The sequence below is a fragment of the Peromyscus californicus genome, unplaced genomic scaffold, assembly GCF_007827085.1.
Source record: "Peromyscus californicus insignis strain IS unplaced genomic scaffold, ASM782708v3 Scaffold_5__1_contigs__length_169319896, whole genome shotgun sequence".
NCBI lineage: Eukaryota > Metazoa > Chordata > Mammalia > Rodentia > Cricetidae > Peromyscus > Peromyscus californicus.
In genome coordinates, this window is record NW_026294573.1 from 58,354,238 (window position 1) to 58,426,326 (window position 72,089).

Here is a 72,089-nt window from a genome sequence, read left to right on the forward strand (position 1 = left end):
AATGATTAGACACCAGCCTCAGAAGGGACTAATGCTCATCTGATGGGACTGGACTGGCCACAATGAGTACAGGCTGCAACAAAGTGAGTTTGGCTTGCTCTCTGTCAGCTTCTCTTTCCATTTGTACCATTTACCGCCTGCTGTCTGCCAGCTTCGGATGCAGCATAAAGCCTAACCTTATGGCCCCATCCAATCCTAAACATCTTGAATTCTAGAACTGCTAGTTAAATAGCCTCATTTTTGTAATGTTCCCAATCTTGTGTATTTTGTTATCGAAACAACAAGCAGACTGACATGTCTTCCATCTAAGCTATATATTTAAAAAAATAGCAAAAATAATTTTCGTTTTATAAATTAAAGTGGGAACTTGAATTTCATTTGTTTTATTCTTGGTCTCATCTCTAGAGAAAGGGTTCGATAAAAGCTTTTTCTACATCAGACTAACTATGCTATATTAATTATATGATTAAATAGTGACAGAGACCCCCTGAGATTTTAGTGATGAAAAGATCACTTCTATAACATTTTTTTAAGTTTCCTTCAAAATTCTAAAATTTTGCTAGTGGCCTTCAAAGTAATACATCATTATTAATATGTGTTGGAGTTGAACTTGTAACCTTTGGAACAAGAGTTGTATATTGGAAATCTATATTTGTGATTCCTGTATTTTGGTATATACTTTTAATATTACTAGAGAACAAACATTGGACTGTTTGTAGAAACATGTTTGTTGAATCTTTTATATGAAAATTATATGTAATTCAATTATTTTAAGATTGATAATGCCCATAAGGAAATATGACAAAAGTACTGGGTAAGAGTAATAGTCTATGGCTGTTTTGCTGAGTAATTACAGCATGTAGCTCATCCAGATGGCTCTTCTTCATATACAATTTTAATTATAACTGATTCCTAGTAACTTAAATCAACTGATTATATGTCCATGGTCCATTTGATGGAGAATTAAAGATAGCCTTAGCAATAAATTTCACGTGATACTAACTTAAAGAGTTAAAAAATCAAATGGATAATTTATCTATAGCTTAAAGAGAAGCCTGGCTGCTTCATGGATGCACTGTAGCAAATGGACAAAGAGCCCTTTTGGGTTCATTTACCACATCTATCATTCCCAAGAGGTAGTTGTCTTGGGACAGAATTGATGGGTGCACACATGGGCTTTGTTAGCATGGGATATATCCTATGAAAATGTAAGGCACTGTTCAGAGTGAGATACATTTTGTTAATGGTACTTTTTTTAAAAATAGGAATTACAAATTTAAAATCTGTATAAATGTTGTCATTACATCTCCAACTCTCGGTAAGATGACCTGACTCTAAACAAACGTTTACATTAAGCATGGCACAAAGTTACAGCCAATCAAGTGGTTCTTGTTCTCTTTTTTAGCTGTAAAGTAGGCAGCAGGTTCATTAGAATCAAGTAAGAGCTATGAGAATGGATACTGTTTATAGAATATTTGTGATTGTATGTAAATACTTTTGGTAACCATTCATTAAATACTAATTAAACTTTCTTTTCATCTAGACATAATATTTCTTTCATTGGAGAATTTTAATATCCTTACTTCATTAAGGTAGGGGAAGTTGCCCAATGTAGCATACAGTTGCCTTAACAAATTATTGCCCAACAAAGCCATTCACAATGTGTTTTAGAATTTTTTAAATTATAAAGAGAATTATTTCTTTGTTGCTAATTAGAAAATAAGAGTTTCCTTAATTCTAGTCTCAAGATATAGAGAAAAAAACTAATGGAAAGAAAGAAACAGAGTTGAGAAATGTAATAGGAGAAAAAATTAAGTTCTACTCCCTGTTTTTCTTTGGCTCCTGAAGACTGGATGAAAAGCAGAAAACTATCTTAGCTAGTTGTGGGTGGTTTTCAGTTATTTTCCAGTGATAAACATCTGAAAAATTAGCGATGGGATGGGTAAACTAAAAACAAGAATTCTAGAATTAAGATTTGTCTTAGGAAGTGGCTGGGGTTTAGGGTGGATGGGTATGGGAGCTGGGCGTGTAGATTGCAGGGTCTGCTGATGAGCTGACCTACGCTGGTGATCAGATGGCCGAACACCCTAACTGTCATGATAGAACTCTCATCTAGTGATTGATGAAAGCAAATGCAGAGATCCACAGCCAAGCCCCAGGTGGAGCTCCAGGAGTCCAATCGGCGAGAGACAGGAGGGATTATATGAGCAAGAGATATCTAGACCATGATTGGAAAAAGCACAGGGACAAATAGCCAAACTAGTGGAAACACATGAACTGTGAACCAATAGCTGAAGAGCCCCCGTGGAACTGGACCAGGCCATCTGGATAAGTGAGACAGTTGATTAGCTTGAACTGTTTAGGAGGCCCCCAGGCAGTAGAACTGAGACCTGTCCTTGGTGCATGAGTTGGCTTTTTGGAACCTAGGGCCTAGGCTGAGACACTTTGCTCAGCCTTGGTGTAGGGAGGAGGGGACTGGACCTGCCTCAACTGAATCTACCAGCATGGGCTGACTCCCCAGGGGAGAACTTGCCTTGGAGGAGGTGGGAATGAGGGGTGGATTGAGGGGGAAGGCTGGGAGGAGTGGGAGGAGGAATCTGTGGCTGATACGTAAAATAAAATTAATTGTAAAATAAAAATATTTAAAAGTAAAAATAAATTAAAAAAAGATTTGTCTTAGGAACAGAGAGCTCTCTGCTATTAACTTTGAGTGCAAATAAAATACTTTAAGCCATTTGTTAGATAGGTGTTTAATAAAGTATTGAATACAAACCAAGGCAAAAATTAACAATAATTTGTTTTTCAGTCTTTCTTTTTGTATTTATTCACATTTATCTTAACTATAAACTCTATAAGGAGTGAGTATGACTTAAAGTAGAAGTAATTATTTTAGGATTCTCCCCAAAATAAGTAAATATAATTTTCACCAATACTTAAAATGAAATTTAGAAATCTCAAGTTTACTAACTAAAAAAAAATTTCTGTTTTCTGTTTCCCTAACCTTTGTACCTAAATATTATTATATTGTATCACAGGTACCTACAGTACTTCCTGGCTTTAGTATATATTGTGTAACTATTTCTTATAGATGAATTTCTAAAAGGTCTTATTAATAAAAACAAACCTGGAGCCAGGTATTGGGGTGAACTCGGAAAGATCAGAGAAACAGACCAAGCCACATCCAACCTCACCTCGCCAACTTCTCAGCCAATCCTCTTTCCTCAAACTGGAAGCCTCTGTGTCTTCATCCGAATGGAGCTCAGCTGAACTGCTGCTAAAAGCTGAAAGCTTAAAAAGGCCTAGTTCCTGGTTCTCATGCCTTATATACCTTTGTACTTCCTGCCATCACTTCCTGGAATGAAAGGTGTGTGTCACCATGCCTGGCTGTTTCCAATGTGACTTTGAACTCACAGAGATCTAGATGGATCTCTATCTCCTGAACGCTAGGGCTAAAGGTGTATGTGCCACCATTTTTTGGTCTTTATGTCTATCTAGTGGCTGTTCTATTCTCTGACCCTAGATAATTTTATTAGGGTGCTCAATGTATTGGGGGACACACTATCACCATAATTTCTTGACTACATAAAATGAGCACAAAAATGAAAAATAATCTATTAAATTTGTTGACAGCAGGCAATTGGTGGTCACTACTAGAATATTTCTTATAAATGTAGAAATAGGTTTCTGTTGGATGACTATGTACAAAATTAGTAAAATATTTTCTCATGTGTCCCATGATATTCCTCTAGGTTTGAAATGTTTCTCAGTATTATGCTGGGTCACTTTAATAAGTTCTACTTTATTCTGTGGATTTTCTCACTCTACAGATTTAAAGGTTGAATTCCAAGATTGAGTGCCCACATGTGTCAAGACACTTTTGTTGCAGTATAATATGGCAGATGGCATAGTAGCAACAGGTACAACGGAAGTGAGGGAGAATGCATGTATCAAAGCCTCGTGGAAGGAGGACAAAAGACATAACAGGATTGCCTTCTAGTAACCTACTTTTGATAAACAGTTGAATCTTGTGAGAGTGAGAACTGCCCCCTCAAGAAAATCATTCATCCTTCATGTTACTCAGCACCATTACATTAGGTATCAAGCTTTCAGCTCATGAGCCTTGGGATGAAAACCATGCCCAGACCTATTCACTGTGTGAATCTTCTCTCCAACCAGTCTTGTCTTATGTCCTATTGTTCTTACCTACCTATTATTTTTCTTCACACTTTCTCCCTCCCTGCCTTCCTTCTTCCCTCCATCCTCTCCTCCCCTCTTTCTTTCCTCTTTTCTTTCTTTTTAGAGATGTTAATGTTTCTGCTTTTAAAAAGAGGAATAGTACATAGAATCATCCTAGTAATAGTGTAACCATATTTTCTCTCTAATTGGAATTTCTCTCAGCAACAAGATCCTTTTCTTCCTCTTTTTACATGTCTTTGAACAAGCCATACTTATGATAGAATCACGGCTTGCTTTGAACATAGAGCCACTAGACCCCTGTCACATAACTGTCTTAAGTTGTGTATCTCAGCTTTGAATGTAAGACTTCAAAATCCAGTATGTTTGCTTATAATTGGTATCGTCTGTTTTATTCTAGATCATAATAAAAGGCATAGTTACTAAATGAGTAGAAAATCTAACATCAAAGCTCAGTAAACTGATTTCAGAATTTGTCAACATAAGCAATGTAACCCACATTTATGTCTGTTTTTCAGGAACTCAGACTCAAAAGGTAAATCTGTATAATTCAATTTATTAAAAATATTTTTTAAAGAAATAAAGAAATCATTATAAAAACAATTGTGTTGAGGGACAGAGAATATGCTAGATAATATGCTAAAATAAATGCAGCAATTAATTAAGATGCTTAAGAAGCATGTTGAGCCTGTTGAAGTCTTGTTTTGTTCCCATAGAAACATTTAGTATTATAGTGAATTTACAAAATGCTATATCATCCAAAGTAACTAGGCTGCAGTGATTGTATACCTCACCATCATGATATGATAAATTGGCTAATTTAAATTCAGTAAACATTTCCAGTGTGTTTATTATTAGTTCAGCACCCTGTTACATGCTATGAAGCATAGCAAACAGCTAAGTCAGGGGTTCATCTCATATAGAGCTTTCAAGTTTATTATTATCTTTTCCGTAAGAGAATTGAAAGAATGAAAGACTTCTTAATTGTATTGACCAGGGATTAGTGCTAATGGTGATGAAGATAGCCAAAACTTTATTTATTTATTTTTATTTTGAGGGATTTAGATCACTGTAAAACTGAAGGGAGAGGACAATGAGGAAAAAAATAAATAACCAAGATTAGTGCTTATGATTTTTGTTGTATCTCCAAGGTGAATAGTAGGGTCATTAAGACTGTGCAAGAGGTTGAAATAATCATGAAGTACCCCTTTAGGCATGTTAAGTCAGGTTTGCCTGTTAAATATCCCAGCTTACTTAACTTGTGTTTAAGGTTGTATAATTTGTCATTGCTTCAGAACCCTTTTCTTTTAGGCATTTTCTTATTGTAATTATCATTTTTGGTGTGTTTGTCTCCTTTCACATAAAACAGCCTTTTTTCTCTTGTTTTCCTATGGAATCTCCACCACTAAGAACCTTTTACAATTATTTACATGCTAATGGTGGCAAAATAGTTTTAACATGTATCTTTCTTCTGAACAAGGAAAATATTCATATATCAAAGTAGTCTAAAATTTACTTACTGTTTTCAAATTCATATTCCACTAGTGCATTTATTGAGATCAAGTCTTATGCCAGGCATGCTGCTGAGCATGTTATATCTGCTTATTCTTTATAGTGTTTTCAGAGAGAGATGCTCTTTCTTGTATCATGAAGAAAGTAATACGACTTAGATAAATGATAGAGTTTGGTGCAAACTGTTAGATTTCTGGGGAGGCTGGGTGATTGACTGTGCTACAGAGCCCCTTTACTATCATTTTTTATTCAATTGGTCGACTAGGAAATCTGGGTGCCACTTATCCCAAATCATATAAATCACATGTTTATTACATCCTCTTTTTAGAACTTGAATTCATCCACTTTGTTCTGACCCCACTGCTAATGACTAAATTCAAATATTTGTAGTTTCTAAGATTATTTCCACAACCTAAAATGAGTTACTTCTTCAGTATCTTATATCCTTTATAGTGCTGTATATAAATGTTCTTGTAAAATGCAAATCTAACCATATTTTTTCTCTGCTTCAACCATTTTATTGCCTTTTCAGCGAGAGGCAGCAATAGTTTAGTGGTTATGAATTTAACTGAGCCATATGAGAGTAAATCCTCTTTTACTTACTTATGTTCAAGTTTTTCAACATCTCTATCCTTAACAACCACATCTTCAAATGGGGATTCTGATACAGTTTTGTCATTGACAAATAGACTGTTTAGGAGAATCTCTATAACCCATAATAACAACAGCATTGGTGACAATTTGTTATCATTATCATTTTAATGTCTAAGGTAAAATACTAAGTAAAATGGCATACTAAGTCCTCAAACCCTGTGACATATATCTTTCTTTAGTCTAATCTCATACTACTACATTCCTTCTAAACACTCATGAGGCTCAGAGAGACATTGCCCATTTCACAACCCATATTTCCATTCCTCTAACTTGTTTGCTTTGAATCATATTTTCTGGAGTAGAAACCTGGAAAATGTTTTTCATATTTTAGGGAACATTTTTAACCTTTCTCTCCCTCTTCACTCAGATCTCTATCTGTCCTCCATACCATCAATTTTGTTTTCAGTGCCCATGGCGACTAAATGTACTATTGGTTTACATATCTATTTCCATCTCTTAGTCTATAAATTCTTTAGGCCAAAGACTTTTATTGACATTTGTATGACTCAATGGAGGTCAATATCTAGAATAGTGACTAAGATGTGAGGTGTACACAAAGAGTCATGCTCCTACAAGGGAGACCACCTTATTTCACTATGTAAACTGCCAGCTCGTCAAGCCAAGACAGATAGAACAACAACACTGTCAAATTTGACTTTTGAGAATAACAAATAACCACCTTATATTCTAAAGAATAATTTAGAGATATTTGTTTCAGGACAATACTTGATTGATACAGATATGTAAATAAAACACTAGGAAAAGCATCATTTTGATTTTACCTCTTATTTTTTTATAATAATATATTAAAATAAGATTCCAATGCAAAGAATTTGCCTTTGTAGATGAATAAAAGTATTTTACTGTTGTTTGAATCTTAGATGGTCTTTTAATAAAAAAAAAGCCAGAGCCATACATCAGGGTAAAAGCTGAAAGATCAGAGCAGCAGAGCAACCAGCCACTAGTTCTTACCTTTGAAAATCCTCAGCCTAAAGAAAGTGAGTTCCTGTTTCCTCATGCCTTATATATCTTTCTCTGCCCAGACATCACTTCCTAGGTTTAAAGGCATGTGTGCTTCTCAGTACTGGAATTAAGATTGTGTGCCACCATTGCCTGACCACTATGTCTAATCTAGTGGCTGGCTCTGTCCTCTGATACTCAGGCAAGTTTATTAGAGTACACAATATATTAGCACATTTCATGGCAGGAGTGTAAACCTACTATTTTAGGGGATTTTCGTTCAATTATAGAAGTTCTAGTCAAAGCTCATCACTCCCTTGTCCTCAATTTTCTTAGCAGGCTATTGATGAGCATCATCAGAGACTTCAAGGCATCCAGTTATTTTGTAATAGTGGAGTGCAACTATGTGTGATGAGTATCTAGGGCATAATGGAAGTCAGTAGAACTACATGTACAATGTCAGGATTTTTCACAATGCTTCCCAATTAACTTCTAGAGAGCCTGACTACAATATCACCAGCTGCTCACTCAATCAATTTCTACACATTTTCCTGAGCTAAATGGGGCTTGCATGGCTGAATTTGCAAAGGAGTTTTCTCCAGTTGCAGTATTATAACTAGTTTGTGATGCATTTGGAAATGACTTCCTTTCTGCTTTGTGGGACATTTGCTTTGATTTTATACCTTCCCTGTGTTATTCTGCAGCATTGCTTTGCATCTGTAGAATTTAAAAATTTGGGATGAAAATCAAAAACTGATGAGGAGAGTAATAAGATAGACCCCCACTTCTTTCCATTATTTATTTATTTATTTATTTATTCCCTGAGGCTGAGTTATTGTCTATTATTTGAGGCACTGTGGTTTGTGCTAGAGATGGAATGAAAAAATAGAATTATGAAATAACATTTTACGAAAGAATCTGGAAACATACAAGGAAACCACAAACAATAATTGAAAGGTTCTAAATGAAGACAAAAGTTGACAAAAATACCCTGTATCAAAATATTATTTAATCCAAGATTCTGAAAGAAAAAAAAGGAGTTATAGACTGAAAACAAAATGATGGCAAATATCATTTTGTTGGCAACAGCTATTTATATACGAAGCCAACATCTAGCGACTATGATGTATTTGTAATACCAGGCATATGAATGACAAGACGTTGATGCAGCCAGGAAGGTGACACGAAGAATTTTTACACTTATTTTACCCATCTGGATGACTCTTTCTACAGGGTGGAACTGTGATCTGAGAACTACAAGAAAGAAAAAGGAGAGACCAACTGTCCCCTAACACACACATGAGTGATCCTGGGGTTCGAAGTAGAGTGGACACAGGTCACAGCTTGGATCTAGTTGAACTACAGAGACAGGTGTTACAGAATTGTTGGGGTGTAAACCGTTATAAACTATGGTTTTGGCTACAGAAGTTTGTGTACTTAAAACCAGGAAACACTTCTACTTAATGTAAGACATGACATCTTACAGAAATGAGTATCTAATTTTCATGGAAGTAAAATAATAGCCAAACAGGTAAATTTTAGAATAAATCTTCATAAGGGAATTATCTAGATATGTAGAAATTGCAAAAATGTACAAACTGAAACATCCACAGGTGTAAATGTTTCCTAAATTAATATATTACACATATGTACAGGGGGACCAGAGATAAATTTAATAAATATCTTTTGGGGAAATACATCTTCCATTTGTATACATGAAACAACTTATAATGAACTGTTAGTAGTTCATACTAAATGGCTTACAAGGGCACAAAGTGACAGTTCATGTTGAATAGCAAAGAATTAGGAAAACAAACTGAACACAACAGAAAATTGTTTTCTAAACAGGAAAGGAATATAGCACACCAATTGCCAGCCTTCAGTCCATTGTAGAGGTGAGACACTGGGCCCACACAGAGCTAAATCCTCAGGCTCAACACCCAACATGTTGTTTTGCAAGATGTGGAATAACTTATCAGTAGAAGATTTGAAAATGAACCATATTTGAAGAGAATAATGCAAAAATATTATGAAAATAAAGAACCTAGATACCTATGTGGTCATAGTAGAGACTAATGGGCCAGCAATGTTCTCATCCTAGTGGCTGAAACCCCTGGATGTTCCTTTCTTGGGTAAGGGGCTTTTTGGATATGATTAAGTTAAGGTCTTCAGGAAGTCCAGGGAAATGAAACTTGAGTAACTGGTTGGTTTGATCTCAATGGAAACAGAAGGAATATACAAGAGCAAAATGATTAGGATTAAAAGAAGAGATGTAATTTATCAGAATTAGATTTCAGAAAGTAAGAAGGAAGATTTGAAAAAAATTATGCAGCTGGTTTTAAAATGAACACAGCAAGGCATGTTGCATCTATAAGCTCAATAGGGGAATGCTGATTCCCCCCACAGCTTCTAAGAGGAAGACGGCCTTTCAACTCATGTGAACTTCTAAGGTTCCTGTTTGAGTTCTTAAATTTTTCATTTCCAGATTTCCCTCAATTTGAGTTTTTCTTATGGATTCTATTTCAAGTTTCGTGTCTTGAATTGTTTTATTCATTTCCTTCTCCTGTTTGTTTGTGTTTTCACTGATTTTTTTAAGGGATTTATTTATTTCCTCTTTAAGGACTTCTATCATATTCTTAAAGGCTATTTCAAGGTCTTTGTCTTAGCCATAAGCTATGCTGCAATACTCAGGGTATACTGTGGTAGAGTAGCTGGGCTCTGGTGGAGATATTGTCCTGGCTGTTACTGATTGTGTTTTTATTCTGATGTCTAGGCATTTGAGTTTAGGAAGATTATAATTCTAGGTGCTAATATCTGGTCTTGCCTTTGTTGGGTGAATATTTTGTTCCTTGGTTTCTATTGCCATCTCTGGTTCTTAGGATAATGTGTTGGCTGTGTGTTTCCTGTTAGGAAATTCTAAGATCCACCTGGTATGGACACTGGGGATTTGGAGTAAAATGTATACTAGGTATTTGGAGTGGGCTCTCAGGGATGGGGATGGGCTAGGAGGAAGGGGCTGACTGTGCCTACAGGAAAGAGGAAAGCGGGGTGTTCCACCAGGATCTGCTTAGTTCCCAAGGAATGGGGGCAGAGAATGAGGAGAGGCCACAGAAGGTAGTATGCTATAGAGCTGGAGGTGGGACTTCATGATTGGATATGGAGGACAGGAAAAAGAGTAAGATGTGAAGCTAGCCTACTTACTTCTCTGGAAGGCTTGGCTGCAGGTCCCCAGGAATATCCTGCTGGAGTTGGGCCTAGGATATCAGGATGAGAGTGGAAGAAGGTTAGAGGAGAAGATCTATGAGATATGCTGGATATGGGGACTGGGAGGAGGGGGCGCTGCAGCAGGTGGTCTGCTACAGGAATGGGGTGAGACTGGAAGATTGGATTTGGAAATGAGGGAGAGGTGAAGATAAGCAGTTAAACACTCTGCTTCCTTGCCTAGACTGCTCTGGAGGTTCCCTGAGGATGCCTGATGGAGTTGTTGATTCAAATAAAATGATAAAGTGATCCATGGTGCTTGGAGGGGACTATCTGTGTGGTCCATTGGAGAAGGTGTCAAGGAGATATGAATGTGCCTTGGAGATTGGGTTTGGAGAAGAGGGAGAGGTGAAGATCTGTAGTTAGCCTATACCCATTTCCCTGGCATGCCGAGAGAGTGTGTTCTCAGGAAATGTCTGCTGGTGTTGGAGGCTGGGTTAATGGAAAGAGTGGGTGGAAAGAAGTTTGGAAGAGAATGTCTACGTGGTCCCCTGGAGATGGGGTTGTAAGGGGAAAATAAGATGCAGCACGTGGAGATAGGACTGGGATTTGGATTTGGAGGAAGTGAGAAAGAGGTGAAGATCTGCAGCTATTTTATCTGTGTCCCTGACTGGGGTGGCCTGCTGGTTCCCAGGAAATGACTGCCAGAGGTGGGGGCTGAGATAAGACAATGAAAATAAGAGAAGTTTGGAGGGAAGTTTTGTGTGATCCACTGGAGATGGCAGGGTAGCTTGGGTGGGAGAGTGAAAGGCTGGGATATGGATGGGGATGATGTGTCACAGCAGGTGGTCTTCTGCCTAAGGAGGGATGAGACTGGGTGATTGGATTTGTAGGAAAGGAGGGAGAGGTGAGGATCTGCAGTGAGCTAACCTGCTTCCCTGGATGTCAAGAATTATTTTAAATAAAACGTTGTTGAAAAGTTTAACCAATCATGGTGGCATATCTTTCAATCATAGCTATTTTCGGAGGCTCAAACATGAAGATTTTAAGTTTGAGGCCAGATTTAGCTACCTAAAAAGACTGTCTCAAAATGAAGTCAAACAAAAGGTAGAGATATAAGACCAATGGCAGAGCTCTAGCTTACCATGTGAGAGACCTTGGGTTCAATCACTAGTAAAACACAGACAGACAGACAGACAGACCACACAAGCATGCATGAACACACACACCTTTTAGTAATACATCAAGACTGAATACACATTGTACAACCCAAATCATTTATAATCAAATATCCCAAGGGTTTCCACAGTCAATGATAGCTATTAAATGGAAAAACTCTGTTTAATCAATTCACACCAGAAGAATGGAAGGATGATTTATGACCATGTGAAAGTATAGGGCAGCAGAGGGGACAAGATAATAATGATAACTGTAAATAATAATAATAATAATAATAATAATAATAATAATAATATAATAAGGACTAGAGAGTCATGTAAATCCCAGGAAAGTGCAATACCTTGTGAGAAATTATGAATAATGACAAATTGCTATTTCTCCTGACTAAGAGTTATCCCAAGAACAAGAACAAATCATTATTAAAAACTGAAGAAGCAATACAACAATCCTAATCAAAGTTCTAAGGAATGGACCCAATGGCTGAACATAGTCTTGCCTTATAAAACTTACATGCAGTTTTTAAAACAAAGCTCATTGTGTAGGCATGAATGGAGTATTGTGATTTCATTTCTTATTCTTTTACATTTATTCATTAACATTTCATCTTCTTTGAGAGGCTCGGGGTATATTTCTCAGATGTTTCTCCTAATTTTTCCCATTTCCTGCTCTTCCTAGACTGTAGGGAGATATCAGTGATTCTACATTTTCTTCATATTGAGGTTATATTGAGATGTATTTTATTTGTCATAAAATTTTGAATGGAACATTACGTGATTGGCACATGTAGCATCATATATTGCTAAATATCAACATGGGATCAATTGAATGCTCTGAGTGATTAGACACAATAAACCAATGTCAATGCTTTAGGTAGCTAGTTAAGTACCAGCAAACCTGAAGGTCATTAAGGATGGACTTCTATCTCACTGTCAGCAGCTTGTAAAACTAGGAATGGCAACTGCCAAGTTTTAAATCATACCTCTGGTTCTGGATGGAGATGGGGCAGTCTGAACTGTCCATAATGTTTTAATGGAATACTATCTAATCAGAGACTTTAATCTCTATTTGTCTTTTGACTGCATTCTTTCCACAGATGACAAAATCGTGTGAGTCAAAGGGACCCTGTCTGGAACAAGACCTTGGTGACAAAAACACTTAAGAAAGGCCTTATTGGTGGTGATTGTGATTATATTTAAGTGGGTACATTATAAAATGTAGTCAGAATGAGTGATCTGTATATTTTAGAATGTGCATGCATTATGATTACAAGTTTTAATTTAATGATATATTTCTTTAGTTTCAGTCAGTCTTAGATGTCTACCTCCAGTGATGGACAGCGTGTCTCAGAAGAACAAATACATAAAAATAGCAATTACAAGAGTGAGTTTTTGAGGCAGATGTGGACATTTCCCATTTTGACATATTAGTTTTCCTTCATTTTCTTTATATAAAATCGATATCTAGATAAATGTTGGCCATAGAACCAGTGATTAAATTAATTGTATCTAGAAGCTATATATGTATTATCTAAGTACAAAATGTTCTAAGATTTCGTGGCTCAAAAGCACATTTTATGTTTCAAAGTTCTATATACCCTATGATTTCTTAACATGTGAAAAGTGATACCATAGTTATAGGCTTCTGACCCCCATTATGCACCTCATAATATAATGTGGAGAAGAAAACTTGGAACCTACTTTGCCAAGAACCAGTAGGTCTTTCTGTGTTTTATTTTTCCATTAGATTCTCATGCCAGATTTACTGAATAGACACATTAAGCTTAGTCCACAGTTAATAACAACAACAACAACAACAACAAAATACTAAGTAAATTTATGAAGATTGATAAAGGTTTGCATGATCACTAATTAGTGAATTGAGTCACAGTGAACCCTCAATCTCTGTATTCTAAAATTCTGTTATATTCTCTTAGGTATTTAATGTGAGTTTTCACATATTGACGAAATAATAACTGAAAATAAAAACAACTATTTCCTTTGTGTCTCTCCCCTACTCCACCATCATCTAATGTAGACTGTCAGACAAAATAGATATTCCCAGATCTTGGCTGCAGCTCAAAATATAACTATATGAGCCTCTTACACCCATTTCTTTGTTTTATATTTCCAAGAAATTAAAGGAAGTACAAACAAATTTAGTCTTTCAATGAGGATGGTTTCCCAAAGTTTGGAATGAAAATGCAAAATAGCACATAGATAAAATGACTGTTATAAAACATGGCATATAGATGTCCTTGGCCATGAATTATCCACCACCACCCACTTCTCCACTTCTCTCTCTCTCTCTCTCTCTCTCTCTCTCTCTCTCTCTCTATATATATATATATATATATATATATATATATATATGTTTATATATCTTATATGAATTATATATAAATTACATGAATATGATTGTTATAAATGAAAATATGAATATGATTATACACAAATACTACAGGTGCATATAGAAATCACATACTCATTCATAGATATACATATATAAACAAATATAAACAAATTTGTTTATATATGTATATCTGTGTGTTTATATATGTATAAACAAATTTGTTTATATATGTATATATATATATTAATGAGTGTGTGGTTTCTAAATGTGCATGTAGTATTCAATGTATTTTAAATAGTATGTTTCTAAAGATGTGAAGAAATACTAAAAATCCATCACTGTGATCACAGAGTGGGGTTAAAGTACTGAGTGAATCCAAGCGTATCCAAGTGAAATCTATGAAGAAGGAACTTCTAACTACCACCTCCCCTACATCATTTATAGGTCATGGTATCTGCACTGCAACTCTGTTTGCACAGCCAATGGTGTAAAAGGATTCTTTTCATGACAAGTATAAGGGTTTCTGTTTTACTAGTTCTTTTTTAATTTCAGTCTTCTTGAAATGAAAGTTTTAAGTATACTTGGATATCATCTAAGACATGAAGGAAGAAAGTGGACTGTATATCAACACCTACCAGCTAGGGTGATACAGATATCCCAAAGCTAGGTAAGCACCAGATTAATAAGACTGAAGCACTTGGAGGTGCTTGGAAGGACCACTTCAGTGGTGAAGTGTCATGTTCTTAATGGCTGGAGGATTTATTCTAATGAAAGAATGGCAATAAAGAAACATTTACTTTGTGAGGACATTTATTATTTTTTTTTCTTACAAAGGAAAGCATTTATTGGGGTTAGCTTACAGTGTAAGAGGTTTAGTCCATTATCATCATGGTGGGACATGGCAGCATGTAGGCAGACATGGTGCTGGAGAAGGAGCTAAGAGTTCTTCTATATATCGATCTGCAGGGAACAGAAAGTGCACTATGTCCCAAACTGAGCACAGCTTGAGCATATGAGACCTCAAAGCCCCCACAGTGATACACTTCCTCCAATAAAGCCACACCTCCTAATAGTGCCACTTACTTTGGGCCAAGCATTCAAGTACATGAGTCTATGGGGCCATTTCTATTCAAACCCCCAGAGAGTTTTTTTTTGTTGTTGTTGTTTGTTGAATGCTGTTTATTGAAGGAGGGAGGAGGTCTTAAATACAGGCTTACAACTGAAATGTAGATTAAAGAAATTAAGAACTTTGAAAATAGAGAATCAGTGAAGGAGTTATTTGAGGCTATCTCATTACTAAGTTGGTGGGGACAAAGGCAATCATAGAGCTTTTGTTTTCTTGATTGGCTAATTATATGGATTATTTTTGTAAAGGCAGGATTTTGTTGAAAACAGTATGATAGATGTAAATAATTGTCCAAACACCTTCTGGAACCCAGTGCCAAATAAAAATGTAAACCTGCACTTAAAAGTTAATGCCTCTACTTTACTGAATGTACCAGACTCTGCTGACTCCCCATGTGAGGCCTTACCTTCTTGTAGGAGGGAATTGGGAGTGGGTGGGGGGAAATGCTGGAGGGGTCAAAGGAAGGAAGAGAAGGATCTGTGATTGGCATGTAAAATGAATAAAAAATTCTTAATAAAAATGTTTATTGTTCAAGCAAAAAAAAATTAATGGAAAACATTTTTTTCATTGTAATAGATCGAATGTCATCATTGGAACTGTTAAGTGCTGTTCCACAATAACAAAATGTGTCAGATTGTTTAGTTTGAAAAGCCAGTTACAAAATCAGAAAGTTTTGAGAGCAGATTTGATTTTCTATTGTCTCATATTTCAGTATTTAGATATTTTATTTTATATTTTATTACCTTTATGGTTCAAATCAAATTCCTGCCCTAAACACATTTGGCATTCTTTTCACAGCTTCTTTGGGTGCATAAACTGCACCATAGTCTTAGCTTCTATTTATTCTAACTCACTTATTCTTTTCTTGAGACAGTTTCCCTTTGATGCCGAAGCTGCTAAGCTGTTCTAGAATTCCTGGTCCTAATGCCTCTCCTCCAAATTGCTAGAACTATAGGCTTGCTCTACTATACCTGGCCATAGTCCACTTTTAGCTTGTATATAACTTGTATATATATGTTCTGAAATATTTAAACTTCCTATAAGAAGGGCGCATATACTAAAATTTACATATTTTCTTGACAATAGTAGGAGATAATTTTGGAATCTTCAAGTGAATAGAAAATATGTTCAAGTTTGCCTAAACAGAAAAAAGAAGGAAGAAAAGAAAGAAAGAATGAAGGAAGGAAGACCTGTATTAGATCTTGCTAGTGAATGATGTAATGGGTTTTTTCCAAATAATATTAGAGTTGTTGGATTATGATAATTTTATTAATATCAATTTTTTCTGTCTCCATTTATTTTTTACTATTTTTAACCTCTAAACTCAACTGTCTTGCTAACAAGATTGCTAATAAGCAATCTGGGCTCTCAGATCACAGTTACAGAGATGTGCAATTTATTTTTCCCATCCAGACAGAATAGCTAAAATATATTTCCCATGAATACCAGAACAGATTTCTATCAAGACATACAATTTTTCTTATATTCGAAACAAAAGCTTTATACAGAGCATTATCAGAATTTCAATAGAGCTTTATCACATATTTGACAGATGAATTCAAAGTTAAGATAGTAGTTTTGGTCATATTGTAGGCAGTTTTGAATGCTAGCCTGAAGATTGAAGACTATGCTCTTGTCAATGACATCATGAAAGATGAGCCAAAAACTGTCTATATATTCATGCTGAAGTACAGAGTAATGAGGATTAAGTGTCATTGCTGCAATTACTCATTTTAGGTATGTCTTAATGTAATTATTTTCCAGTTTTCAATTATTGGTAAAATTATTAAGGCTACTCTACATAGTTAGAAGGGAGGTTTATTTAGTGGTGTAACTTACAAATGAAGGGATAGGTAGGTTGCAGGGTCTAGGAAAGGCGTGGCGCAGTCGGCGGTGTTCTCTGGAGAACTCTGCTCAGTCTACCTCCAGCGTCCAGGGTCCAGGAACCATGAGAGACAGTGCATCCAGATCTCGGATCTTCAGGATCCTCTCTTGGCCCCGCCTTGCAGGTGTGACAGTTACCAAAGCCTCAATGGGGGTTGGTTTTCCAGATCAAGGTTGGAATGGCTACCCACTGCATTCAATCTTGGTAAATATGTTAATAATCTGTAAACAAAATTAGGTCTTGGAGAAATTATAAAATTGTTTTTTTTTTTTTCTTGTGAGTGAACAAATTAGAAATTCCTTCTCTGTACTGCTTAAACTCATAGCATGGGTCTGCGGGTCAGTCTTAACAGAAGATAACGTAATTTGTAGGGAACAAAAGTTTATCAAAATATTTTCATAGAAAGACAAACACATCTCTTTGGAAATCTAAGAAGAGACACAACACATTGGCATTAGGACAGTCTCCCTGCTTATCAGGAATCTTTTACAGGCGTAGTTTTTAATACTGATTCCTGATTCCACTTGTCAGTTTACAAAGTTAGTCACACCTTTTTGTGTTACCAGGATGTACTTGGAGTCAAGGACATGTTGGCTATTTGCTAAGCATTGCTGAGGTTGAACCACAAATTGCTTTGATACTTTCACAAAATAACATTCTTCTCACTGGTTACTCTATTCCTTATTATTGGATATAACATTTGTAACTAATAATCTTATTGTTTAAGGGTATGTTTTATCATGTTTATCACAGTTATCAAATATTCTTCTTTTCTATTTATTAGTAAGTGAATATTATCTACATGAACACCTGATGGTTGGAAAACATTATTTCACTATAATATTTTAGTTAATTTTCACTTTAGTTTTAGTTTGGGATTTGAGACTATAATGTATTTTTACCAAGTCTTCTATACACTCTGTGCAACAAGCACATTAACTTCTAAGGATGATCTTGTACAAGTACCTGATGTTTGTTTCCAGTTTGATTTTCTTCTTTTTTCTTTATTTCCTTGTTTTGAGTTCTGCTGAGTTTTCATCTAAGTGCATGTCTTGCATTCTTTGGGGGTAGTGGTGTTGTAGAAAATTGGTTTATTCATTTTTACTGTAAGTTTGCTTTGTTCTTAATTTTGGGTACCATACCTGTTGACATAATCTTTAAATCAAAGGAAGAGACAAAACTTGAAGGTATACTTTTGCTAAGCAAGGAAAGTATTAACATGTTGATTAAGATTTATATCTCAATACCCAGAAACAATAAAAAGAATAGTAATATTACTTTTACTATAGGTTTTCAATGGATTTAAAAAAAGATTATATGTATTGAATATGGTGTTAGCATATGGTACTGACTGATAAATGGGCCTTACTAGTTTTATAGTACTTAAATCAAAACAAACAAAAAGTAAAAGATCTTGAGAAGTATGTTAAAAGATATTCCAGTTCTATCTTTCATATTTCTAAAACAAGACTAGGTTTATTCTTATAAAGGCAAGCAAATTCTTGCATGGGAATTATCTACTTTAAATACATTATAAAGACTTCTGAAGTTTCTTTTAAAATTTACTCCAGATTTTTGAGGATTCAGAAACAAAATTAAAGTTTCTCTTATAATGGAACTTTCAACCTAGATGCATGCCAACTGTAAGTACACAAATAAATGAACAATGTAATTTCTACATTTTTATGAAGATGGACAATGAAACAGCTTTTTTTTGGTTTGTCACAAAAGGTCTCTCTGACTACAGGGAAGAGCCAGTCAGAGAGAGAGAGAGAGAGAGAGAGAGAGAGAGAGAGAGAGAGAGAGAGAGAGAGAGAGAGAAAGAAAGAGAGAAAGTAGACAGAAAGTATACTAAGAATTAATTGGGGGTGCTAAGGTGCTCATAAAGTATATACTTAAAATATTTGTGAAACTTAAAATGGATAAAACAAAATCTAAGGGGTAAGCATTTTTGAGCATGGAACATTTAAATTTTATTATGTGCACTATTTTGGTAAACAGTATATTGTGGTATTTAGTGACTTTAAAATTGCATGTCAGAAATCTAACAAGTAGATTGCTGTGACCTGAAATAAAAGTGGAATTCATTACCTTGAATTAAGTAAATCTAAAACTGAGTATCTGTCAATAATACACACTGATATAAGTAGGTGATATTACCAAGATAACTATTTCTTATTCAGACAATAGAGTCCATCTGGCCACTAAAACTAAAGCCATTACAGTGGAGCCTGATTCTACTCATTCACCCAAGCCCTGTGGTCATTACATCTGCAGCTCCTTCCAGCTGTACTTTAAACACACATGTGCTTTAAACACCAAGCCATGACCCTCTATACTTAACCCACTATGGGATCTCCTTCCCTTGGATCATGGGAAGAATATTTCAAATCTTCATCAAGCATCTTTTTTTTTCTTTCACCTTTTCATTACCTTCATAAATTCAAGATTCATCATATGAATCACATTATATAACCTTCTGCTTATAATCACTCTGTGATTCCTATCATACTTAAAATTAAAATTTTCCATACACAACAAACCATACTCCTTATATTCTGTCTTAGCAGTTTTCTGTTTCAGCAATACTGTAAGCTTATACTTCACGGGAGCCCTAGTATTCAAAGTAAATTTTAGTTTTTGTCTAGGGATGGGACCCAGTGAACTTTTCTCTCTTGTGTTAACATGGCCATGGCCATTGCCATTGTTCTGGTATTGTTTGTGTAACCATTTCTAGGAAAAGACTGTTTCACAGCAGACTTCTTAGTATACTGGTTATTACAATCTTTCCACCCCTGTCTTTGATATTCCCTAAGACATAGATACAGGAGCTGTGATGTAGATGTATTTGCTGGGGCTGTGCTTCCCATGATCTGTTGATCTCTGCATTGTGTTCAGTTGAGGTTTTCTGTGATGGTCTAAATTTGCTGTAAAAAGTGGCTTCTTTAACGAGGGGTGGTAACTATACTGACCAATGGGTACAAGGATAAACTTTAGTATGTAGTAAAGAACTATGCCAGTCTAGTAAAGTGGTGGTAGAAGATTCTTTCCTAAGGTCCATGACCCCTTTAGTTTCAGGAAGTTGGCTACATTTCTGTTACCAGGCACAATTTCTCTCCTGTTGAGGACACTTAACTATAATTAGATAGCTGTTTGTTGCTATCAACCAGTGGTTCTGCTTACTGCACCTTTATGTATATCTTGCCATGCTTCTAATTGTCATGGTTCATAGATGTTGCAGCTGGGTAGGACTGTTTAGTTGCTTCCTTCCTTTGGTAATTTGCTTAGTATTTCTTGAACCATGAAAGCTATTTTTCAGGGAAAAGGCTTTTAAATCAAGTCCACCTTTAATCATTGGAATCATGTGTCCTAAGTGTATGTTGTCTTCAGCAGTTGGAGTCCACCCTCAACCCTTGAGAGGCAAACAAGAACTGCATCAATAGTCTATATTGTTTTATGAGTCACTTGGACTACCTTGACCAATTATTTGTAAATTTTCCTGTGCTTGGTACTGATTATTATTATTTTTTTAATCAATGGTTCTTGTGGGATACATTGTTAGCCCAAATAACTTAGCTTCCATTAAGAACTTTGTATATATATATACAGATATACATATATGTATTGTATATAATTTAAGTAAATATAAATTAATGTGATTCCCGGAGGCTTTATCAAACATCCTTGCTGTTATTTGTCCTTCCTTCCTCTTCTGTATTGACCTCCTTCCTTTCTCCCCAGTTTGCTTTAATAATTTTCTATGGAATTTACACAAACCTCTAATTTCATGTAAAACAATTTTATTTGTAATCTCCCCTTAACCTAAATGGAAGTGGTGACTCATTAAATTTTAGTAAAATTCCCAAGATAATACACATACCAAACAAACAGTGTCAGAATCAGAAACCAGCAATTCTAACTCTAAAATTCACTTAAAATAAATTAAGCCATCTCTCAGAGTTCTTTGGAAAGACAGGTCTCAATATTGTGTTTGACTTAACTGAGGCAATTGCAACTCAGTCATGTCACTCAACATTTGGTCTGGTCCCTGAGCAGCCCTACCTGTGCAATGTACTGTGGGTAAGCCGATATTTCAGGTAGAACCTCTCCTATCAGAAGACATTCTGAAGTGTTCTGAGACGTCTCAAAAGCTGTGCTCCTCCTTGATGAATTCCAACTATATTGGACTTCTTTAAGTTTGATAATAAAAATAATGCTAAAACAATACTAAATTAATCTTTTCCTAAAAATATCAAACAAGCAAACACAATTACGTATTTTATTAGTCAACTGTACATAGCCACACTTAAACATCCCCCTTCCCATGAATTAAAAACGCATATGCTAGACTTCAGTCAAAGCGTGATATTATGGTTAGATCACAAAATTATACATTTCAAATTATAAAGAATGTAACAATAGTAAGATCTGATTAAAAGGTTAAAGTAAAGCAATCAGTGAAATAGAATAATGGAAAGTCACTCTACACTATAACAACAGTACAGTGAACTATGGACTTAATAACTAAATAAAGTAAAATAAAAATATCAAGAATTGGTTGAAATAGAATAAATATAATTCTAAATCTAAATGATTATAGCAATAAAAGTAAAGTATATATGTTGATTTGACACATAAGGTACATATGTTAAAAAACTAGCCAGGCAGTGGTGGTGCACGCCTTTAATCCCAGCACTCAGAGGCAGAGGCAGGCGGATCTCTGTGAGTTCGAGGCCAGCCTGGTCTACAGAGTGAGTTCCAGGACAGGCACCAAAACTACACAGAAAAACCCTGTCTCAAAAAACAAACAAACAAGCCGGGCGGTGGTGGCGCACGCCTTTAATCCCAGCACTCGGGAGGCAGAGCCAGGCGGATCTCTGTGAGTTCGAGGCCAGCCTGGGCTACCAAGTGAGTTCCAGGAAAGGCGCAAAGCTACACAGAGAAACCCTGTCTCGAAAAACCAAAAAAAAAAAACTATAAGTTCAGTAGGTTATACTACTACATGGGGGCACATTTTTAAATTATTTCAAAAAGAATTTCAGGGTAGAATATATTAAAAGTAAAATGAATATTTTGAGATTTTAAAAGTGGTTAGAATAGAGTTCATATATACTTTCTTATAGAAAGACATAAATTACATGGAACAGCAGATAAGACTTGTGGTTCATCAAAACCTAAATGATGATCCTTGGGGATGTAGAGTACATCTCTACATCTTTTCAAACTGGTCCTCTGGGCTGTCCCATTCGTGTGAGTGTAAGAACCCTCACTTTAGAGAAGTTCCTAAGAATGGAAGCCTTCTCTGTATCTACTTCTTTGACCTCATTTTTTCCTCCCTCTTTGCTCCCAAAGGCCCTAACACTGATCACCCACCTAGCCATTGTATTTGGTATTTTAAGAACTGTAGATTTCATTGATTGTTTTCTATCCATAACATTATTTACAAGCCTAGTGATACCTTTGAAAGCTAAAGAGACTGAGAAAATTTCTTGTGAAATAATTATTAATTTAGTTTTGAACAGAACATGCAAAATGTTAATGCTTGAATTACTTTTGAGTTGAGAGAATTAGATACTTGACTCTTTTGCCTGGTTGCACTTAGTTTAAAAAGTTAATAGAATGTAAGCCCTTGTTTTCTACGCTAACATTGTTCTTACTTTAGAATGCAGTAAATGCCACTTGAAATTTTTTTCTGGGATCCTTTCTTAAACAGCAACAAGGATCTAATGTAATTTACAATTAAACATTAAGAGAAACCCATTGAACATAAACAGTCAGGTTTGTTCTTGTGTATTTATATATTTATTATGGAATCAAACAGACTTCTTTGTTGTAATTGCAAAAATTCTTTTAAAAATATATTACCAAATAGAATATCAGGATATTTATATCTATGTGAAAAATTTCTCCTGAGGGATAAATTTACTTATATGATACCACTGTAATTATATATATGGTCTATAATTACATATATATGGTATATATATATACACATACATACACATCATTGGTTTTGTTAAATTAATGTCATATATAAGCTCATAATATGTGATAAGCTTATCTTGAATTATTTTAGAAGATATGAAACTCAAAAATGAACAAGTGAATTTAAAAGCTTATAAATGTGACTTTAAATGAGTACTCCTCTTGAACTCACTGAAAGTTTATAATTGACTGTTGTGCTCTGAGAATTCCATTTTCCCCTCAAACTTTAAAAGTACTCTGTTTGCAGTGGACATTTTTTTTTAACTATAGTTAGCCTGCAAAAATTGCTAATGGACAGGCGTTTGCATTGACCAGCTTAACAACAGGTAAAATCATCAGAGAAGGAGAAGATTCCAGTAGTGAAAGTGAAATAGGTGTGTGGTGAACTGCCAACTAGATGCCTGCTGTCACTCCTGACATTTCCAGTTCTTAGACTCAAGGGGGCACCAATTAATACCTGCAAGTAAAATTTAAAAAGCCACTTAAAGAATATTATATGGTAATGGAAGAACTTGTTAAAGAGCCCAACGATCCAGTAGCCTTATGACCCAAAACAAGATGACTGCCATTACCCTGATATTACACCTCATGCAATTAATGGAAGTGCCAATTAGTCCCCAGAAATGGCAAAGTGGGTATACTTCTAGCTCCTAAATAGCTGACTGAATTGGAAAAGACAGGGAAAGAAGTGGCACATTGCAGCGTAAAACTCCATAAGGCAGATTTAGACATAAAACAGAGTCTTATTATAATTTCATAAGAAGAGAAGCAGTTTGAAAGAACTGTTTTAACAAGTTTTCCTTTTTCTAAAGTCTGGTAACTTATTCTCTGATCTTCTATTTCTATAGCTTCCTTTTCTATGTAAATTTTGGCCTCATTTTCTGAGAATGACATTTAATTTCTGTTACGTGAGCTTGGCTTCAGTTTATAAGTTCTAATACAGCACTCTGTGATGGAGTAATTATATTCTGAAACTGAAAGAATGCCAAGGCCTTGGAGAATATTATAACATCGTGTTGTAATTTCACTAGATTATAATTTTGTGAAAGAATATAAATCAAGGCAGGTCAACACTCTAACAATAATTGCAGTCGTTTATTACAATAAAGGTAGCAGGTGGTGCTGTTTGGGAAAATGTGGAACCTTCAAGATGTGCACCTGACTGGAGAATGTACTTCACTGGGGCACACCTTGAGGCTTTGTAGCCAGGACCTACTTCCTGTTCACCTTTTGCTCCTTGACTGCGGATACGATGTGGCCAGTGGGCCTGCTGACTTTGCCTCAAACATAAGGAGAAATAGGACTAGGTATATCTTTAAATAGAATTAGAAGACCTGCTGATTCATCAACCTAGAAAGCCAAGGAATCATATATAAATACATTATTTTGGACTTACCAATTGGGATATGCAGCATTCAGTAGAGAACTGAGAAAAAAAATGAAAAAGAGAAAAGATTCCACAATATGGCGCCAAGATAGTATTGTTACAGAATGAATGATTTTCTCAGGAGGCCGCCGGATGAGATGATCCATAGTTAATAATATGACAGAGATTTTTGATGGGGAGTTTCCCTTAATGACTGGCTTAATCCTTCAATCACGATAAGGAATGACTTACTAAGGTGATTTTGAAGGTCATTGCATAATTTCAGGTACAGTAAAAAGCAATGTATTCAAGTCTCCACAGGGGACATATCTATATCATAGTCAGAGCTGGCAATCTCTGTTCCTTCTTAAGAACTGTCAAAACCTAGCAAAAAAGGTGTATGTGTTAATAACTAACTATGTGCACAATGGGAAACCTAGAGACTATGAGGAAAGTTGGCCATTAACAAAGATACCATTTGACTTGGGTGAGTTGAGGGGGACTTTGCTTGTGAGGAACAAAGAGGCAGCAGGGACAAACGCGCTATTAAAATCTTTTAGGATTGTGGGCTGTGGAACTTTTAAGGATCACTTAATCCTTTTGCTAATGTTTATTACTACTTTGAGATCTTTTTGTTTTCTTCAATAAAATAATTTATTATAGTCCAGATGCGTCATTGGTAGATACATAGCATTTTACTAAGAGTTTGTGCTTGGGACTGTGTCATAATGTAACACACATTTTACAAAGCAAATATGTAGTAATGATAGTGATGTGTATTACACCATGTAACTAATTAGTATTTACTTAGGCTACATAGGCTTGGGAAAGTGTTTTTCCATGATGATAAATGTCAAGAGAGACAGTAACACTCACTTGAACCTGAAACTTTAATGTGGTATATCATTATGAAACAATTTTTAAAAAGAAAATGACTATTGAAATAACTTTTTGTGAAGTTCATAAATAAATAAAAATAGCATTTAATGAGATATGAAGAAGCCTACTTTGGTGGATCTGTCTTCTCATTCCAGATTCTTAGGAGTCTGAGGTGAAAGGATTGTTGAGTTCAAAGTGAATGTGAGCTACAGAAATACTTTGGACTACTACAAAGAAAAAGACATATGGAGTGTAATCTGATTTGGAATTAAAATATAACATTTCATACCTAGCATATAAAATCCTTGCCTACAACCTGTTTTCCATTCTCTGTCGATGCATGATCAAGATGACTGAGCTTTTAACAGAATATGATTCTGGATGATATCATAGAAAAGTCCTGTTCACCTCTTTGAACTAGTATGCAAGTGGCATCCTATTATAATAGCTACTGAATTAGTGATTGTGCTAGAGCAGTTGGCATACCTTGGTTTATTTATTCTCACACATCTGTAAGGTTTATAATATGGTATGATAATCTCTTCCATTTTTTGGCTTGCTTTTTAGGATTAGATTTTAAAAACTGAACCCAAACTGAGATGATCAAAATTCACTTCCAACCCAATATGAAATTATTAATTGAGAAAGAAAAATAATAACCAAAGTATTTGTATAATTATCATAAGCATTTTGAGAGAACAATCCAGATAATTTCTGCACTACAGACATTTTTTCATTCAAATTTAAACACATCTCCAATCCTATGTTTCATGACCAGAAAACAAATCTACAGTTCATATTTTGAACTTTTGCCATAAAGAGTATAAATGAAATTCTCCATTTTATAAACATGATAGAATTGTAGAATCCTTCAGGAATGAGAGACGGAAATTTCTTGTGTTAAATGGTTTACTAAGTGTATTAATAAAACATAAACTAATAAATGAAATAATTCAAAATTTTGATTAAAGAACTTCCCTTGCTGGAAGGTGAATCCTTTTGCTTAACTTCTAGCTGCTAATTTTATATTTAAAATTGCAACTGTAGAGAGTGAACCTGACAGTTCATGCATGTAACAGGATGCAATGTTATGTATCACATACCATCATGCAAAACATCATGCATCACATTCTAAATTATTTCATAGATACTTCAGTTTCTTTAATAAGTTATTGAATTTCTACTCCATTTAAAATATTGTCTATGAGTTACCAAATAAATATTCTCTTTAAAATTCATTTTCTTTTGTACTTAATATAATATCTATAAAAGCTAAATGATAGCTGATAAAAATTAAAATTCACATCGTCTTTTACTTCCAAATAGGTAATTTCAAAATTCTTTCTAAGAAATATGTTCTGGATATCAATTCTTTTAATCATACCCTGCCAATCCATTTTATGTATTTTTTCTGTTTCATTTAGATTAGCCCATTGGTCCATTGAAGATTTTATCATTGCTAGTCTTTTTCCTAGTATCTTAAATTAAACATCTAAGATTATCTTATTTCTTTATACAACTTTAAATTCACCGATGTTCATCTTCCTTTTTTATTAGGATTCTACAAATTTTGATGTCATTCATTTCATATATTAGAAAACCATTATATTTTCTTCCTTGCTGTGTGGTTTATGAGGGTCAGACACTGAATTCTTCATTTACTCCCGTTTATTCAAATCTTTTTATTTTATTTTATTTTTTTATTAAGAATTTTTTTCATTCATTTTACACACCAAAGATCCCTGTTTTCCCTCCTCCCACCCCACCCCCTTCAGCCTCTCCCTCCCAACCCACCCTCCATTTCCCCTCACAAGAAGTCAAGGCCTCCTATGGAGAGGCACATCCAGTTGAGGAAAGTCCAATCCCTTCCCTCTGCCTCAAGGCTGTGCAAAATGTCCCATTATAGGTAGTGGGCTCCAAACTCCCCCCACTCCGCCCCATGCACCAGGGATGGATTCTGATCCTACCGCCAGGCCCCCATCCCCCCCAAGCAGATCAAGCTACACAACTATCTCCCCAGCAGAGGGCCTAGTCCAGTCCCATGTGGGCTCCACAGCCATTGATCCAACTTTTCATGAGTTCCCACTAGTTTGGTTTGGTTGTCTCTGCAGGTTTCTCCATCATGATCCTGATGCACTTGATCGTAGAATTCGTCTTTTCTCTCTTTGACTGGACTCCTGGAGCTCTGCCTAGTGTTTGACTGAGGATCTCTAAGTCTGCTTCCACCAGTCATTGGAGAAAATCTCTGTGATGATAGTTAGGGTATTCACTGGTTTGATTATTGGGGTAAGTCAGTTTAGTTCAAGCACCCTCTCCACTATTTCTAGTAGTCCAAGAGGGGCCATCCTTGGAGATTTCTGGCAACTTCCCTAGCACCGGGTTTCTCTTTATCCCCATGATATCTCCCTCTATCATGGTATCTCTTTCATTGCTTTCCTACTTCATCCCTGTTCCAGCTCAACCATCCCATTCCCTTATGTCCTCATCCCCTATCCCTTACCCTCCATTGCCCACCCCTCATCCCCAGTTTACTCATGGAGATCTCATCTATTTCCCCTTCCAAGAGGTGATCCATGAGTCCCTCTTTGAGTCTTCCTTGTTATCTAACTTCTCTGGAGTTGTTGGTTGTGGTATGGTTATCCTTTGCTTTACATCTAGTATCCACACAGAAGGAATGTTAAATTTAATTTTTAAAGTGTCTTTAATTATTATTTTCTTGTATCTTTACTTGTCTTTACATGTCAGAAGTTGTCTACACTATTTCTGTTTGCTTAGTTATTACCTTGGAAGTTGCTTCATAGTTCCTTAATCCAAATTCAGGGTTAATGACTATGTTGGTCCCTTTTTGTGCTGTATAAGAGCTTTAAATCACTTCTAATCAACGTTTTTTATCCAATTATTTACATTTACTTGATAATTTAACTTAATATTCTTTAAAAGCAATCATGATTCTATTCTTAATTAAAACAGTTGATGTGTGTTTGATCTTATATGTAAATTTATCACATTATTTATCACTCAATTTTGTACCTCAAAACTCTGTTCACATTTTATTTGCTTACAGGAAAATTAATCTCTTTAAAAGTCTCTCTTATGAGGAAAAGTATAAACTCTCAACTTTTGTTTATGCAGAAAATAAGTTTAAAAGATATTTTTGCTTTCCATAACGTTCTTGGTTGACAGTTGTTTCCTGACACGATGTTAAAGATATTCTTATAGTCTTAGGTTTCTCGTTTTGTTTTGGTTTTGGTTTTTAAGCAACTGACAGTTATTGTTTTTTAATAGAAAGTTCAAAGTTCACAGGTTATACATTTCTTCTTTGATGCAGCTTTCTTGACATCTTTTGAATTATTTCTTTTGGCTTATTACTTTACTTGTAGATTTTTTTATTGTTTCTTAATAGCATGCTGTTTGCTATTTTTCTTAAATATTTTTTATATTTTTAAGTAGCTGTTCACATCTTTCAAATCCACTTGACTATTTTGTCCTCTTTCTAAATTGCTCAACTTTTATTTTTGCTTTCATTTCTTTGAACAATTAAGTATCATTTAAATTTTTGTTTGTTTTGCTTTAAAACAGGGACTTGCTTTATAGCTCTGGCTCTCTAAAACTTGCTATCTAGCACAAGATGGCTTTGAGCTGTAGCCCCTTCCTTCTTCTGCCTCCCACGTTCTGTGGTTGAAGGCATGTGCCATTCAGCTCAGTATGTTTTTTAAATTTCTAAATCTGATAATTCCAATATCCAAAATTTTAGAAAAATCTAAAATCAAATAAATAAAGGCAGATTCAGGTACCCTAAAATACTACAATTGCATAAACAACCATGCTGGTATTGCATCTGTCTCTAAGTCAACTTTTTGACCAGGTTGTAAACTGAAGTTAGACCAAAAAGCCACAACTGTTCAACATTTTCTAAGGCAGGTGACTTAGTGCTTGTAGAGAATTGGAATATTGCAGATCCAGATCCAAAACTATTTGGAGCTTAAGATATCTCCTAATTTTTATTCACCAAACATTGGTTTAATCTAATATACTTTCAGCAATCAGGAGAAATTGTAATATATTAGCACACAGACTAGCTTTCAACAACCCCCAAATTAATAATGTCATCAGACAAGAACTGAAAACTATATCAAAGCTTTTCAGAACCTGTGGTAACCTACTCATGTTCAGTCAGTCCCATGTGTTAGGAATATGTGTTCACTTGGAACTTTCTTTTGTTCTATGGCATTTGACACCTTCTACACTGAAAAATGTTATTTAGAGCAACTTGAATCACTGTCCCTAGGAAATGATATTCCTTATATTTTGGTCAGAATAAAGTCTCCCTTATTCCTACTAAGATGACCTCTTCCCCCCTCTATTTATCTCTCTGTCTCTCTTTCTCTCCCTCCCTCCCCACTCTGTCCTCTCTCCTCTCTCTTCTTCCGTTCTCCCTCACCCCTCTTTCCATCCATCTGTCCATCTCGCTATCTATCTATCTATCTATCTATCTATCTATCTACTATCTATCTATCTATCTATCTATCATCTATCTACTCAATCTCCTCCAATATACACACACATACCAAGCTTTTTTGTTATTTTTAGAGCAAATACTAAAGCATCCACAGTCCAGAGCTACACTTAGCTTATGGTCCTAAATCTATAGCTCTCATTAGAGTGGATTCTTGAGGTGCCATTGAATGTCACCAGGTCACCTTGCCCTATCTTCCTTTTCCCCCAAAGTTTGCTTGTTTCCTTTTTTCTTTCTCCTCTCCTTTTGTGAGAATTGCTTCATTAGGTGCTTTCTGACTAATGCAGCCCCTCTCTTAGATACAATTTGTCGTTCTTCCTGGCTCAATCTGAATTATTGTTAAACAACTGGTGGAATCCCTTTTCTGATGTGAAGTTTTTTACTTGAAAACTTAATGAAGATACTTAAAATCAATCACTCTGCCTAGAATCTCTGTCTACAGAGTTGAATTTTATTTTAAAGATTTACTTATTTTGTTTTATGGTTTGACTGTTTGTTTGCATATATGACTGTACATCACTTGTGTGTCTGATGCTCTAAGAGTCAGAAGTGGGCGTTGGATCACCAGGAATTAGAGTTACACTTGGTTGTGAGCTACGATGTGAGTACAGAAAGGAACCTGGGACAGCTGTAAGAGCAGCAAGTCCTCTCTGAATAATGAAGTCATTTCCCTAGCTCCAACTGAAAAACTTTTCAGTCTAAATAAGTTATCTCGATAGGTCTAGGCAACTCTTTCTGATTCCAAACCAATTGGCACTTCAGTTTCCCTTCAGGGTCAACAGAGTGCCAGTCAAATTGATTGAGTCCTCAGTTGTACTCTCTTATTTCAAGTGTGGTGCCCTGTTTTCCTCTATATTGACAGTTTTGAACCTATCAACTGGTATGTTTATGTGTGAGTCAAGAGCATGATTTCCTCCAAGAATGACTTTTCTTCTGCCCGATGCCTAATGGAGCTATCAGTCTAGTTCTTCTCTTAAAGTAAACATTTGATTTCAAAAATGTTTACCTTAAATAGTAAGTGTAATTTCTGAACATGAAGATTTTAGTTGTGGATTTTTCCCTTTCTTCTCTTGTCTTTCTGGATTTTCTTTTCTATGATAAAGGCTGTGGCAGACTCCTTTCTGACATATGAGCCTGCATCTTCTATCCTCCCTCCATATTGGGTAAACTTTAGTTCTCTTTTATCCATGCTGCACAGAGCTTTGAAAACCAAGTTCAAAGTTACAGAAAAAAATATAATCAAGATGGAAACAAGCTGCAGTCTCTTATCTGTCTTGGTTCTTGGTCCTGTTTTGCTGTTATCAGTAAAGATTTCTAACTACATTGCCTGTGTAGCAATTAATTTTCAAAGACTGTGCTTATATTTTCACCACAGTGTTTGAGTGCTTGCCTCAGGAAGATCAGTCAGAATGGAGAGAGTATGCAGTCTGCTACATTGTAGAAAAGAGGGGGAAAATCTGAAAATCAAGAACTTACAGTAAATTTGAATTTATTTTAAAGCAGGATAGTTTTAAAAAAGCTAGAAACCACTTCTATTTTCATCTTAAAAGATTTTAAAATGTGGAAGAAATTATATTAATTCAGAAACCAGTCATCAAACTAAATACATGTGCATGTGATTTAAGAAAAAACTCAGTGAGTACATCTAGCTAAAAGCAAATATTCACACTGGACAAGCAGAAGAGCTGACTCTAAGAGCAGGCGTCTGGCCATTTCTTTCTTTGTTTATGCTATTGCTGTTGTTGTCATTGTTACTTAGCTATAGAAAATGCAAGACCAGACTATCAGCTTGAAACATTATCAATTAAATTTTCTCATTAGCTATATTTGGTTCCTTAATTGGCCTTTTTGACTGTGTAATTTCAAGTGATAATTATTTGTGGCACTAGAACATTCCTATATCAATGTTATCTCTTAATTAATTCAAGAATTGACTGGAACTTTTTTTTCCATCTTCAGACACAAAAGTAATTTGTGCATTCCTGCTCCTCAGACAGTACATTCAGCAGCACTTTGAGAAATGACAGCAAGAAAGTCCAGTCCTGCAGATCTAAGTGCAGAAACACGGGTCATAATCATCGAGAAACTGTGCTGGGGACAAATCATATTCAGTGTGAGATCAAAAGGGGGAAATGGGTACAAACCACAAGATAGAGAAACAGAAAAATGGAAGAAGATATGATGTATCTGTGAGGAACATCCGCAGTTGAGCAGTTGCAGACTGGCTACAGTATTAGCTTGTGTAGACTGTGTAAGACTCATCAGCAAGACAGCAGTGGTCTCATGGTAACTTACTTCCCTAATTTAGTTGTCCAGAAAACATGGAAGGAAGCAGTGTTTCAGTGGGCAGTAAGTTCCCCAACCTGAAAGGAAATTTCCACTTGTGAAAGCATAGATGAACTGTAGAGGAGGGAAAACACGGTAGTGAAGAAAAGGGGTAGATAGTTACGGCCAGTCTTGGTTGCTGATTCCTTTACTAAAAGGAGGTACCTTCTATCATCTGGAAGCATTTGCCCCTGGCCTTGCTCTCAACATGACTAGTTCTTCTTTCTCCAATCTGCTCTTTTGGTACCTTCCTGTTGACACTGCTATAAAGGGCAGATATGCTGATGCCATTGCTGAACAATAGTAACATAGAACAAAAGAATCACTGAAAATATTATTTTTAAATATAGAATTTAGCCAACGTTCTATTAGAAAAACACAAATAAGTTTTATATATTGAATACCTATGAACAAATGTTTGTAATAAATAAAAGTACTAATATAAAGAAGCCTTCTCTGAAGAGAAATGAATGCTGTGCTTTCATTCTCACTTGATTAATTGAATCCTCATGTTTAATCTCCACATATTAATTTATAAACAGAATTTAAGTTTTAATCAGTGGCATCTTTCATCATTCCTTAAGTGATTCTAATGTTTAACTTCAATAACACAGCAGAGTCTATAAGAGTCAAACACATAGAAGAAAATAATAATAATTTTCAAATTAAATCTGAACAGACCCCTCAGTGAGTTAGCCATGTGGAAAGAAATACTGTAGAACAGATAAGATAGTGAAGACTATAGATAACAACTGTTTTATGGACAGTCTATGTAGATGCACCAGTATAATCGCATATGATACATATGCACATATATAATATATATGCATATATATATATATATATATACATTACAAGTAAATACACACATATGCATAACTTTAGCAGAAAATAATTGGGGAAAGATAAAAAGCATTTGCTTTCAATGTTCAAACAACTAAGAAATGCAGAAAGAAGGAACAAGTAAATGCTGCTATTTTCTAACTAAATTGACAAAACATTAGAAGCAAATGCCACTGAAAAGAAACACGATCTTTTGTCTAATGCTGTTGGAATCACCAATGGCTAAATTCTTTGGAAAGTTAATCTGGCAACAAGAAAGGACTTAGCAGATGGAAGATGCCCTTGCTTTCACCATTCACATGTCATTTCACAAGCAGCAGGACTCTGGGTTCCTCCATCCTTCCTTGCCTTCTTCTGTAAAATGGTAAAAATGAGGAATAAATGAGTAGATGTGGTAGAGTGTTTAGAACAGTGCCCCAAGTCATCATTGTTGAGTCTTTGATTTTCTGATAAGCATTTCTCAAAAAACGAATTTCTTTAATTTTTTGTGCTTGTTCGATTGTATGTCCCCTCAGCCCCACTTTTAGAGTGCATCTCTAGTTAAACTCAAAATTTTAATACTCTTGTCAGCTCACCAAGCTCTAAGATTACTGGCATAACTTCCCATGATGACTGTATTGATCTTTTCCAGTATGGTGTTAAAAGGTGATAAAAAAAATGAGGTCTACTAAAGGCCCAACACCCAAACTGGAATTAGACTTTGTAAGATAGACTGTAATGGAGACTGAGCTATCCTCTTTTCTAAAAGGGTTAAGACTGTCGAACTGGCCTGGTGCTTTCTAACCAACATATTAATAAAAATTAATTCTTACTGGGAGGCCAATCCATGGCTTTCCTATACACCTTCACACATATGAATACCCTTACAGTTTGTGTCATCAAAGTATAAAAAGTAGGAGTAATAATGCTAGTAGGGATATTACATGTGGGGAGCAATAGTGATGTTGAGATCAAAGACATTATTAAAGATCTGAATATATTGAGGAGATTGTCACAAATCAATTACATTTCATAATAATTAAGGCTAGGCTGTAGCTTCAAAGGCATGATCTCAAATAGCAATTGAATAGACACTGAACAAATATCTGAAATATATGAAACTGTAGGGTTTTTTGGGCGGGTTGTGGGTTTTCTTGTTTGTTTTTGATTTGTCAGATTTCTGCAGTCTATTATGGTGCTTGAGAAGCATCAAAGAGAATAAGCAGAAAGTAGATTTTAGTGCCTTTTACTCAATAGGTTTGCAGATTAAAGTGTTGGTAAAAGGAAATGATACTGTCTTCTGTGTGTATTAGGGAGGTAGTAGAATGTGAAAGGATGAGAGAGATACTCTGTCATTTTATGTTGACTGTATAGAAATATTTGGTTATCTATAATTTCTTCAATGTATCTTTCTGTCTTCAAAGACAGAAAGATAAATATTTAGGATGAAATTACACATTTCTCTGAAGATTCCACAAATATAGACTTACCAATCTACAATCTTTAAGAAACCTGGGAGGATTACCAAGGCCACGTCTGCCTCCAAGCTAGATTTACTAGATGAGATGATAGGATCCTTCCTGAATTTAAAAAGTGGTACTATTTTTATTTTTATTTTTTTGTTTGTTTTTTGAAGTATCAAAGCCAGTTGGTGCCAGAGATAGAGCGTTACTCAGATCCGTTTCTAACACAGAGTCCATTCCATGATGTTGATGAGAAGGTTTGTGCCTGGTCTTACTGTATCTTGTGCTTTGTTTGGTCGATGTCCCTGGGAGGTCTGATCTTTTCCAGGGGAGACCAGGGATTGGGGAAAGTAGTTACTGGGGAGAGGGGAGGTGGGGAAAAACTGGGATGAGTTGATGGAGAGAAAGCGCAGTCAGGATGTATTATATGAGAGAAGAAGAAATAAAATATAAAATAATAGAGTTAATAGATAGACTGTGCATTTTTGCCTTTAAAGATACACTCTCCTTAATGAATTACCCAGCCAGCAGGCCTTCAGGTTGCTGAACATATGACTGAAGTTTATATAGTTTTCTTTGCGAAGTGTTTGCTTATCATCTTCCTCCATTTAGAACATTCACTTTAGAAAACTTAAACCCATGAGTTCGTTCTCTGTCTCCTGGCTTTAAAAATCCTTTGAAAAAGCCTTTTCCTGGTTTTACACACCAAGTATTCTCAAGGTCCCAGTAGCAATATCATTAAAATTCAGTCTTCTGGGTGAGTGGAATATCTTTCTGTCTCCCAAGTCTCTATGGCTGGGAAAGAGTCCAAAGCCACTGACATCTTATTTCAAGTTGTAAAGTTGTTTCTCTTCAGGAGGCAGCAAAGGAAGTTCAGCTGGCGTTTGGATAAAGCCAATTAACAAACACAGATGAACTGAAGTCCCTTCGCCTGCCCTTTGCTTTAGAAAAATTCTGATCAAGATCTTACGCCTCACCTTTATTTCAAGAGCCTTGAAGAAAATCTTTCTTGCCTTTTTAATTACCCAGTACACTACATTGATAGTAGCTTACTGACTCCTGTTTCTATAAAAGTTCTCACTTTTACATTAATTATTAAGACTGCTTCATTTGATCTTACCTTGATTTTCTTCCAAATTAAAAAAAATAGTTGCTGCCATTTACCATTTTCTTCTGAGTCTCTGCATTATTAATTTTCCTTTCACCTCTTGTAAATTCCTCTAAACCCTTCTGGCAAAGCTAATTGTTGAGGTTATCCAAATCCTATCTGCAAAATTTTGTATCAGAAAAGTCACTGTCAGATGGTTGAATTCTTCAACAGACTATTTATCCTCTTCCTTGTTTTCCTTTATTAACTGCATTCATCATTTCAGAAGTCCAGAGCTTTAATTCCCCTTATGACCAGGATATGAAGAAAAGTGGTATGAAATTAGTGGGCCAACATTCTGAAAGATTAGTCCAACTACTCTATATACGTAATTAGAACTAATTGAATTAGTCCCACTCCTTGCAAAGAAGTAAAATCAATACTATAATTAAAACTGCATTTTGGTATAATTGAATTTTCAAATGAAACCTGAAGGAGGAGAAGAAGGAGAAAATGATTCTTCTGTGCAGAAGTAATGAATATTTGTATTAAGTTTGTATCTTTACACTAGTCCTGTAGGAATTTGCAGCAGTGTCTTCAGTTTCATTAGCTGTAGCTGACAGTAGGAACCCCTCACTGATCCTGAAGTCATAGCTACTTTCAAGCCATCACAACAATGCCTCTGAGCTCGCTGGATAACTGGCTTCCCTAACCCCTGTTGCAAATATTTCGCTCAGATTTAGCATTCAGGTTTTAAGACTTCATTTTGCTAGAAAATTTTTGCATTATACTTCTTTCTAGATCTACATAAATAAAGTAGCATCAATCTGAACAGATCTGGGCAACTTAACAGCTGCCCTACTAGGTGTTTCCTGGAACTCGTTGACTTTCTTTTATGTGCTTTGCCACCATTTTATACCCATATGGAATTCAATCCAATAATGGGGTATTGAAAGAGAGTTTTGAGCTGAAGAGGTGGCCCAGGGGTCAAAGGGCTTGCTGAGCAACCTTGAGAACAGGAGTTTGGATCCCCAGTAACTAAATAAAAGCCAGAGATTGTGGCAAAGCATAATCCTGTAACTCCAGCAATAGGATGATGGGGACAGAAGGTTCCATGGGGCTTTCTGCCAAGTCAGCCTAGTCACATCAGAGAGCTTTAAATTCAGCTAGAGATGTTATTTCAAGAAAATAAGACAGAAGATACCAGAGGAAGACACTCACCATCAACCTCTGACCACCCTACATGCACATAAGTGTGTGTAATCCCTCCACAATTATATTCCACACACATGAACACACACATATATCACATAGATAGATAGATAGAGAGAGAGAGAGAGAGAGAGAGAGAGAGAGAGAGAGAGAGAGAGAGAGAGAGAGAGATGGTAGATTGATGATAGGTAGGTAGGTAGATATATAGGTAAATGATAAGTAGATGGATAGATAGAGATAGATAGGTTATAGATAGATTGTAGATAGATTACAGACAGATAGATAGATGATAAATGATATATAGAAAAACAAAAAGACACGGAGAAAGAGAGAAAAAGAGAGACAGAGAAAGATATTTTTTGAAAACTAACATTTGTAGAGTCACTTTATTTTAGGGAGAATTTTAGGTTCCAGTTTGTGAATGATAAATCAGATTTGCTCTCAACTGTCTTTCTTTGGTTTTGAATAATATACATACCACATAGGACAAACACACACACACACACACACACACACACACACACACACACACACACACACACCATATATATACATATATATCATATATATTACACAGAAAAAGTGAAAATCAGACAAATATGGTTTGCCACAAGAATGTTTCATGCAAATATGAAGCAGAAACATACTTGGGAATGTTGGAGGATCTTGGTCAAGTCCTATGATGCCACAATCTGGGAGACATGGGTCCTTGGGCATGAGTCAGTTGATCTATATGAGTTATTTTCATTTCATTTTCAAATGCTAATTTCACCCAGTTCTGAAACCCACTGGAATTCAGAAGAAGGAGAACATGATTCAGGATGAAGTGGGAAGGAGTGAAGAATGAGGCACCTAAAACTGGAAGAAGGGGATATTGCTAAATAAGCTATAAAAAGAGACAAAACATAACCATAGCATCAGAGCCACCATCTTTTTTATTCACTTTTATATCTTCAGTGTTGACCCTGGTATTTGGTACATACCAATAATGCAAAATACATACTGGCATGTGAGTTGGAAAATATTGACTGCTAAAATGCTACCTGCTGTATACTTTTAAGTCCCCCACCAAAAAATAATTGAGGCAAATTTGTTTGGTTACTTTCTTCTGCCTTATAAAAGGCAACACAATCTTCTATATGTATGCCAAGCTCTTATTTGTGTATTAAAATTTACTTTTAAAGATAAAAGATCATATAATTAACAAATGAAAATTTCCAGAAACAATCTATGAAATTCCCTCGTTGAAGTAACTTTCTCATCCATGACATACTCATTAAGTAGCTATTGAACTTGACCCGTAATACATACTTGAATGTACCTTCTTTTCAGCTATCATCTTGACTTGATTGAGTTCTGTGTGTGTGTGTGTCTTTTGTAATTTTCAGTTCTCCAGATTTCAGAAATATGATACATTCTAGAATGCCTCTAGTATTCAGGCACACAAGCACCCCTGAAACATCTTTAAAAGTCCAGTGGCCACTTGCCTTCATTTCTCCTTTGATGATACTGTGGATAAGCTTTAAACAGCTATTGGCAGGATGAATTTAGGTACTAGAAGAAAGAGCACATTACTTTGATTTCCCCTGAGTTTGTGAACATGTCTCAAATTAAAGTAACCAGAGAAGACATAGTTGATTGCATCTCATTTCTTAGAAATAGATAAATTGTTTCTCCATGGTTTTCTTTTGAATCTTATGTTGGATCAGTTTTTAACTTGGAAACCATTCTCTTTTGAGTAATACTTTTTCAGTGTGTCACACCTTGAGATTTATTGCTCTAATGTATCATCAGAGTGGCAGGTAGCCCTGATGATGTATAGCATAATACATCATCAAAGCAATTTCTCATTCAGTTACATATTACATAGAAGTGCTAGTGCTTGTATTTTTAATATATATACAATACCACACACACACACACACACACACACACACACACACACACACACACACACACATATATATAGTGCTTAGGACAGAAAATCTTTGGTATAGTGATCACAATTCTCAAATATTTTCTAATTATTAATAGGTAATAGAGTTACTGGGACACAATAATGAGTGTCAACCCTTTTCTGGACAGCTACTAATTTCTCTAAAGTTTTCACTTTTAAATGATAAATGCATGCACTTGAGAAGAATTATGAAATTTAAAGGTACACACAGTAAATATTTTCTCCTTAGCTAGCAGCTACCCATAACCTTCGCCAGAGAGAAGCATTTATCAAGTCTTTCAGAGATAGTACAAAAATATAAAGGTATTTGTGCATATATAAAAATTTTCCCTTTAAATTCAGCTACTAGCACATCTCATTAAAATTCTTCCCCCAATTAACTATATATATTTTAAGTTGCTACATACAACTTAAACAGTTACCTTATTCTTTTTAGTTATCGCATACTATTCTATTTAAACACTTTATACATGGCATTCAAAATTTCTTTTGATCCAATATTTTGCTGCCATGAGCATTGCTGCAATTAAAATTATCACACAAAAGTTGTTTTATTCATAGGAGCACATGTAAGGGAATATCCCAAATGAGAAGTAACGCTTTCTTTTTCCATGCTTTTAAATAATTTTGAAATTAATCCTTGTGTATTATGCAGTCTGCATTCCTTCAGTGAGATATAAGAGTTCTTCAAGCTGTGTATAATTTAAAATCTTTACCTCAACAGTGTGTGTGTGTGTGTGCATGCATGCGCATTTATGTGTGTGATATCATATCTGTTTGGGTCTTTTATTAATTTTTTCCTTTTATCAGATCCTTACATTCTCCCACTAATAATTATTATATATTTCAAACTATCTAGTAGCATAACCCTAGCTTAATATTTGCTTTACAGAACTTATAAAAGTCTTTTCAATGGTTTTTCCATATAAACATTAACTCTGTGTGTACAAGTATAAGAAAATTATACATTATTTTTTAATTTGAGTGAAATTATAGAAAACCTGCAGCAAGGTTGGCAAATTTATGAAGATCTATTTTGCTAAGATCTCACTTTACCTTTCAAGTACACCACTATGCTCTTGGAGACTTTTAAGAAATGTTTGAACTGTAGATCATGAATATCTTTAAAGTTTATTCCTTGGAAATAATTTTTTGTAGTTATAATTTTCAAGATATGAAAGATGCCACAGTTGAAGACAATATGCAGAATAGCTTGAAAAGAATAAATGTCTCTTCAAAGGCATAGTATTTTCATAATTTTTATTTCATACAATTCAGCTTTTATCATTGATGCTTCTATTAATGTTTCCTTGATGGTCATCATGCAGAATTCTGTATTTCCTGTCATGAACTTGGTTATTCCCTTTTGAGACTTGCCGAGTCACTTCCACTGAAATTTGCCTATAAACCCAAGTCCATGAACACAGCAATTTTTATTTAATTCAGAAAATGAATTTATGGAGTTTTTTAACAAGGATATTTTTCTTCAGAAGTCCTTTAAAATTTTTTGTTGCTTTTAAAAGTTTTACTTATGAGACAGTATTTACATCATTTCTATCCTTCCCTCTCCCATCTCTTCCCTTCCCTCCCTTCTCTAAATTTACACCTTTCTCTTCATTAATTTTTATCATTGCATATATATTTGGAAGACAAAACATTTCTTCCAAAAAGTGGCATGCTCATGAGAATAGAAGACATTTAAGTGTTGGCAGTAAGATCAAAAGTCATGTCATGAGGCTTCTGGAGAGAAAGTAAGAGAGAGAAAGCCATTGAGAAACAGGTAGAAGCACAAATGACCGGTCACTGCATGATACTTAGTAATCTTTTGTGTTTAATAGCATAATAATTATTATATATTATATATGACTATATAATAACCAATAATACATGTATTATAATCCACAAAAGAGTCAGTAATTTTAGAGTTACAAGTATTTTAACAGTTGTTTGGTCATAAAATAAATGACTTTAAGATTAAAAGTTGTTATTAGCACCCAGTCACACAACATAACTTTAGAAAATAAATATTTGTATGACAGATATAATTGATATTTGAACACATCAAGTTTCATTCCTTCCAATACAATTGAGTCACTCTTCTGTAAAGACAATTCACAGACAATTTAGTGGCCAAAGTGAGGCATTAGTAACTCAGGTCATGGGATTCAACCTGTAGCACTTATCATCATCAACAATCTGGTTAATCCGAGTGAATCCTAGCATTCTTATTTAATGTATATCCATATCTGCTGTGGGACGGTCTTTCTGTATGCTGTGAATATGTGTTTCTCCTATTGGTTATTTAATAAAGCTGCTTTGACCTATGATAAGGCAGGATAAGAGCCAGGCAGGAAATCCAAGCAGAGATACAGGGAGAAGGGCAGAGTCAGGGCAGACACCATCCAGCTACCCAAGGGGCAAGATGCCAGCAGACCGGTAACACCATGGCCATGTGACAAAACAAGATTAATAGAAATGAGTTAATTTAAGATGTAAGAGCTAGCTAGCAATAAATCTGAGCCATAGACCAAATAGTTTGTAATTAATATTAAGCCCCTGAGTGATTATTTTATAAGCAGATGCAGGACTGCGAGACTGGGCAGGACAGAGAAAGGCTTCAGGCTACACATATCTCTAGCACTTTTAAGGATTAAATGGAATATAATATAAGGAAATTAATACTTATTGTCAACTTAGAAGTATCTAGACTCATGTAGGAGAAAAACCCACAGGCACACCATGAGGAATTATATAGGCTATGTAGTCTAGGTTAACTGAAGTAGGAAGACCCACTTTAACTGTGGATGTACCATTCCATGGAGTCCTGGACTGACTATAAAGGTGAAACTGAGTAGAGTACCAGGATTCATCTCTTTCTGCTTCCTGGTTATGGATGCAATGTGACTGACTGCCTAAAGCCCATGGAACTACAATTTCTGCATAATGAATGACAGCCCCTTAGACTGTAGAACAACATCAACCCTTCATCAGTCAAGTTGCTTCTGGCCAAGTATGTTGTCACAGCAATGAGAAAAGTAACTAATACAGTTACCTAAGTGAAGAAGTAGATTTGAAAGTCACTCATTTGTTGGTCTTACATTTAGCTTTGAACTTTGGAACTATTAATTGGCTCTGTAGGAAGTTAGCAACTGGTTAAAGAATTTTTGTATGCTCCCTGAGCTCCTATGAGACAAGGCTATAGAGGCCAAAAAATTGTTCAAGGAGTCTCCACAAACTTCAAGAGGATTTTTGATTAATGAACCTGCAAATGATTCTTGTGTTTCTCTAATAGGGTTTGTTGATAAAATAATACTTGTTCATGCATTCATTCATTCATTCATTCATTCATTCATTCATTCAATGATTCATTCATTACTGAAGCTTGTTTATTATAAAATTTGGTGGAAAATTATGAGGAAAACTCTTAAATCTTTTCTTTCTTTGTTCATGAATGCAGGTTACAAAAAAAAAAAAACCACCAAAACATTTTTCTGCACCTTGATGGTTCTTGTTTATTTAGTCATTACTATTTACATGTCAGACAGTTTTTAGTGGTGTATATATAATTTTCTTTACAATATGCCTATGAGGAATGTACTATATACTTATTTTTACATATGGAAAAAATAACTCCATACAAAGTTATGTAGCTAAGTCTTCAGATGCAGATGAATGAAAAAGTAGAAATTTAGCATTATCAAGACACTCTTTTCAATCCCAGGGGATAAAAAGTAAAATTATGTACATAGTAGGTGACATTGTTCCCATTCATGACACAACCTGTCTCAAAACAAGTGGCAAGAAACTAACAAGCTCTATCATATCAGCGTATGCAATGATTTTGGAAGTATTGTAAGATATATTTTGCAGATTTGTGGAACATCATATTAACATTGTGATTCATTTTTCAAAACATAAGCTGTTTGAACAATTAAAGCATAAAATATAATTTCCTATAAAACATAAATGTTTACATATTTAGTCTTGTCACTGTGAGAAATGTATGACATGGAGAGTTTAAAGGCAGATATATTTGTTTTGGCTAACAATTACTCAACTTTCAGCTGGCAGTTAGGCATGGTGGAGCACAGCAGCCCTCTCCTTGTTGTCTAAGAAGCAGAGTGGCTGGAAGTTTGCACTCCAAGATTTTTTTTATTTCTCCCATTTTTATTCCACTGAGCCCCCAGTCTACTGAATGGAGTTATTCACACTCATGTCTCCTCCCCATTAAGATAATGCTTTCCAAGATACACCCCCAAAGAATCCAGTCAGATTGACAAGGAAGATCAATCATCACAGCCCGAATTGTGATAAATATTTCTGCTCATTAAACAACAAACTCTGTAGTCACTTCTCACCACTTTATTATTATTATTATTATTATTTTTGCTTTTACTCTTGTCTAAAGAGATAGGATGAAAATGTGAATTGTTTTCATGTCTGTAATCACTATGGATTCTAAATGTTCTGCAAATATCACTGCACATTGTGGCTCACTTACTGCAACCAAGTGAAGTCAGAATTACTAATGAGAGACCTTTGCCAAGACATGCAGAGACAGTAAACAATGGCTTTTCATATGTGTAGATGAGTGCACATTGCTAGTATTGGATATGAGATGAAAACTCTCCTGCAATATTATGGGAGGGGTAAAAAGAGGAATTTGTTATCAAAAGAACTCTTTGCTTTATGCATTTTAAAGACAAAATTTTGGGAAATGGGAAATAAGATGAAAAGAAGATTGAGGGGGACTATTAAGAAATTGAAGAGAAAAGAGGAACACCTATAAATGTAAACAAAAAAGAGAACATCCAATTTATTAGAGATGAACTCAAGAAAATAAATTTGGAGAGTAAGGAAAATCTAAATAGAGGAAAGAATACTTAAAATTCTACTTTTTAGCTTTTAACTTCCTGTCATGTGAACAATCACCATAGCATCATAGATTCTCTGTGTAAAATGGACTTTAAGAATTTTCAGTACATTCAGTACATTTTACTTTGCTCTCAAAATCATAGAATATAGAATTTTAAAAACCATTCAATAAGATAGACCTTTTGAGAAATCTTTTTTGGGGACATTTTTTTTTTCTTCAGAGAAATCATTTTTCCCTAAACAAAATTAACTCTATTTTAAAGCAATGGTACATGTATCTAAAGCATAAAAGATAAACAAAATATTGATCTGAAAATCAACAGGGAAACCTAAAATCATCAGGATGGTTTGTTGGAGCCCACTAGGTTTTCTAGTGGTTGTACCCAGCAGGACTGCATGAGAGGTTGATTGGAACACCGGCATGGGTACCAGGTGTTTGTAAGGGTCTAACAAGCAAGAGTGGGGTCTTTTGCTCTACCTCTTGGCATTGTTATAAATAGACTTTTGGAATAAAGTTCAGAGTCAGTGGATAAGGATCCAGGCTTACTCGAGTCTATCCTGTGTTTTCTCTGTTTCTTTACTCTCTATTCTAACTAAGTCTCTTATCCCTCAATCATCAAGAGTTCCTAGGGTAAATAAGTGTAGGGGTTAGTCTGTTGTTTGAATAGGTATGCCCGTATTTGAATGCTTGGCTCATAGGGAGTGGCACACTTAAGCGATGTGGCTTTGTTGGAATAGGTGTGGCCTTTTAGGAAGTCTGTCACTATGGAGGCAGGCTTTGGGGTCTCATATATGCTCAAGCTATGCCCAGTGTGTCACACAGTCTCTCTTCCTGCTTCCTGCAGATCTCTGAGCTACTTCTCCAGCACCGTATCTGTTTGCATGCCACCACGCTTCTTTCCATGGTGATAACAGACTAAAGATCTGAATCTGCAAGCCAGTCCCATTTAAATGTTTTCCTTTATAAGAGTTTTTGTGGCCATGGTGTCTCTTTACAGCAATAAAATCCCACCTAAGACAACCAGTGTGTTCCATTCTTCCTCAACAAAGCCTTCTGCCTATCATATAATTTCTGAACATAGTCTGTTCACCTGGTGTTGGCTATCTTGATGGCTCTGGACTCCCTTATAGCCTTGTTGAGTAGTATCACTTCTCCCACATGCCTTGCTGTGGGGCTTACTGCTAGCATAGGTTTTCATGATTAACTATGATAGTTCTAGATCATTTCTTGTTTCTTTCCTTTAAAATAATTCAGTTATGAATGTGGGAGCCCACAGAGGTTTCCTAGTGAGATCTGAGATTGCTCTACCCAGCAGGGCTGCATAAGAGGTGTTTGGACCATGGTCCTGGGAACCAGGTGTTTAGAAGTGTCTATACTTGGTTGTATCTAGCAAGGGGGAGGTCTTTTGCCCCTCCCCTTGACATTATTATAAAAAAAGCCCTTTTAAGCCGGGCAGTGGTGGTGCACACCTTTAATCCCAGCACTCAGGAGGCAGAGCCAGGCAGATCTCTGTGAGTTCGAGGCCAGTCAGGTCTACAGAGCGAGATCCAGGACAGGTGCCACAGCTACACAGAGAAACCCTGTCTTAAAAAAAAAGCCCTTTTAAATAAAGTTCTGGGCTGGAGGATATTGATCCAGGTCCTCCCGAAGCTATCCTGTGTTTCTGTCTCTCTTCTTTTTGTCGGTTAAGCCTATCGTTCTATCTACAAGTTTCTTATTCCTCTCTTCTCCTCTTAGGAACCTTATTAAAGATAGGGGCTGGTAACCCACAATATGACTCAACTTATCAGGTGATACCATCCATAAACTCCTTCTTGTCGCCTTCATTCCCATCCTCTGCTTCCATAAAAATCCATACCTTCTGTAATTGTTTCAAGCTCAGTTAGCAGTAGTCTTATACCTACAGATGGTCTGACACTTCCAAAGGGGGTGGTTTATTTTTATTTTAGATCTCAGGCTTTTCTTGAGAACATTCTATTGGTTCAGTATTTAAAACCTATCTAGAGTCTCCTTATTTATACATCTCTTACAATAGTCCTGCACCTTTCTCTAAAAACTTTCTCTAATTTTTTCAATAGCCACTCATCCCATTTGTCTCTGTTCTCAATATCTATTCTCCTTAAAGCATTCTAAGTAGATGTACTTATGTGTACATCAGCAGAAGTCACCCACCTGCACAAGTTCACTAGTAACTACATTTTCCTTGGAATAAAAGTAAATGTCTTTAAGATAAGAGATAGCCCCTCATCTGATTTCTTCCTAATCCTTTCATTACCTCTATGAATTTCCTTTCTCCTCAGGCCTGTGTCACTTTCTTTAGCCTAACCAGTCTTCAAACTGTTACAGGGTATCCCTCACACCTTTGCAGTTTTCCATTTTTCATTGCTTTTACTGAGTATGGTATTCTCTAATCTACCCACATGCTGAGTTTCTTCACCTCCTTCAAGTCTTTATCTTACTATTACCTTAAAGTTCATTTCTGACTGACCCCACTTGAGTTATACTCTAACCCAAGCTGGCTCAACTTGGCCTCCTTCCATGCTTTGCTCTCTCAATAGTACCTGTCACCTTGTGATATACTATGTAGTCTTAACCATCTTCCCACCTTCCCATAGGTTTCTGTGAAGACAGATTTCTGTTTATTGATATATCTCTACTATCTAGAAGAACCTGACACACAGTGAACATTCAACATCTGTCTTTAATTATTGCAAACAAGTAACTGAGTAATTGAATAAATACATACTGCTGTCTTGAGAATACATATCATGTATGTTCTTTATTACACATGTGTCTCCAGGAATTGTTCATGAAGCAATAGTACCCCAGTATTGTTTTCACTAGTTGCCTAACTGTGTGATAATGACAGGGTATACAGTACTAACTCACTGTATTAAGAGTCACTCTTTTGAGTATGAAAATTGGCTTAGCAGAAATTTTCAGTCTGCTCCCCAACCCCTGGATGTTATTTGAATCAACTCTGAACTTGATGGCAATTGTGGTGGTACCCTTCTACACACACACACACACACACACACACACACACACACACACACACACACACAGTGGCATTTTTTTTACCTAATTTTCCTTCTATATTTTGTAAGTTTATATGGTATACATGCATTGTTCCCTATTCCTTCCTCTAAATTTGTTAGAGCATTGGATATAGTTGACTATAATGGCCAATAAAAATTAAAATAGTTTCTCTTCTCTCTTTACTACAGATTTCTCAAACACCATAAAAAACTATTTTCACACAGAACATTTTCAGTGTTGCACAAGGTCTATACTGTGCAAGAGAGAGGACTGACCTACACCATAGCAGCCACTGTTGTTGAGAGGACACTTCCAGGTAGGATCATTTTGAAGGATGGAAACTGTTTACTTTGGATGGCATTTAACTCATAATGACATCAAAAAACAAAACAAAACAAAAAAAACCAAAAAGCTTACTAGATTCTCTTCATTAGAAGGCCAGTTATCTGTGAAATCCTCCTGAACATGACTCTAATACTCCTGATAAAATTTCTGGATTTTAACCACATTTCCATTATTAGTTATTCTGGGAAGAGTTCTGAACCCTTTTTGCACTGATTTGTATTTGCAAGTTTCACCTAATTCACAGTATTTCTGATCATCATCCAAAATATTTATAAATTTTAAATGAATTTAGTCTACTTGATAATAATTTGAAAGCCTATTGTTCAAACAAAAAGACTGTTATGTTTGAATTATGATTTGGTAATCAAGTGTCATGACGTGCCGGTTTGGGGAATCAAGGATTATTTTGGCTCAAAATCTTGTTTTATACTACACTAAAAATACAATAAAATTAATAGTTAAAGAATAGTTGATTTTTTAAACTAAGAAAATGTCAGAGAGAGAAGGATGTAAGGTGAGAGAGGAGATGGTTACTGCTTACAAGCTAGTTATAGAAATGTAGGACCAGAGAGGCTTTTTACATTTTTAGTGATGTGTTTACTTAAATTGGGAAAATCCAGGCCTTGTTGAAAATCAAGTAATGACTGTGGCTGTACTTCTCACTGACTACACTTGCACTTGAACTACCATGGTTTTACAAACTGGTCTTAACTTACTCTATCTTAAAAACAATCGCGGTGGTGGCGCACGCCTTTAATCCCAGCACTCGGGAGGCAGAGCCAGGCGGATCTCTGTGAGTTCGAGGCCAGCCTGGGCTACCAAGTGAGTTCCAGGAAAAGGCGCAAAGCTACACAGAGAAACCCTGTCTCGAAAAACCAAAAAAAAAAAAAAAAAAAACAAAAAAACAAAAAAACAATCCAACCAACAAAAATAAATGCAAGAAGAGTAACTCTATATAAATGATGTACTGGAAGGACAAATATATGTATTTCTATCCACAAAATTGCTTTAGTTTTTGGACAAATAATACCATATAAATTCTAAATGCTACTATAATTACTTTACTAAAAATAGTATATGTAGGAATGAGAAGATTGTACAGAGATGAAGTGTTTATGTTAGTTTTGTTTCTAAAATAAAACATATTTGGAAATCTGTAAGATAAAGCACTCTTAGTCTTTCCTCCTCATCTTTCAGAACACATTTGTCTTTGTTCTCCCACAAAGTAAAATTGTTGTTTCCAGCCTCTGCTCAGGATCTTGATCTCAAGCTAAAGAGATGCCCCAGCTCTGCAGTGATAGTAAGAGTCATTTGACAAATCGAGCATTTGGATTATCACAGTCTTGTGTGATCTCCCCACAATGCTGCACACCTCTTATCTGATTCCTCTAGCTAGATAGCTCAGGGACAACTTAACACATTGCATTTATCTTTATTGTCATTTCATTTTGAGCATTCAGAATACTGAGTGGAAGAGGAAACTGCTGAAATTTCAAATCAGGTCTTCCTGCTTGCTAATTGCTTCTTCCCTTAAAATACTTGGAAAGACACCCACGATGACATTTGTCACCCAATCTATTAAAGTCTCCTTTAAGGATTCCTGACCTCAGCAGCATGCTGAGTCGGTTGCTAGATTCTTCTCTTAAGTGATGCCAGGCCTTAGAACAAAGAGTTTTTATATGATATCACAATTCTGTAAAATGTCAGTGGAAATGACCCCACTTGAATCCTCACAATTTCCTGTACTAAGGCAGATTCCGGATTCACACCTCAGCTTCAATTGTTCCTGTACCTGAAGTAAAGAAAAAGACAAGTCCTTGTGTATAACTATTGAAAGTACTTCTCACTCTGATGGAAGGCCTAATACTTAATACTTAATGTTATCCATAAAAGTAAACATCAGAGAACAGAGAAGGTATTCATGGAGGAGAGAGTTTACTCTAGTGACAAGTTGTAGGTAGTAAGTTAGGATTTTGAGTAGTGACACTCTCATTGATGTCACATTACCTTCAATGGATGCTGGTTGCTGTTTTGCTCTATCTGCCTGGACCATTGGTATAAGATGGAGGCTGAGTAGCTAACTTCTCAGTGGATAATACACTCGCGTCTCCTACGTGCTAAAGAAATTTTATCTTTTGTAAGAAATTGTAAATCATATGAAAATTTAGTTATAGAAGTAGTTTTACCTTAATTTTCTAAGAGATAAACAAATTTATATCTTATTCAAATTTATAGTTTGTAGCCATAAATTTAAAGATAATAATCACACTCAAAATTAACCTTAATAATACCTTGAGATTCTCAGTTAGTGCACTACATAAGAATTTGCGCAAGTCTGAGATCATTAAATTCTGCTCAGAGATTTTTTAGTATAAAAACAAGAAGCAATTTTAAACACAGCATGTTTAACTTACTTAGTTATGTTAGTAAGTTAAGCATGCTTAGGTCACCAAACACAGGAAGGACCAAGAAGACTAGAATTAACATTTCCTGTTCTATATTATCTGCGGGGTACGTGGGCACTAGGATATAAAGTTGACAATATAGTTGATAAGTTTTAAACTTCCAAAGAATAATTTCATATAGCTCAATTTAGTAATTAAATTCCTTGCATTTTTTTTCTAATTTCATGTGGTTGAAAATTCATAAACTTAAGTACAGATATAACACAACTTATATACAACAGATATATCAACAGAGGCTATTTTTTGACAGGTAGGTGCCTGCTTCCATTTATTCAGTTTCCTTTGTTTGTTTTGTTTTGTTTTGTGTGAAACATGGTATCACTCTATAATACAAATGCAAGAAGAATAATTCTTTATTTACATAAATGATACATTGAAGGGGCAAATTAATGTATTTGTATCCACAATATTGACTGTTTTTTCTCAAATAGTGCTATATAAATGTTAAATATAATTGCAATTATTTTTTACTAAGAATAGGTTACATAGGAATAAAAGGATTGAAGGAAAATGAAATGTTATTGTTAATTTTGTTCTATAAAAAAACCAAACTAACAAACAAAAAACATTTGGATTACAGATGTGAGGAACCACATCCAGTTAGGTATATCTTTTTTAATTGACATTTAATATATTTTTCTTATTATGAAATTGTTTCTTGACATTTTATAAGTTCTTCTTTACCTCAATAGTGTCTTTACAATACTTATACAAAAAATGGGCTTTTCTAAAACAACTGAGTTTATAAATTATAAATCTAGGTGGACGCCTTTAATCCCAGCACTCGGGAGGCAGAGCCAGGCAGATCTCTGTGAGTTTGAGGCCAGTCTGGTCTACAGAGCGAGATCCAGGACAGGCACCAAAACTACACAGAGAAACCCTGTCTTGAAAAAAAAAAAACAAAAAACAATTATAAATCATTTTATTTTGATTTATACATAAGAGAACTTTACTGAAAGTGAGAACAGTGCACTGTAGTAAGATAGGATTAGGTGTTACATGTTCTTTTAGAGCTCATTGCCAGCTCCAAGATTCTAAATTCTGTATTTCAGAGATGATGGGAAGATATCTTTTTTTGTCACTCTAAAGTAATTGAGAGATAAGCAAGTTCACAATTTTCTGGAAGCAGCTGAAGAACCAAGCTTCAGATGAGGCTTTATTACTCTCTCCTTATCTTACATTCAGCAAATCTCTTCCACTTTCTGCCCTTAACCTTCCAATTTGTAAACGAAGAGAGTAGGGTGTGCCGATTGTATTATTTCTTTCCTTTAATGTTCTAGCACTACACTAGCCCTGGAAATACACATGAATTTCTCGTAACTCATAGCTGTGTGGCTAAAGTTCCTTAGTGAACTTTGTCCACTTTCTATTGCTTGCATCATTTCTTCTTCTACCAAGAACAAGATTGACATTAAACCTTGGAGAATGAACTGATGTCAGTTCTCAAAAAAGATCCTCTAAATTTCAATGAAAATGAAATTTCAGTTTTGCCCTGTATGTTCAGTACCTGTTGATGACAATCCAATCTCTTTATACCAACAAGTGTGCTCATTTAAGGCTATCAAATGCAAATTGATCCAGACATTACTAACTTAGTTACAGGAGGATTTGAACAGATTGTTTCAGACTGTAAGAGTGTCATAAGAAGGACTAGTTAACATATTTCTTTGGAGAGAGCTGCTCCAATTCTGCAATGCTTTCCCAAGGTGTGTCATACAATTCCTGGAGGAGCTGTATGGGTGTGGCCTGGTGCAGCATGTCCTCTCTCTTTCTCTTCTGTCTTCTACAAAGCCACTTAGTGTCATTATAGTTATTGTTTGATGATGTGAAGATACATTTTGGAAAGATAAGATCATTTATATCTTTTTCTTTCTAATCTATTTTACTTGAAAATATGCATCTTACTTATTCTTTTAAAAGTACATATTCTCTTTAATACAGATATGTGAACACATAAATCCCAACCTACTAAGTTATATCTTCTTTTTTCTTGTTAATAGGAAATTAACCAGTGATGAAAATTAATGATCTTTTACAATAAAGATATTACTGACCTGTTTTATTCTAAAATGGTTCAGTTTTATGCATATTTTGATTCTAATTTTCCATGGTTGATACTTTCAACTTAAACACTCTCATATGCATGGTGTAAACCTATGCATGCATACATATATACAAACAATAAATAAATATTGATATAAGCAACATTTTAAGAAGGTTGATTATTTTTATAAGTTTATTTTTATTTTTTATTTTTATATGCATTGGTGTTCTGCTTACATGTATGTTTGGGTGATGGTGTCAGATCCCCTGGAACTGGAATTACAGACAACTGTGGACTGCCATGTGGGTGATAGGAGTTGTACCCAGATCCTTTGGAAGAGCAGACAGTGCCCTCAATCACTAAGCTATATCTACAGCCAAAAGTTGATTATTAAGAAAACAAAATCTTCAGCTTTCTCACATAGTAACATCTTCATCTCTGCTGTTTAATAGGTGTGTATGTGTGAGCAAAGTCATTCAGAAAATGAGAAGGCAGGGAACATGATAGACACGAGAGAGAGAGGGGAAGAGACATAACTGGAAACAGCAGGGGAGAATGCAGATAGAGAACCATTAAACAAGTATAAGGTGGACATTTGCAGATGTGAGCAGACCCCTTGTCATGGTGACATGACAGCTATGAATATTTACTCACCAAGCTTCAAAGAGAAGCTGCCATGAGGCAGAATATATGAGAGAGATAAGGCCAAATGGGCAGAATAACAAAAATAATAAGAACTTTAATATACTGTGTCTAAGAAAGATAGACTAGCCACAAAATCAAAAAAAAAAAATCTAAGATCTAAGCACCATAAGAAATGAAGTACATTTGACATATATGCAGTCAACTTGACACACTAAAATTTTGAAGTAATTAATAAATTGTTGGAAATATTAAAACACAATGCAAACTTCAAAATGCAACTAATAAGATTAGTTTTGTTGGAAAAAAGATAAAATTTGGTATTGGCCTGAACTACAAATAACAAAAACAACAAATCAGCAAACAATGGAGGATATACAACCGATCAAGGTAGCAGGAGAAAATAACTTGTTGAAAGAACAATAAAATGAACTAGTTTTTAAAAAGAAAATAGTTTACTAAAACTGTCCTCAGAATACCTAAGAAGATTCAGTCCGTTGACAAAATTAGAAATAAAAAAAAATTGTAAGATGAATTGCTAAATGGTCTTATTAATAAAAACCCGGAGTTAGATATTGAGGTGAAAAACCAAGAGATCAGAGGAATAGGACAAGCCACCACAGCCAACCTCACCTCACCAACTCCTCAGCTTCAAAAGAAACCTACCTCCTGTATACTCATGCCTATATGCTTTTCTGTTCTGCATCTGGCTTCCTCTCTCCACCCAGCTATATCACTTCCTGTCTGTCTGTACAGACCTCCAGACCTCTACGGTTAGTGCTGGAATTAAAGGTGTGTGTCACCATGCCTGGATCTGTTCCTTGGTGTGGCCTTGAACTCACAGAGATCTGGATGGATCTCTGCCTCCTGAAAGCTAAAATAAAAGGCATGTGCTACCATTGCCTGACTTCTATGTTTAATAGAGTGGCTGGTTTTTTCCTCTGATCCTCAGATAAGCTTTATTAGGGTGTACAATATATTGGGGGACACAATATATCACCACAATTGCCAAAGATCTATACAGAGTGTGCCATTTCTTGCAGTTTCCAGAAGGGAATGGCACATGACTGAATAACGAGCACAATGTTGCTGACATTTCAGAGAATATATAATGAAGATGCTTACTCCAGTACCACATTCACTGCCATGAAAGCAATATCAAGACAATGTTCTTGTTTTCTTTTTTTTTTTTTGGGGGGGGGTCAGTTTGTTTGTTTGTTTTGTATTGCTTTTTGGTGAGAATTTGAGAATAGCTCAGTCAGCATACAAAACACAACCATTTCTCATCATTTGATACAGGCATACAGAAGTTAATTTGTTACTGAGTATGGGCATAAGAAATGGTACAAATATATCTCATTTTAAAACTAAGAGGCTATGTAAAAGAGTATCAGTCTAATTTAATATTTTTAAACAAAGTAAAGTATTTTCAAATGTCTATTTTTTTGTTACTGTTCTGGTTCTTTTTCTTGTTTGTTTTGTTTTTGTTTTTGCTTTTTGAGACAGTTTTGCTATGTAGTCTTGAACTATTTCTTGCATTGGATGACATTAGTTTTATAAAAAGAGAAAGATATAGAATGAACTACTAAGAATGAAAGATATTTAGTTGATGCTTATTTTCAACTATTCACTGAATAACATAATTATAAAAATCTTAGTCAACAAGAATTTAAATATAATCCTAACTCATTGGACATGCTGAACAAATGTTTATTTCATTTATTCATGTGTGCTTTTCTAGCAGGAAATGAAATTGTTATTTACTTCATGACCTAACCAAACTCATACTAACAATTTCTGTCATAGATTTATATAGATCTCTTCTCAATTTTTTTTTTTTTTTAACATTTTCTGGACAAAACATGAGCTAGTATCTTGAGCCAATTCTGTCACTTTGTAGGGTCTATTAGACTTCTATATACCTTTTGTGTCTAATATAAACACTTCTCAGTTCTATTACTATCACTTATATTCACACACTCAACCTTTGTGTCACTCTCAAGAGACAGGGAGAGTACTTCACTCAGGATAAAGCAGCAGTGACAGACAAAGAACAAATTACATTTGAGTCCAGTTTGGTGAATCAGTGAGTCCAGTGGGTTTACTCACAGGAGCATGAGTGAAAGATGTTTCTCAAAAGTGCCCATGGGGGACTCACACAGCTGAATCACTGGAAAGCCCACCAGGAGGTGTGATGACTCAGAGAGGCTGCATCAGTGCACAGCCCTTACACAGGTGACAGCTGACAAACAGCCCCTGGGGATGTTTTCTTCTCTTCCAGCCATTGTTTACTTCTTGTCTTGTAAGTGGATTTTTCTGTCCTCTGAGCCAGCTCCCAAATAACCATACATATACTTATTATTACTTATGAAAATTTAACCAATAGCTTAGGCACATTTTTTAGCCAGCTATTATTACTTAAATTAACCCACTTCTATTAATCTATGTACTGTCCCAAGGCTTGCTTACCTCATCTACATACTGTCCATCTTGCTTTCCTGCTTCCTCTATGTCTCCTCCCTTCTTCTTCCCAGCATTCTCTCTACCTGAAAAATCCTGCCTAGCTACTGCCCATTTAGCTTTTTATTAAGCCAATAACAGTGACATATCTTCACACAGAGTAAAGGAGCATTCTACAACATTTCCCTCTTTTTGTCTAAATAAAAAGGAAAGATTTTTAACTCTAACATAATCAAACTTCAAACAATAAGAACAATTTTCAGGTAAGAATTACATTTACAATGTCCAGCCCATTTGCATTTAGCAAATTCAAAGAAACTACTCCATTATCTATCCTATCTTGGTGAGTCCAAAGTTTTATACTTAATTTACTTCTTATCCTAACTTGCATTACCAACCTAAAACTATTTTTTTAGATCTCAAAGCATTTTTTAGATAAACATTTTAATCTTTTATATCTTTCTACCTTATAAACCTTACATCTCATGTAAGTTTCTTTTTTGAATTTAGTAATGAGGAAAACTGTAAAACTATAAATACCTAGTCTTTAATCTCCATCAGAGATCCAAGAAGGATAAAATATTACTTGAGTAAACAGGAAACATTGAGCAATCTGCTTCCAAAACTTTAAAAAGTGACAGAGACATCTGGCTGCCTAGATAGTCACCTCAAGGTCCTCTGCATTGATGGACATCCATATTCAGTCTATAGGCCTAGAATATCAGACAGACTCTTCTATAAAATAGCAATTTTGATGGACTGTCCTGCCTAATCTTGTCAAAATTCAGTACTTGATTTCCATCTGTACTGTAAAATGTCTGGTAGATTTTTCTATGAAGCAGGCATTTTGAAGTACTGGCCCAAGGTGTTTTGGAAAAGATTGGCAGTTGCTTTCCTCTGTGTCTTGCTTGTCCAGTTTGTATAGCATGCTGTCAGCAGTCAAAGAGAGAGAAGATTCTTGCCCAAATGGCTAGTTTTGCCATAGTGAAAGCAAACTCAATATGAATTTTCTTGGATGCTCATCATGCTTTTATAAAGTAGATTGGTACTGCCAGGAGCAGATGTATCTCATTGTCATAGGCTATTAAATATCTTAAATACCATATTCTGTAGATCTCTGAAGTATTTGAAGACAATATGTCTATCTAAAATATGTCTATTTAACCTTGAAAGCACACCTAACAGTACTACAAGTTTGATTGTTATATGTGACAAACTACTAATCTGCATTTCTTTATTTTCCTAAATAGTTTGCAATAATAACTTTCAAGGACCAGAAATTTATATTACATTCTTAATTTAGCTACATAGGCACAATACATTAAACAAGAGTAGAAATGTATGTACAGTATGTTATAACAAAAATAACTTTAAATTTATATCAATTTACAAAAATCCATACCATTGTAAAATATTTAATGTAGTTATAAGTTTTTCTGGTTCTTCCTGACTCCTGAAGCCCTGCTACTTCCTGCTCATAAAGGGCATTATATTCATATGGGAATCCTGAGAAAATTAAGAAATATGGTCAAGTCCTGACTGGATTAGTCTATGATGTTGTATTTTTGAGCCATTTGCCTTGAAGCTGTTTGGATGTTGGATCATGGGCCTCTCAGGGGATCTTCCTTGATCAAACCATATTAGCTTGGAAGCAATTCACAGGTTCTCATCTTCTGTGGAAACAAAAGCAGAACCTCTTTTCCAAAGTAACATATCCTTAGACATAGATTTTGAAATCACAATATCTTTATTTTATATATATATATTTAACTCAGTAACTTTTATAATCAAATGTCTCTATGCAGTTAAAAATCCCAAAGACAACATATTCTAGATTCTCTGTGTAAAGCTATCTTTATGTGGCTTATTTTTATACTATTTTTACTTTCTCTTTAAATAATTTTTTTAAAACTTTCTATTTTTTATATAACTGTCTATGTTTTTTCTCTCTCTCTTCCAAGCCTATGTTCATTTTTACACATACTGTAAACTATTTAGGGTTTACCCCATCTGAATTTGTCTTATTCTGAATCTATAATCTTTTTCTGGCCAGGAGAGACTTTAAACTGCTAAACTGCATGGCCAGGATGAAAAGTGGCAGCCTTGGCTGCTGACTCCACCCATTTCAGCTTTTCAACATGGCAGAGGTAATTCACCTCCAGCTCTGGGCCATGTGTACCATCAACTCTCAGAAGCAGTGGGTCTATGCCTCCATTAAAGCGGTGTATAGCCCAGAAACTTCTTCTTCTTTTTTTTTTTTATTAGCAAAAGCTATATCCACCATGCATCATGTTGCACAGCTTGTAGAAACCTCTGTGTAACTCAGTGGCAATCTGCCATGCTGTGCTCAAGCCTGAATGATGCAGTGTCTCATGGCATACATGAGACAGGAAGTAGAAATCTGTTTTTTTAGCTCCATTTAGAATTGCTTATTAAGTATTCTCAGGTTTCAGGTGCAAACTCAAACCAACCCATTGGACACCATTTGTAGGTCAAGTTATTCTGATCCTGCCCAGCTCCCGCAGCCCTGCAGTTCCACAGCTGCTCAGACACAAATGAACACACAGAGGCTTATATTAATTGTAAGGTATATGGCCTAATGGCTTAGGCTTCTTGCTAGTTAGCTCTTATATCTTAAATTAACCCATTTCTATAAATCTATACTTTGACACAGGGCTTATGGCTGACTGGTACCTTTACATCTTGCTTCTTCTGGCGGCGGCTAGTAGAGTCTCTCTTCTCTGTCTTTCTCCATCCTCTCTCTCTAGTTAGAATATCCTGCCTATCCTTACTCTGCCTCACCATTGGCCAAACAGCTTTATTTGTCAACCAATTCACAGCTACAGAACGACATCACCCATCAATTTAAGGGTAATAGTTGCTTTTTTAGTTTAATAGTAGATTCAATAATTTACCCTTTTATCCTATCATTTCTGTATTCCCTCCTTTTTCTTTTCAGAACAAGATCTCTGAATCTAATCTCTTTTGCTCAGTTTTTTTTCACCATAACAAATAACAATTTGTAACCCCCCGCCCAAATGATGACGAACATCCATAATACACTGAACAAGCAAACACCACCCACACCATCTCCTGGGAATGTGGGTGTTGTTTTCTCTAGACTGCTTCCTGTTGTCTGGGAGTCCTGGCATCTTTGGGGGACCTTGAGAAAAGTCCTGGTTAGAGTAGTCTATGAGGCTGGGCCAACTTAGGTGGCAGCCTTGAAGCTGTTTTTTTTTTTTTTTTTTTTTTTTTTTTTTTTTTTTTTTGGTTTTTCGAGACAGGGTTTCTCTGTGTAGCTTTGCGCCTTTCCTGGTACTCGCTTTGCAGGAAGCTGTTTTGAATGCAGATATTTGAGGAAACCGCAACAGAGGCAGTTTCTGAGATGCTGGAACACCTGAACCACCTGTTTTTACTGGTGACTGGTCTGCCTGCTCTGAAAACACACAAACTTTCAACAGTAACATACATATCTGAATTAAGACAAGTATGGACTGTGCATTGTACACAAGCCAGGCAAACTTATTATTTTTTTTTGTTTTATGTTTGAGCAGGTAAAATATATGTCACCTGTCTTGTAGTTATTTTAGGTTTATTTCTTTATGTCTGTAACCAGGATTTTCAGGGGTCTTTCCTGATCAAATCTGACCTCTATCAACCTTGAATGAATCCACAGCCTTTTGTTTCCACAGGAAACAAAAGCAGAACTTCTTCCCCAATGTAACATATGTTTTGACTTACATTTTGAAGCTTAGACATTTTTACAATATATAGGTTTGCTTAATTTAGTAGTTTTGAATAATTCAATGTATTTCCACAGCTATTGTTTGCTCATCAGCAACTGAAAAATTTAGAGTCAATACAGGATCCAGACTCCATGTGTATTTCCCATTTTTATGTGGCTTATCCCTTTTATTTTATTTTATTTTTCCTCTAGAGACTTTATCTTATTATTTATAAAATATTTTTCTATGACTGTCTATAGCCATTTTCTTTTCTTTTTTAAGCCTACATACCTTTTCAGCACATTATAGCCTGTTTAGAGGTTTTTCTCATCTGAACCTGCTTTGCTGAGTATCTGTAACCTTTTCTATCTGTATGAGCAAAATCTTAGACCACCATGCAGCTTACTCATGACATGCTTTCAACTCAAGCCCACAGGCAATGGCCAAGAGACATATTTCTGTACCATGACCCTCACATTTGTCTCTGCTTTATGTGTTTGGAGCTTTTTTTTTAAATTAAGCTTTCTCAGGTTTTATGTGGAAATATGTGCCATGTTTGATGCCATTTGTAAGTAGATTTGTCTGCCACACCAGCCAGCTTTCATCTAACCACACATAGATTTATTATTGATTATGAAAACTTGGCCAATAGCTTAGGCTTGTTTTTAGCTAGCTCTTATTACTTAAGTTAACTTAGTTTTATTAATCTATTTTTTGTCCTGAGGCTCATTTACCTCATCTACATACTGTCCATCCTGCTTTTCTGCTTCCTCTGTGTCTCCTCCCTTCTTCTTCCCAACATTCCCTCTTCCCCAAAATCCTGCGTAGCTATTGGCCATTTGGCTTTTTATTAAACCAATCACAGTGACATAGCTCCACACAATATAAAGGAATATTCCACAGCATTCTATCATATAAGGAAAATTATAACTTTCTTCTTTCTTCTCATCCTCCACCTCCTCCTTCTTCCATTCCTTATTTTTGTTTTTGTATTCTTACTTTTCTTATTATTATATGTTTCATTATTTAAAACAATTTTCAAATTCTAATATATTTTGATCATAGTCCCCTCCAGGTTCTACCACAAACTTTTCCCAATTTCTACCCACCAAACTAAGTTTTTTCTCAATATGGAAACAAAAACTAATGCAACAACGAAGACTCCATCAATAAGAAAACTTAATAAAACCACATGAAATAAGAAATGAAACAAAAAAATAGAACTGTAGCCAAATAAAAGTACACACATACATTCCCCCCCAAAAAGAAAAAATCTGTGGAGTCCAATTATATGCTGATCAGCTACTGAACTTGAGGTCTCTCCTGGAGTGGTTGATATACCCAGTGTCACTCTATTGGAGAAAACTCATTTTCCCTCTCCCAGCAGTTGTTAGTAACAGTTTAGTTGTTAACCTTTACCCTAGGGACTAGGTTTTAATTAACTAATTAATTAATTTTTTAAAATATAATTTGTGGTATCTTACAAATTTCTTGAGAGCCTCTAGAATAGACAATTTCTCCCAGGGAGGAAATATTCTAGACTGGAGTAAAACCTGCATGACAGAAGGACTGCTCTGGCTCCATCCGAGAGGAAAAAAAAAAAACCTGTTTCTCCTATTCATAAGTAAGTTTACAAAAAATAAAGATCTAACTATTCAACATCAATCTTTGCCTAAAGCATCAATCCTGTACCATGCAGCCAAGAATCATCAACAGCACCCCATCTCAGTAGTCAAAACATACAACTGTGGACTGTTACATTGTTTGATACTTTAATACACATGCCTTAGGATCAGAAAGAAAAAAAAGATCGTTTGTTTTGTTTCTTTCTATGGGTTTTTTTAAAATGCTTTTTATATATGTTTTTGTATGCCTGATGAATAAGGGTTATAACTTCCTTGAAAACCCCTTAGAATTTATTTCAAAGACTTGCATTGCTCAAACACACATACTGACACATCTTTTGCCTTATTTCCTATTTTAATTGAGAGTCAAAGGTTACACTTTGCTGTGAAAGGAAGACATGACTGGCAGCAGAGGTCAGGGACTCACTGGGATTCTATTAGAGCCATAAAAACAAAACAGGATGATAATTTCACCTGCTCTAACCTCAATTTTTCCAGGATAGGATAGACATTGACCTTACTGTTTGTCAGCCATTGACTCTATAAACACCAACGAGCCTAATTCTGCTTACTAAACAATAGGAATGCTTTCACAAGGATGAAAATAAAACAATGGGAAATACCCGGAGAGGATTCAAAGGCAAGACATATGGAGGTGACAGAAAAGATAAAGTAACAGTTTTGATTTTTTTATTCCTGGGTCACTTCTCTCCTTTGGCTAGTTTACAACAATAACAGTTCCACCACCAACCTTCACTTTTATCTTCCTTTATAGAATGTCTTATAACTTCCTTTATGTGAGTGAGTGGAAGTAATAAATCTAAAAAATTGCTCATTCTCCTAAAATCTATTTATGGTACCAGAAGTGTTTGTGAATTTCTATGGAAGTTCTTTATGCCTTCCCTTCCTTTAAAGTTTTCAGCTAAAATGTATGTGGATATTTAAAGCCATAAATGAATATATTTTATATTTTTTCAGAAGAATGTGTAAATAGCAACAGTGAAAGAAACATGTGTTAAATGTATTTCTTTTAAAGGTATTTAGAAACTTGTTTGTAAATATTAACTCAATGAAATAAAGTTTGGCTCCTAAAGACAACTTCATTCTATTTTCAACTTTTGAGTGTCTGTTGATATGTTTTACCATAGTTAGAAATTATTTAAAGCTTGAATCTAAATATTCAGGTATCTTTTTTCATGGGAGAGAGTGCTCATTATCCGAAGGTCATTGGAAATCTACCAGTCATGCTCCTGTCTCCAATATCAGGAGGATCTCTTGTTTTTCTCTTAATCTGTTTGTTGTTTTTGAAGTGAATATTAAACTTTGAGGTATCAGATAATAGTAGGTATTCCTAAAATGAGGTCAAATTGTCTTTTCATCAGCCAAGGAGAGAGGCAAAACAAACACATGTGAGAGAATCAAGATTGATAATTTTGTTAGATGGATGGATGTCAATTCATAAATTAATAAGCTGTCAAGTATCTAAGTTGCTTCCAAAATTTAAATGTGCATTTCAAGGGAAACATTTTTATAAACAACCTTTTATACAGAAATTTTTATATGGAATGTTCATAACACAGAAAAAAATAGTAATATTTGGATTACTTAATTTTTCTTAAACATCAAGTGAAATAAAGTGACTTGGCACATATTTAACTTAATGGGAACAAATTTGTTGCAGATCAAAGGAATTTTTTACTTTACAAACTGATTTGCAATTTGCCATAAACAAGTGAATCCTGCTAACTAATAGACGAAGACCACATGATCGTATGAAAAAAAGTTTTATCTTTCATTTCTCTGCCCAGAAGCCAACATAAGAGCATCTGAAGTTCATTAACTACATTAAATTTCCCTACATTTCACTGGAGTTGGTTGAATTTCTGATCATTTGATGAGCATATTTTAAGAAAAGGTTAAGTTTGCTTCATCTGAGAAGTTATTAAGTAATTGCTAGTGCTGAATGTGAAGGGTTGCTGCTCTATGAGAGCTAGCTCAGTTGTGTACTTTACTAAATCTGTCTTTATCTGCGGAATTCTCTCCCCTCCTCCCAGGTAAGGGTGTTCCTTTATTATTGTTTATTAACAAATGTCTTGGCCATACTCATTTAAGTCTGGGCATATTCTCTGAGAAGAGTCTATATCCTAGGTGGTAATTAGTGCTGTGACACATGAGTTCTCCATGTAGTGTAGTAGCACACTCTTTACCCTAGGAGTCCCAACGATAAACACTGTGCTGTGCATATAATAGATTCATCAAAGGAATTGATTTTTTCACATTTGATATTAAAAATTAGCTCTTGCCAAGGAAATGTTTATAGATACTAATCATCATATTCAAGACATGTGTAATTATAAATCATAATGTACACTTAGGGTTACCTCACATAAATTACAAGGAGGGATGTGTAGAGGGAAGTATGCAAAGCTGTTGTGATTTAATTTCAAATTCACTCAAAGAAAGTTTTTAATTTGACAAAGTGTGTTACTTAAAGGAACTGGATGCCACTTCTTATTAATATGCACTCTTTAATGTCATTGATGAAGCAGCCATTAAAAATAAAATTCACCCTCAGTGAACACTTCATAATTAACCGACCATTTCTTCACATCCATGTTACAACATCTCTCACAGTTACCTAGTATATGAACCTACCCTTTTAGAAAGACATTAATTACCATCAACAGTGCTTCCTAAACAAGTTGCTAGCCACAGGAAAGGTGAATAAAAAGATGACATGATCTAGACCTTCGGAATATTTGGAACAACAATGAGTCTGAAAAGAGGACAATCCTGTTTCATTCCCACTGATGTCTGTATCCATGGAAACTCCCTTTTAATAGCATCCACATCACACTGGAAAAACAGGTATGCTACCTTTTGAAAGTGAGTGCATTAAAAGAATCCAGCCCTCTGCTAAGAAGGTCAGCTCTTGAAAGCCTTCAAGAGCTATGGTAGCTGAGGAAGCTGGAGGGCTGTAAATCCTTCCTTTCGTTCCTAAGAACCTTGGCCCCTGGGGATCACATCAGCACTCTCTAACACTGAGAGTGGAATGTAGAGCCTTTGTTCGCTGCCTATGATGCTATACTCTCGAGGACTTGTTTCCTTAGCTAAGAGAACATGCAGGAGAGGCCTATTACGTGAACCCAGAGATTAATTATGAGTAGACTCAAACTGAGAAAGACAGGCAAAAAGATGTCCAGTGTGTGAAGAAAGGAGACTTGTTTGAGAAAATGCCAGATAGCAAATGCCAGTACACTGGAAATATATGCACTAAAATAATATTCACATGGTAACAGTTTGAAACATTTTGTAATCTCAGCACTTTTTACTATAATAAATATTTGTCAAAGAACAATAGCCCTCCCTGTAGACTTATTTATAAGATGCACACTGAACACAATAGAAAAATATTAAAGGTCATCATTGTGCTTAAATCAGGCTTTAACATAGCAGACTAGCTTTCTCTTCCCACATAATAAGAAGCAGCAAAGAGAAGTTATGGGAGGGTTTGGCATGGGGAAAAGGAAGGAGGACATGATGTAATTATATCATAATCTCGAAAAAAGAGAGGTAATACAAAAAAGGAAAAATTTTTAAAAAGCACTTTGAAAGAGTAGATGATAAAAAGTTCTTAGTGTTCAACAAAGATAATGATTATATTTTGAATATGCTTATAAAGCAATAAGTCAACATTTTATATTTGCACTACATAAAAGTAAATGACATAAATTTATGAATTAGGTGACAAATTGTTACTTTTATGGAATAATTGTGAATATTTTTAAGTATTATGCTTATGAACACCGAATCACTCATTTCTGTATGTATGATTTACTGAATCCATAGATTCATGACAGAATACAGCCTGATCATAAAATGGCTAAGTAATAAGTAAATTACCAAATTAATGACTAGGTTGGCATCTTAATAATACTGCTGTTTACCATTCAGTCCATTATGGCCATTCTGTGGGTAATGTACTTTTTCAAGTATTTTACACATATTTGCTGTGTCATAATCATTACTATACACTTATGAGTTGAGTACCACCACAAATTCCATGTTATGCAGGAGGCATAGGGAATCTGAAGAAACTGTTTAAGATAAAAACATAAGGGAAATGATGGAGCTGGTCTATGAACCCGTGCTACCCTTGTGAATGTTCTGAAAGTGAGCCAAGTCAGCACTGTCATTGTGTGAGTGCTGTCCCAGAGGTAGAAATGATACTCATTCTGTTTTCATTTCTCTGTCTGGTACATGGGAATGCTCCATATACAAGCTGCTTTTTCTTTGTGGCCTCCTCTGTAGGTCACAAATCACATTGTACAGCCAAAAAGGGCGTGAAATAGACTTTCCCCTGTCCTATGCTTAGTAAACGGCAGGATGTGGAACCATATACGCTCTTAATACTTCTCCACTCAAACAACCACTGCTCTTTTCGTAACTATATGTTGCATTTCAAGAAGTTTCCTATCAGTGTAACACATGATAGAGAAACCAACTAACAGCTAATAGATAAAGTGTCTACCCACACAATGCTTACTTTCTTGATTTTCCACTTCTCATTGCCAACAGTCCCAGAATCTTTCATGACTCAGACTGTAGTCACCATTCTCAGACCACACACCAAGTTGGCAGGCTGTGATTGATCTTTAACTTGTCACTTAAATCATTTTTTTTTTTAAATTTTATGCTATTGTGAAATGTAGCTAGAGTTTTCCTGCCTGGCCCACAGTCAGGACAAATCTCTATCACCTGTCAGTCCCACAGCCGTCAGACCCAACCAAGTAAACACAGAGACTTATATTGGTTACAAACTGTATGGCCGTGGCAGGCTTTTTGCTAACTTTTCTTACAGCTTAAATTAATCCATTTCTATAAATCTATACCTTGCCACATGGCTCGTGGCTTACTGGCATCTTCATATGCTGTTTCTCATCATGGCGGCTGGCAGAATCTCTCTGACTCAGCCTTCCACTTCCCAGCTTTATTCTCCTCCTTGTCCCGCCTACACTTCCTGCCTAGCCAATGGCCAATCAGTGTTTTATTTATTGACTAATCAGCAACACATTTGCCATACAGAACATCCCACAGCACTTCCCCCCCTTTTTTTTTTCAAAAAGGAAGGTTTTAACCTTAACAAAGTAAAATTACATATAATTTGGGAATTTGGGCGTAGCTTCTCTTACTACTTTCTGCTGGAGAGGGGCGCTGTATCTTATGGGGAAACAAAGAAAATTTTAGGATTATGGAATAGTCCATGAGGCTGTATCGTCTGAGCCAGATGCCTTCAAACTATTTTGGATGTTGGATCATCTGGGCCATGGTGTCATCAGAGACCTTTCAGGGGGTCTTGGCTGGTCAAACCTGATGTATCTTAATCTTGAACAAATCCATAGCCTCTGGCTTTCTGTGGAAACAAAAGAGACTCTTTTTTAAAGCAACATATCCTTATATCTAAATTTTGAAGTCAAGGTATCTTTAAAATATACATTTTGGCATAACTCAACAGCTTTTACAATCAAATGTTTTTCTGTAGTTAAAAATCCCAAAGACAACACAATCCAGATTCTCTGTGTAATACTCATCTTTATGTGGCTTATTTTTTATATTAATTTTACTGTCTCTTTAAAGACTTTATTTTTTAAAACTATGTATTTCTTTATATAACTGTATATATCACCTTTTTTGTCTCTTTCAAGCCTACGTACATTTTACACACATTTAAACTATTACATCTGAATCTGTCTTATTGTGAATCTATTGCCTTAAACTGCAGCAGCTGTGGCTGCTGGCTCCACCCACCTCAGCCTCCCAACATGGCCATGGTACTTTACCGCCGGCTCTGGGAGCTATCATGGGTCTATGCTTTTATCCAAGCAGCATGTAGCCCAGAAACCTCTTTTTTTTTTTTTTTTATTTTGTACTAGCAAAGTCTAAATCCACCATTCAGCTTAATGTGCCACTTGCAGAGGCCTCATTCCCGCTATACTGCAGGTCGAGGGCACACTCCAGGAACCCACCAGTAGCTCAAACCAGCAGCTGCCGCTCATTTGAGAAACAATTAGGAAATGTTTTTAGCTCTGTTTTAGAATCTTTTTTCTCAGTTTTTAGGCGGAAACTCTTGCCCCACGTTGGGCGCCATTTGTAGCTAGAGTTTTCCTGCCTGGCCCACAGTCAGGACAAATCTCTATCACCTGACAGTCCCACAGCCGTCAGACCCAACCAAGTAAACACAGAGACTTATATTGGTTACAAACTGTATGGCCGTGGCAGACTTCTTGCTAACTTTTCTTACAGCTTAAATTAATCCATTTCCATTAATCTATACCTTGCCACATGGCTCATGGCTTACCGGCATCTTCACATGCTGTTTGACATCATGGCAGCTGGCAGTGTCTCTCTGACTCAGCCTTCCACTTCCCAGCTTTATTCTCCTCCTTGTCCCGCCTACACTTCCTGCCTAGCCTATGGCCAATCAGTGTTTTATTTATTGACTAATCAGCAACACATTTGCCATACAGAACATCCCACAGCAGTGAAAATTATTGTTTATAACCCTTATGCCTGGATGATTTTAGCACTTTTCACTGTAGATTCTTATTTCAATCAAACCTCAGCATGGTGATTACTTTCTAGGCCAGAGCAATGGATGTATTCTGACCAATGGTTAATTGTTCAACTACAGAAAACAGCACTGTTTGAGATCTAGAAGTTTAGGATGAGAGTGCTTGCTCTATGCTTACTGGAAGTTTGATGATGAGCAAGTGAGTGTTTAAATTCCTGACTCGGGATGATCCTCGTTATAACAGTGGAGTTTAGATTTTAATTGCATCTTTCAGCAGCTGTGTCACCTTGAATAATTGGCTTGATGTGGCCCAGAGTGTGTGTCTATTAATTAGATTTCAATAACAATAGGCATTCAGTAGCATTTAACTGTTTATTATAATTATAATTATTGAAACTGATTGTGTTGTTGGGAGAAACAGCTAGTAAAATTAGTGTTGTGGAATCACTACTGAGAAAACTATTTAGTACATCAGGTATTTAGTTCAGATATTTTCAGTCCTTTACTGGAGGTTAAATCAAGGTCAGAGTCTGAAGCACCAACTCACCTCCACAGCTAAGGCTAGAGAGAATAAATGCATGTAGGCATTGTGCTCAGCTAGTTTCTATACTCTTATTCCGGAGCCCAAAAGCAGTGACTGTGGTACCCAATTTCAGGCTGTTTTCCCATAGCAAAGGACAATCAAGAGAATACTTACGGATATGTCCACAGGCCAACCTGATCTAGGCAGTATCTCACTGAGAATCTCTTTAAAGGTGATTGTAGCTGTAGCAAGTGGACAACAAAAAAAAAATGAATTGTAACAGAGATTATGATAGTCTCCTCCATGTAAAAGCATCCCTTGTTGGTTTCTGTGCACATCATCTGTTAGAAAAACAAACCCTGGAGCAAATACAATAACTGAAAGGGGAATATTGGAAACCAACATGGAGAATGTTGTGATACTGAAAGATAAACAGTGAGTGCCACTTGCGGCCATTTTCATTGGCTCTTCCATTGGCTTTTCTAGCAAGAGCTAGAAAAATTCTCATTTTTTTTTCAAAAGTTTGCTCATAATAGCCATTTTTAAGTTGTTTTGGAAAGCCAACACAAAATATAAAACATTGTAAAATGAGTTTGATAGAACTAAGATATATCAATCAAAGGCTCACTTGTCTATTTATTCTGAACTCAAGACAATTACCTAAATAGAGAAGCTGAAAAATCAGTCCCCCAAAGAGGCTGTTTTTTTTTTTCTTTTTCTTCCTAGGTAGTAAAGGTAAATCTAACTCACGCTGTTTGCTTAAAATGAAAATTGGGTTGTATTTCTTGTGATTAGCTTGATTAGTCATTCTCCCTTTTGACAACAGGACTACCTGACAGCCTTTCCTTTCTTTATTTATGTCTTCAGTCAGATGCAGGGCAAAATGATTTCTGTTTGTCATTATATTTTCTAAGATTGCAATCTGGTCTGCCCCTTATTAAAAGCCAAATAATTTCATTCACTGTAATGGGAACTATTACTGCTGATAGTTTTCTTTGTTTTTGATCTTTATCATTAAATGAAAACCTACACATTCTAACTCTATAGAAAAAAAAAAGTTCGTACTTGGTTACTGCATGGTTGCCTCTCACTTAATGGAATGTATAAATTCAGCAAGGTTAGCTGAAATATTTCCCAGTGATTCTCATTATAAATCAGTAACTTATTCACATGCTGAGGTAGAAGTGTACCAAATTCACTTCAGTTCAAACCAGTGAGTATTTACTGAGCATGTATTTAAGATATGGAGCACTGTGTGGTCTATAGAGAAGAAAAAGGACATCGTCATTGTTCTCAAGCACCTGGTAGCTAACCCTACGAGGATTACTTAGCCTGAAAATAAGGAGAAATACAAGGGTCTTGACAAACATATAAAGAGTAGTGTGCCCTATTTTAGGAAAACAAAAACAATAGCAGATCACTGGAAAAGAAGAGACGGTAATCCAATTAGAGTAGGCTTTAAAACAGAACTCTGTGCTCCATGACTTACTTCCTTCTGAAATACTGAGGCAAAGGCACTATGAAAGGTGCATGAGAGGTCAAACACGATGGGCGGTTCTCAAAGAGCAGGAATATTATCCACCCATATGCTCACCCGGCTTCTGAAATACCTCTCAAGTGGGTATCCTCACTCTCGTTGTAATAACCAAAGGTATGAACTGCTCTCAGACCCAGTCCTGTCTCCTTGGCCTCTAGTTCAGCCAGGAAAATGCTATCTTGGGAAAGGAGTCCTCCTTTAACATTGCTTAATAAAGCTGTGCTCATTAAAGGCTGGTAGAGTTCTGAAGTCATCTGTTTAGTTCCACTTAAGTTCACCCTAGGTTCTGACAAATACTGTTTCTGGGACCTGTGAACAGAAAGAAGCCACTGCAAAAGTGGCCACCACATAACACTGACTGAGTACCTGCCTTCCCCGAATGAAACCATATGAGAGCCAAAATTCAGAGACATCATTATCCCGAAAATTCTACCTCACACCAGCTGGTCACCATTCACCCACCTTATATTTCATGGGGACCTTGTGAAATTTGTGTGAAAAGGAACACCTTTGTGAGCAAGTTATTGGAGCAACTGTGGTGTTTTAGTTTGCTTTCTGTTGTGATAAATATCATGGCCAAGAGCAATCTGGGGAGGAATAAGTTTATTTGGCTTTTATTTTTTTGTCATGGTTCATCATTGGGGAAAGGCAAGTGGAAACTCAATGGAGGAACCTAGAGGGAGGAACTGAAGCAGAGACCATGAAGGAATGCTGCTTTCTGACTTCTTGTCTCCATGGCTCATGTTCAGCTACCTTTCTTATAGAGCCCAAGGCTACCACCTAAGAGGATAGTACCCAGAGTGGGCTGGACCCTACTACATCAATTAGGAATTTAAAAGAAAATTCTTCATAGTGCCCACAGGTCCAACATGTGGAGAAAATTCTTCAGTTGAGGTGTCATCTTTCCAGATGTGTTAAATTGGCAACCAAGATTAGCCATCACATGCTATTTGCTTACTTCCATCTCCTTTAGCAAGATTCTTGCCAGCACCGGATGGTCTCTAAAGTACCTCACTGCAGGCTGCCATTGTATCTGAAAAATGGTTGGTACAGGGGTCATTCCCAGGCTGAGATAGCTCATGACTATTGTAACACAAATTGTTAAATGGTCTTATTAATAATAAATAAATAAATAAATAAATAAATAAATAAATAAATAAATAAATAAATAAATAAACAGAGCCAGATATTGAGGTGAAAACTGAAAGATCAGAGAAATAGAACAAGCCACAGCCAACCTTACTTCTGCTACTCCTCATCTGATCCTGTTTCCACGAATCCTCAGACTGAAAGCTTCTGAGTCCTCACCTGAATAGATCTCAGCTGAACTGTTGCTAAAAGCCCAGAAGCTTAAAAGTTTAAAAGCCTCTAGTTCCTGGTCTTCAATGCCTTATATAACTCTCTGCTCCTGCCATCACTTCCTGGGATTAAAGGCATGTGTCTTTCCCAAGCAAGGACATGAGATCTCAAATGCTGGGATTAAAGGTGTGTGCCACCATGCCTGGCTGTTTCAAGTGTGGCCTTGAACTCACAGAGATCCAGATGGATCTCTGCCTCTGGAATGATAGGATTAAAGGCATGTGCCACCACTGTTTGGCCTCTATGTATTATTTGGTGGCTGTTCTGTTCTCTGACCCCAGATACGTTTTATTAGGGTACACAATATATTGGGGGACACAATATATCACCACGGACTATCTCAAAAGTCATTGTTTTAACATTGACTCTCTGAACTATGGGAAGGGCTACCCTGGAATAGATCACTAGATCCAGACACCCATGAATAAACTCATCCTGAAGTTGCTATCCAAGCTCCTGAAGTACCCAAAGCTCTCTTTATCCAGAAAGAGACCACCTGTGCCTTGAGCAACATGGCTGTGGGGATCTGATAGCTGAGCTTCTAGTGTGGTACTGCTGAAAATGTGGAATTTAAATCCAGAAAGGGGCTGTATATATAGTGGCTAACTTATCACACACACACACACACACACACACACACACAAAGATGAAAGTCATAATGGGGACAATGTGTGGGTTTCTCCCTCAAGAGTAAATTCCATTGGAATGAAACAGGGGTTATAAATTAATGGATACCGGGCATAGAATCCATGGATTCTTCATTGTCCTAAGTGGCCAGTTAAATAGTTGTATATAATTAAGTATGTGTTTTGGAACAAATAAAGGCTTTGAGAAACTAATAATAAACTTGAAACTGTTAGAAATTTAGAGTATATTAGATAAAGCACTGCTCATGATAGCAGGATTTAGTTATATATTTTTCAACATCTTGTTTTGCTCAGGTCAGGCTTTGGATTTCCTGTACACTGTGCACCGTGCCTTGTAAGTGTTATTTCTCACGACATCCAATAAAATTTTTTTCTAGGACTGCTAAAGAAAGCATCAAAGAGTGAGTTCTAGATATTAATGTACTGCCCTTTAAAAAAAAACAGAATTAGCACATATTAAATTTATCATTGAGCATGAGAAGAAATGATAAATAGATAAATGAGAAAGAGAAATGGTAGGAAAAAGAGAAGGGGGAGTGAACCAGCTGTGTAGAAGTTGCTCAGCTCTCACAACTTGGAGCTCAAAGGTGGTGGCAACTCACAGAACTTGGAGCCAATAAATTTACTATCTTAGCCTATGAGACACTGAGTCAGGTGGCCTTTCTGATTACTTTGGACTCCATTGACAACTAAAATATCAAAAATATTTAGCAATCAAGTAGCTACTTCTTGAGTCTTAAAATACAATGTTAATGCAGTAAGTAAAAAAATGTTTAGGTTATTAGGTTAAAAAACTGAACTTGTATATTTATAATAATTGGTTTAATTGTAAACATACTGTATTGTTTAGGTAAGCAGATTGCAGATAGTTTCTTATCTGACCAATAAGTGGAATAAATTTGAGAAGAGATGTTAAGGTCCTAAAATTGACAGATATCAAATTCATAGAAGTCTATCTAATGAGGAAGTATGATTAAGTTCCAAGTCTCATATTTGTGAGAATCCTAAAAATCAACTCTAGCATCAGTGTAGAGGGATTGTGAGTTATAATAGTACTTACTAAGGTGATAAGGGTCATGATGGAGAATCCACCCACAAAACTTCCCTGCTTTCTCTGGGGCTTCTTCTCCATTGATAAGCCTTGGATTCTTATACCTGGCTTCCATTATGCACAATGGAAGTGATGCGTAGGATACACAGACATACAATTCTGGAACAAAGGCCTTTTTATGTTTTCCAATGCTCTTCTGAGATGATGAATTATTCCTAAAGGAATTCAGGGATATTGCTTTCTAGAGAGAATAACTGTTTCATCAAATTTCAAGAAAACATTTCAATTGAAGTGTTGAGCATTTCCCCTTTCCATTTGGAAACAGAACACCAATGCATGTGAAATAGGAGTTCTCAATAATGGGATACAAGACAACAAAGGACAGTTGTCCCTACAAAATGGATGACAGCCAGGGTCACCTCTCTTATGCCTTGAGATGGAACCTTTATGAGGGTATTCAGGCTGCTAAACAGAGAGAGAACCTAGACCCAGCTTGAAAGACTCCCTT